Genomic DNA, 72,089 nt, shown 5'->3' with positions numbered 1-72,089 from the left:
TTTTAGAGGCTGAACAACTTGTGTCACGTCAATACGATGAAAATATCATAAAAGACGTTATGATACCTGAAGCGAATACAATGCAATCGTTTTCTCCTCGCATCATATATCAACTGGCGGTGCCTGTTATTATTGGAACGACAAGATGAAAAATTTGATCTAACATTCTATGGTCCTGTGCAATTTTACCTTTAACTGTTGATATTTAAACACATACTCAAATGCCTGGCTAGGCTAGTAAGTAAACAGTTTTTGATGTTGCTGAGCAACAGTCGTACTGGAACACACCGCCATTTGACTGTTTTTTTGTTTATTTCGGTTCAACCCAGGTTTCGGCATTTATGTCATTTTCAAGTATTTGCTAAAAGCAAGATTTTCATACAGTAGGACCACTTAAAATTTCAAAGGAGGTAAAATATACATTGAAGGTAAATTGATGTATAATTACCAAATATGTACTTACATTGTATGTCTTTAACATATATTGCAGGACATGTTGTCGTGTTCAAAGTTGGCCATAAATTAAGATAAATATTGGCTCTCCATGAAACGCCAGATGTAAAGTCACCATTTTGTAACAAATCAGTAAATAAACATGGGACACGTCATATTTAATAAAAACAGCTTTACGTTGGTAAATAAAAGATGAGCACATGTCCTTGAAACGTAATGATAATGAAATCAAAGACTATGAGTAATAGAACAAGTGAATATTAAAATGACAAAGTATCATATGACTGTTAATGTTAAATATCTTCAACTGTACATAATTATCTTTGTGGCTGCCCTGTGCACCTCATCTTTGTAATAAACACATATACATCAGATCGTCAACAATTGTAAGCGAACCTGCATAAAGTTGGATGAGGAAGTAAGGTCTAAAAGGATCAAAACGAAATACAAATCAAAGACATTGGATCACATGTAAGAATATAGTAAGCGCCATTGATAATACAAAATACGAAAGTTAACAACAGGAGTTAAGAACGAGGGGGAGGGGGGGCAGAGAGGGAGGGGTAAATAAATGCTAGCTAAAGAGTCATGGCAGAGATACAGGAATATGCATTGTTACCCCAAGACTTACAAAATTAAGAAAATTAAGGGGGTTAATATTGTAATTAAGAGTGAGAGATGGTTTTGAAATCAAATAGAGCAACGTCAAATGACAATAGTGAGATGGAGAAATGGGAAAAGTAGCGTTAGAGGTGGGTGTATGTATGGGATGTGGAGGAGGTGCTGAACAAAATGATGGGCATATGAATCCAAATTTCATTAAATGTTGAAGTGGGAAAAATCAAAACGAGGGTGAGAGGTGAGACAAATTTAAGGTGTTGGTTTGTTGGGGGAAGGGGTGCGGGGGGCCAAGGAACTTCAACCGACCTACCCCTAGGCGAGTAGATGAAGACTCAATGAGGGGAGGGGAGCGGTGACAAGACACTGTGATATATAACGACAAAATAGTATTGAGGAATTTTGGGGGGGGAGGGTTGTGTGGGAAAAGATAGTAATCCACTGGGGTAGGTTGATACAGTAATGCTGGAAGGGTGGAGAATGGGGATGAGAGCATGGGAAAGAGACCAGAAGATATGAGGGGAACGATTTCGGAGGTGGTGGGGGGAGTGTGGTCGATAGGGGTTCCAAGGTGGATAGAAAGCGTGAGACTGCAGTCACAGTGCTATATTTATGAAATATAATAGAACTAAGAACGAAAGTAGTAATCATAACATGCACATAGATATGTAAAAATGCATTACTCTTGTATAACGTAGAGTAGGAAAAAGCACCTAATGAAAACCACAACACCTATTGTCTTTTGCAGTTCCCTCTAGTACCATGGAAGACATTCCCTGATGTCTTAACACATGTCCCAGATTCCTGTCCTTGATCCTTTTCAGTGTTTTCCACATATTCGATTCCTTCTGATTCTGCACATAACCTCCTCATTCCGTACCTTATCATTCCACCTAAGTTTCAATATTCGCCTGTTGCATATCTCAAATGCATCGATTCTTTTCTGTTCCGGTTTTCCCCACAGTCCATATTTCACTACCATAAAATGCTGTGATCCAGACGAACTTTCTCAGAAATGTCTTTCTCAAATTAAGGCCTATGTCTGATACTAGCGCACTTCTCTTGGTCAGGTCTGCCATTTCTTCCACTGCTATTCTACTTTTGGTGTCCTCCTTGCTCCGTCCGTCATTGGTTATTTTGCTGCCTAGGTAGTAGAATTTATTAACTTCATCTACTTTGTGACCAACAATCATGATTTTAAGTTTCTCGCTGTTCTCATTTCTGCTACTTCTTATTACTTTCGTTTGTCTTCGATTTACTCTCGGTTCATATTCTGTAGTCATTAGATTGTTCATTCGATTCAGTATATCATATAATTCTTCTTCACTTGCACTCAGTGTAGCAATGCCATTAGCGAATCGTGTCATTGACCTTACTTCACCTTCAATTTGAATTCCATTGCTGAACCTTTCTATAATTTCGACCATTGCTTCTTCGATGTTCAGATTGAACAGTAAGGGAGGGGGGAAGAGGAAGACTACATCCCAGTCTGACACCATTTTTAATCCGAGCGCTTCGTTGTTGGTCGTCCACTCTTATTATTCCCTTTTGGTTCTTGTACTTTATGTATATTACACGTCTCTCCCCATAAATTACCCCTATTTATCTCAGAATTGCGAACATCTTGCACCATTTTACATTGTTAAATGTTTTTTCCAGATCAACAAATCCTATGAACGTGTCGATTTTTCTACAGTCGTGCTTCAACCGGAACGTCAGAATTGCCTCTCTCGTGACTTTATGTTTTTGAAACCCAAACTGATCGTCATCTAGCACATCCTCCATTTTCTTTTCCATTCTTCTGTATATTATTCTTATCAGAAACTTGGATGCATGATTGTTAAGCTGATAGTGCGATAATGTTCGTTCTTGGCAGCTCTTGCAGTCTTCGGAATTGTGTGGATGATATTTTTCCGAAAGTCAGATGGTAGTCACCAGACTCATACATTCTACACATCACCGTTAATAGTCGTTTTGTTGCCACTTATCCCACTAATTTTAGAAATTCTAGTGGAATGTCATCTATCCCTTTGGCCTTATTTGATCTTGAGTCTTCGAAAGCTCTTGTAAGTTCTGATTCTAATGCTGGATCACCTGTCTCTTCTAAATCGACTCCTCTTTCTTCTTCAATCTCATGAGACAGATCTCACACATCAATGTACTGTTTCCACCTATCCGTCCTCTCCTCTGCATTTAACAGTGGAATTCCAGTTGTACTCTTAATGTTACCACCCTTACTTTTTATGTCACAAAACCTTGTTTCGACATTCCTGTATGCTTTGTCAGTCCCTCCGACAGACATTTTTTTTTTATTTCTTCACATTTTCTATGGAACCACAGCTTCCACAGCGACTTGTGTTTCTGTATATCTTAATTTCCCTGATCTTTTTGCACTTCCTTCTTTCATCAACTAACTGAAGTATTACCCATGGTTTCTTCGCTGTTACCTTCTTTGTACCTGTGTTTTTCTTTCCAACATCTGTGATTGCCATTTTTAGGGATGTCCATTCCTCTTCAACTGTACTTCCTACTGAGCTATTCCTTATTGCTGTATCCTTGGCTTTAGAGAACTTCAAGCGTGTCTCGGCATCCGTTGGTACTTCTGCATCCCACTGTTTTGTGTACTGATGCTACCTGACTAATCTCTTGAACTTCAGACTACTCTTCATCACTATTACAATGTGATCTCAGTCTATATCTGCTCCTGGGCACGCCTTCGAATCCAATATCTGATATCGGAATCTCTGTCTGACCTTGATGTAATCTAACTGTAATCTTCTCGTATCACCCGGACTTTTCCAAGTCTACCTCCTCCTCTTTTGATGCTTGAACAGAGTATTTGCTATTACTAACCTCACTCGTTCCTTGTCCCAAGCCCACATTCTCCCGTAACTTTTTCTTCTACTCCTTCCCCTACAACTGCATTCCAGTCTCCCATGACAATTAGATTTTCATCTCCCTTTATGTACCGTATTATCCTTTCAGTATCCTCTTATACTTTCTCTAGATCTTCATCTTCAGCTTTCGGCGTCGGCATGTATACCGGAGCTGCCACTGTCGATATCGGTTTGCTGTCGACTCTGACAAGAGCAACCCTATCACTGAACTGTTCACTGTAATACACTCTTTGTAATACACTTCTTATTCGTAATGAATCCTATTCCTTTGTACCATTTTCTGCTGTTGTTGATATTACCCGATACTCATCTGACCAGAAATCCTTGTCTTCTTTCCATTTCATTTCATTGCCCCTTTCCATAACTAGATTGAGCCTCACATTTTCCTTTTCAGATTTTATAGCTTCCCTACCACATTCTAGCTTCTGACATTTCACCTCCTGGCTCGCAGAACGTTATCCTTTCGTTGATTGTTCAATCTTTTTCTCCTCTTTGGCAGTCCCCTCCCAGAGCTCCGAACATGTAACTATTCTGGTATCTCTTGCCAATGGAGAGATCATGATGACACTTTTTAAATTAAAGGCCACATTTCCTGTGGCCCTGAACCTCTGCCCGCTCCTCCACCCTCTTTGACTAGGCCGTTGACAGAATGAGTGTCTTCTTATGCCGGATGCCTTCAGCCGCCAATGGTGATTATTGATCAAAATTTAAGTGCTGGCAGGTTTCGAATCCAGAACTAAGGACGTTTTGATTAGTAACCAAAGACGCTACCCCTTGACCACAGATGCTCCAGCCTTGACTTTATTATTATTCAATCTTTTTCTCATGGTCACCTCCTTCTTGGCATGCCCCTAATGGAGATCTAAATGGGGGACAATTCCGAAATCTTCTGCCAATGGAGAGATCATGATGACACTTTTTTCAATTACAGGCCACATACCCTGTGAATACACGTTATGTGTCTTTAATGCAGTGGTTTCTATTACCTTCTGCAGCCTCTTGCGTTGATCATTGCTGATTCTTCCAGTTTCTCACCCCAAGGATAAGAGAGTGCCCTGAACCTTCGCCCTTTTTGACAATACCGTTGGCAGAATGAGGCTGACTTCCTGTACCGGAATTATCAGCAGCCTATGCTGATTATTAATCAATAATTTAAGCGGTGGCGAGTTTCGAGCCTGGGAGTTATGACGTTTTCATTACTAATAAAAAGACGCTACCCCTAGACCACAGCTGCTCTCTTATTACAATTTCATTCAGCCAGCGTGCGTCTAGCGCCTATCTTACGCTGTCCTCACGCTTAAACACAACAGGATTATTACATTCACTAATTGTTTGCTCAATGACTCCTCATGCCAACATATGTTGAATTTCTTTCTTAATAACTTCCTTTCTCACAACATATATCTGGTAAAGATTCTTGAAAAATTCCTTCCCAAGTTTTACGTCATTCATACACGTCAACTTCATTAGAGAATTCATTGTGATGAATGGTGAAGACTTCCTTAAACTCTGCCCTATGTTAATCAGAAATTTTATTTGTTAACTGTACCTTAGCTCCAGTTTCTTCGAGGATATAGTTCTCTTCCACATTATACCTTGCACATTTTTCCCGGATTCACTACCTCCCTGCAAGTGTTCCTTATTCCTCATTACTCTAAGAGTCAGCTCCCATGCTTCATTATTACTGCTCACGTAATTTCCAATCACTCGAGAATCTGGTGAAGTGAACGCTAAGTAGCTCTGATGAAAGTCAGTCTTTCCTATACATTTACTTAAAAGGCTTTTACCGATCAACATTTCGACACTTAACTTGAACACGATCAAACAACGATGATCTATTTTTATGTCACCTACACCAATCGGTATGAAATCTGTGGTGTCACCGCCAGACACCACACTTGCTAGGTGGTAGCCTTTAAATCGGCCGCGGTCCATTAGTATACGCCGGACCCGCGTGTCGCCACTGTCAGTGATAGCAGACTGAGCGCCACCACACGGCAGGTCTAGAAAGACGTCCTGGCACTCGCCCCAGTTGTACAGCCGACTTTGCTAGCGATGTTACACTGACGAAGACTCTCTCATTTGCCGAGAAGATAGTTAGCATAGCCTTCAGCTAAGTCAATTGCTACGACCTAGCAAGGCGCCGTATTCAAATGATATTTATTATATGAAGCATGTATCATCAAGAGCGATGTTCTGCAATTATGGATTAAAGTTAAGTATTCCAGAGGCTACGTACTTTTCTTTATAGCATTCATTACGTATCCTGTTTCAGACCTCACGCCAGCCTGCGTGAGTTTAAGCGCGTGCCTTTCGGCTTCCTCTCATTGTATCTGGGCTGTCTTGTCTAGTCACAACAATATCTTCGTACTATACTGGTCCAGAAACATTTCCATTTGCACCTATTGTTCTTAAACCACTTACTTTCATGTCAGTTAACTCATTCTTATTAGGAATAGAATCAAAGAATGCTTCGGACAAAGCACTTGTTTCACTGTCATTATCAAGAAGAAAACGCACTATTATTCCTGAGATGTTAGTTTTTATAATAGGGTGAGTTATTATAGCCTAAACAGGTTCCTTATGAAAGCCTTCTAATAAATCTTTTTCAATCTGTCTCCAGCTAAAGTAATTTTGTTCAGTTGCAAGTACATTTGTGTTTAGATCACGAGTTGATCAACCTCTACTTCCGCAGCCGCCCTCTCCAACTTGTCCATCATTTTTAAATCAAAGCAATTGATGATATCCTCTACTTCTGTTTGCTGCACATCAGCTAAACTACTCTCTACATCTGAGCAGCTGCCTCTCTGTGCAACGTTGCTATCTATATACCGTCGTCTGCTTTTACAGTTTGTGACAAGTCAGTATAGGTAATAGATTCCCTGACCTCACTATTATTACTACCCCTTCACAACTCATCCACCTCAAAACCTTGCAAAACTGACTGTACTTCCTCTACCGAAACTTTATCCTTCAGTTGCCACTAGTCTCGAAGATGTGAGCCTTTCCTTCATCTTCGTCCTCATCTGGTTTAAACCAGTTAATTTGTTCTTCCCTATTATCTGTAGTATTTCCTTTTTCCTTCTCGTCTCATTTTTCTAACGTGCTGAAAATGCTGTCAACTAGATATTGAGAGTGGTTTAGAACATTACTTGTGCTGTCTGTTCTTATTTCATCATCCTTGACATCGGTTTGCGTGTGCTAACTGATTGTGGTCTGTGTTTTTGTTACTGGCTGTGTTATTGTTTCCAACTGATGATCACCAGACGGGAGATAGATTCCCACTCACAACCTGTTGTGTTTATTCAATTCAGAATCAGATCGGGTGGCGTTGTGTGCTCCGCCTGTTTTTGCCGCCGTCATAATACAGTAGTCACTGCGAAAGCGCGGTGGCTGTCTATCTTGTCTTCCTCCACCAAAGCCTTGATCACGATAATTAGACCGTGTATTCTGAACTTCCATTCCAACATTCACTTTCCAACTGTCACTATTTCGGTTTTTTATATGTTTATTAGAAGTCCTATTATTAGTCTGCACCTGTTCAACAGCAGCTACTCTTTCCACTCTCTTCAGATATTCAATGAATCTGTCCACATTATCTCTATGTGCAGAAATGATTCTTTTCAACGTATACCAAGGCAGCTTACCTTCTAGCCTCACGATCATCTTTTCCGGTTTCATTATTTCTGTTAGATTTGACAAAATGGCTCTGAGCACTATGGGACCTAACATCTGAGATCATCAGTCCCCTAGAACTTAGAACTACTTAAACTTAACTAACCTAAGGACAACACAAACATCCATGCCCGTCGCAGGATTCGAACCTGAGACCGTAGCGGTCGCGCGGTTCCAGACTGAAGCGCCTAGAACCGCTCGGCCACATCGGCCGACTAAATGTGACAACCGTGAAATCCATTTCCTAGAGAACTTTGACTCATTCACGACTTGGAAACTTTTTAACACTCCAGAATTCTCTCAGATCATCATTTTTTTTATTGTGCGACCAGTACTCATTATGAAATGCCGTTTTAAATTCAGAAAGAGTTTTGCACCTAATCATTATGGCAGCTGACCTTCGCAAAGCGTCTCCTGACAAATGACGGCTTATAAAAGAAATTTTTTGTCGTTCTGACCATGCATTTGGTGAAGCATCCTGTAAATCATTCATGAACTATAACGGATGAATTTGTTCGTCTAGATCAAAACGTAAAAATTGACGACATACGATTAAAGCTGCGTCAACTGCAGCAACATGCTGTACGGTAGTATTACAAGCGCTACCAGAATTTCCTTTTTTTGTATTAGTAATACTAGTATTTAGTTTTTGTACTTGTAGTCCTGCTGTCTCCACTCTGCCAGAAAATTTCACACAGTCAGATTTTAGTTTCTTAGTATTCTTCTGACAAACATTTACTTTATTACTTACTTTCCCAAACCGATTAGAGCCAAGTTCTAGTTCATTGCCTACTCTTTCTGATAAATCTGTATTTCTGATGTCTTTAAGAACTTCAGCAATTCCGGTTTTAGAAACACTATGCAATTTAGTTACCCATTGCCCTATTGTGACTTGCACATAATGTTGTTTATTATGAGTTTTATAATTTTAAGCTGCTCAATTTTTAGTTCATTTCATCCTTTAGTTTCTTATTGATAGATTTCAGTTCTTTGTGATGTAATTCAAGTTCAGAAAACAGTAATTGATTCCCTTTTTCTTTTGCTTGCCACTTGACATTTCAATCGGTTTTAAAGTAGTTTCTAGCGTTCCCTTACTTGACTGAATTTCACAAATACTGAACTCAGTTTCATCGCCTGATAACGCTGTTAATTCCATTTTCTCTTTTTTGACTTCAACTTCATCATAATTAGAAATTGGTTATACTTTCGCAGTAACATAGAAATTTACCTCTGATTCTACTTTTGACAAATCACCGTCAGATTTTAGGTTTATTACTTTGACGGAACCATCCTCGTCAGTTTCAATTTTTAATTCTGAGGATTCATCGTCAGAGACTGGTTCCATCTTAGCTTTCACATCATCCTTATCATTAGATATCATTTCTAATAGCCGGTCGTCTTCTTACCTCCTTCCGTCACGTTCAAGGTTACTGTGGCTAACATTCAAAATTTTCTTTCTACATTCACGAGGAAATCTTAACACTGTTCTCGCGCTAGTTTTGGCATATTTCACTTCGCTTTCCTGTTAGTACCAACAGAGTTTCCCAGTTTGTATCGATCACTTTCATAGATCTGTTTCACGGCCAATTACAACCATATTTGGGGCTGTGGGTAAATAATCAACATGGTCGATGCTTCAACATGACGTTATAAAAAGACACTTAAATTGTCTATGCGTTCTTTACAATTGCCTGAAAATTATTTTTTGTGGTCAGCCAGAAAGCGATGGAGAACATACTGGACATAATTTCCACTCCGCAAGTCCACATTACTGTTTGTGCTCACTGAGAGAAAGGATTCCTTTTTGCTATTTACTCTATGGGATCAGGAACTACGACTATAAATGAAAGTTTTGAGTTTTAACTGATTGACACATACTGAAAAAATTGACACGCACAAAATATGATAGTATCCCTAATAACAATTATTCCATTATTAACAACCCGAAGCACCGGACCCCACGTAGCAAGTCACGGAGACGGAGGAGGGGTAGGAGTAACAACCTCGTTAAAAGACATCAGACCATCTGGCTCCGGATGGTAGTCCCCTGCGAGGGGCCCTGCCTAGGTTTACAGGTGAAACCTGGCCAACGGTCTCGAAGGCAGGAGATGAAGTCTGATTCAATTCCTGACGTTGGAGAGAACGGAAGAACCTAGTGGAGTGAAACACGAAGAAAAAAATCAAATTTCGGACTAACAATCCGATCATACCTTGGAATCCAGTTCCTTATTTAGTATGTAATGCAATCTCAATTGCAGTATGAAAAGCCCGCAGAATGAATACACTACCCCAGGTGGTAACTCGAGAGAGAAATATGCTACTGCGTCACGAAATGCATTGGGACCATGGGTTCACGTGAGTCCCAACAACTGCAGTCAAAAGGTTGGATTGGAGAAACGTTGGAATCCTTCTAAAATGAAATTCAGCAAAAAATTATTTCTAAGCACTTTAAACGCAAGTTAAATTGGAATAAAATCCAGACCGTTAGCTGCTTACAGGCGTTGATAAATATCAACGGGGACTCGAACCCCGGATCTCCTGCTTGCATGGCTGACGCTCTATCTGATTGAGCCATTTTTTTTTTTTTTTTTGTATTTGTCAAAAGAAATTGCATCTTAAATGTCGAAGGACAGACGTCCACACTGTCACAGGGCGTTGAAATGCAGCAACGGCAGGAGATGAAAATTTGTGCCCGGCTGGGGTTCGAACCTGGACCTCCTGCTTACTAGACTGACACGCTGACCATTGCACTATTTTCTTCTTTTTTTTTTTTTACTGCGCCATACTTCTTAATTTTTAGTTTTTGCTTTTTATTTTATAAGGGATCGAAGATCAGACGCTTGGCCACAATGCCTCCCCCATTCATGTCACTAAGTAACTCCACTATTCCAATGTGAACCCCTTTTTTTTTTTTTTTTTTGTCATCAGTCTACTGACTGGTTTGATGCGGCCCGCCACGAATTCCTTTTCTGTGCTAACCTCTTCATCTCAGAGTAGCATTTGCAACCTACGTCCTCAATTATTTGCTTGACGTATTCCAATCTCTGTCTTCCTCTACGGTTTTTGCACTCTACAGCTCCGTCTAGTACCATGGAAGTCATTCCCTCATGTCTTAGCAGATGTCCTATCATCCTGTCCCTTCTCCTTATCAGTGTTTTCCACATATTCCTTTCCTCTCCGATTCTGCGTAGAACCTCCCCATTCCTTACCTTATCAGTCCACCTAATTTTCAACACTCGTCTATAACACCACATCCCAAATGCTTCGATTCTCTTCTGTTCCGGTTTTCCCACAGTCCATGTTTCACTACCATGCAATGCTGTACTCCAGATGTACATCCTCAGAAATTTCTTCCTCAAATTAAGGCCGGTATTTGATATTAGTAGACTTCTCTTGGCCAGAAATGCCTTTTTTGCCATAGCGAGTCTGCTTTTGATGTCCTCCTTGCTCCGTCCGTCATTGGTTATTTTACTGCCTAGGTAGCAGAATTCCTTAACTTCATTGACTTCGTGACCATCAATCCTGATAAGTTTCTCGCTGTTCTCGTTTCTACTACTTCTCATTACCTTCGTCTTTCTCCGATTTACTCTCAAACTATACGGTGTACTCATTAGACTGTTCATTCCGTTCAGGAGATCATTTAATTCTTCTTCACTTTCACTCAGGATAGCAATGCCATCAGCGAACCGTATCTTTGATATTCTTTAACCTTGTATTTTAATTCCACTCCTTAACCTTTCTTTTATTTCCGTCATTGCCTCTTCGATGTACAGATTGAAGGGTAGGGGCGAAAGGCTACAGCCTTGTCTTACACCCTTCATAATGCAAGCACTTCGTTCTTGATCGTCCACTCTTATTATTCCCTCTTGGTTGTTGTACATATTGTATATGACCCGTCTTTCCCTATAGCTTACCCCTACTTTTTTCAGAATATCGAACAGCTTGCACCATTTTATATTGTCGAACGCTTTTTCCAGGTCGACAAATCCTATGAAAGTGTCTTGATTTTTCTTTAGCCTTGCTTCCATTATTATCCGTAACGTCAGAATTGCCTCTCTCGTACCTTTACTTTTCCTAAAGCCAAACTGATCATCACCTAGCGCATTCTCAATTTTCTTTTCCATTCTTCTGTACATTATTCTTGTAAGCAGCTTCGATGCCTGAGCTGTGAAGCTGATTGTGCGATAATTCTCGCACTTGTCAGCTCTTGCCGTCTTCGGAATTGTGTGGATGATGCTTTTCCGAAAGTCAGATGGTATATCGCCAGACTCAGATATTCTACACACCAACGTGAATAGTCGTTTTGTTGCCACTTCCCCCAATGATTTTAGAAATTCTGATGGAATGTTATCTATCCCTTCTGCCTTATTTGACCGTAAGTCCTCCAAAGCTCTTTCAAATTCTGATTCTAATACTGGATCCCCTATCTCTTCTAAATCGACTCCTGTTTCTTCTTCTATCACATCAGACAAATCTTCACCCTCATAGAGGCTTTCAATGTATTCTTTCCACCTATCTGCTCTCTCCTCTGCATTTAACAGTGGAATTCCCGTTGCACTCTTAATGTTACCACCGTTGCTTTTAACGTCACCAAAGGTTATTTTTGACTATCCTGTATGCTGAGTCTGTCCTTCCGACAATCATATCTTTTTCGATGTCTTCACATTTTTCCTGCAGCCATTTCGTCTTAGCTTCCCTGCACTTTCTATTTATTTCATTCCTCAGCGACTTGTATTTCTGTATTCCTGATCTTCCCGGAACATGTTTGTACTTCCTCCTTTCATCAATCAACTGAAGTATTTCTCCTGTTACCCGTGGTTTCTTCGCAGCTACCTTCTTTGTACCTATGTTTCCCTTCCCAACTTCTGAGATGGCCCTTTTTAGAAATGTCCATTCCTCTTCAACTGTACTGCCTACTTCGCTATTCCTTATTGCTGTATCTATAGCGTTAGAGAACTTCAAACGTATCTCGTCATTCCTTAGTACTTCCGTATCCCACTTCTTTGCGTATTGATTCTCCCTGACTAATGTCTTGAACTTCAGCCTACTCTTCATCACTACTATATTGTGATCTGAGTCTATATCTGCTCCTGGGTACGCCTTACAACAGTATCTGATTTCGGAAACTCTGTCTGACCATGATGTAATCTAATTGAAATCTTCCCGTATCTCCCGGCCTTTTCCAAGTATACCTCCTCCTCTTGTGATTCTTGAACAGGGTATTCGCTATTACTAGCTGAAACTTGTTACAGAACTCAATTAGTCTTTCTCCTCTTTCATTCCTTGTCCCAAGCCCATATTCTCCTGTAACCTTTTCTTCTACTCCTTCCCCTACAACTGCATTCCAGTCGCCCATGACTATTAGATTTTCGTCCCCCTTTACATACTGCATTACCCTTTCAATATCCTCATACACTTTCCCTATCTGTTCATCTTCAGCTTGCGACGTCGGCATGTATATCTGAACTATCGTTGTCGGTGTTGGTCTGCTGTCGATTCTGATTAGGAAAACCCGGTCGCTGAACTGTTCACAGTAACACACCCTCTGCCCTGCCTTCCTATTCATAACGAATCCTACACCTGTTATACCATTTTCTGCTGCTGTTGATATTACCCGATACTCATCTGACCAGAAATCCTTGTCTTCCTTCCACTTCACTTCACTGACCCCTACTATATCTAGATTGAGCCTTTGCATTTCCCTTTTCAGATTTCCTATTTTCCCTACCACGTTCAAGCTTCTGACATTCCACGCCCCGACTCGTAGAACGTTATCCTTTCGTTGATTATTCAATCTTTTTCTCATGGTAACCTCCCCCTTGGCAGTCTCCTCCCGGAGATCCGAATGGGGGACTATTCCGGAATCTTTTGCCAATGGAGAGATCATCATGACACTTCTTCAATTACAGGCCACATGTTCTGTGGATACACGTTACGTGTCTTTAATGCAGTGGTTTCCATTGCCTTCAGCATCCTCATGTCGTTGATCATTGCTGATTCTTCCGCCTTTAGGGGCAATTTCCCACCCCTAGGACAAGAGAGTGCCCTGAACCTCTATCCGCTCCTCCGCCCTCTTCGACAAGGCCGGTGGCAGAACGCGGCTGACTTCTTATGCCGGAAGTCACGGCCGCCAATGCTGATTATTTATCAAAATTTGGGCAGTGGCGGGGATCGAACCCGGGACCGAAGACGTTTTGATTATGAATCAAAGACGCTAGCCCTAGACGACTGGCACATATGTGGCTTAACCCGTAGAACAAAACTGAAGTAGTAATTAAGGTAAAATAAATAACAGATTGCCACTTCCAATGGCATGCAAGTGCGTGGCAGGCAGGTGGCGGCATAGAGGGCAGGGATCAAGAATTCTGCGGCCTAGCCACCATGCTGGCCCCATCCCTGCCACCAACTCGTATTTTATGTAATATATCTTTTTAATTTTTTTTGGCTTTGAGAACAGTGAGAATTTGCATCAAAAAATGCATTGTTCTCAACATCTTGCCTATAAGATTGGGAAGAGGATTCCAAAGATTGAAATCAACTGCCCCGCATTTGCAGATAATTTTGCTATACTTTCCGAAAATGTGGCATCTGCTGCTACACATATAAATCTCCTGGAAGAAATATAGAGGAGAACTGCCTTGTGGATTTCTGTAGAGAAAAACAAAATTTGTAGAAAACGTGGGGGTGCTCCAAGATTGCTGAGAACAAATATTGGTTAAATAGAGAAGGCAAAAATAATTCATATATCTTGAGGGGGATAATGCAAGAAAATGCTTTGGAAAAATCAGAAATAGACGAACGGTTGCATAATATGGGGAGAGCATTTGGTATCCCCAAAGACCTCTACAGTAGAAAGTGCCTATTCAAAAATGCAAAACTAAGATATTTCAACACAGCAGTGAAGTCAGAATGCCTATATGCAAGCGAATGCATGGCATTTAACGATAATTTAGATCAATTAGAAGTATTGGAAATGCGAATTACAAGGAAGATATTAGGATCATAAAACATAGAAACACAGCAGAGGGTTGGATATCACGAAGTAATGATGAAATATATCAAAATACAAAAATATATCAAACATAATGAGAAAAAGAAGTCATATTTTTTGGACATTTATTTCGAATGCAAGACAGTAGATTAACTAATAAGATTTTCAAATATTTGTGGTGTAAGAAGTCCACAACATGCTGGGTCAATGAAGTGAAAAAGGTTTTAGAAAGAAACAAAATAAAAACAGACGTTATAACTAACAATAAAAAAAAATGGTTCAAATGGCTCTGAGCACTATGGGACTAAACATCTTAGGTCATCAGTCCCCTAGAACTTAGAACTACTTAAACCTAACTAACCTAAGGACATCACACACATCCATGCCCGAGGCAGGATTCGAACCTGCGACCGTAGCAGCCCCGCGGTTCCGTACTGCAGCGCTAGAACCGCACGGCCACCGCGGCCGGTTATGACTAACAGAGAAGCCTTTCGGGAAAGAGGTATTGAAAATGGAAGGATTCTAAGACTGGGTAGGTAAAGAGTCGTTCAAAATGGTCTGATGACAGAAGGAAGAAACATAGTGGACAGATGAAAGCATACTGGAAGAAAAGGAGAGAATGAAGAACTGAAATTGGGAAGTGGTCCTCGGATGACCTAACTGGCTTAAAGTTCCGAAACAGAACTACCGTCCTGTAAAAGGAATAAGGGCAGACACTAGGCTATCAGCCTCAAGTGATTAGTGATAAGAGATTAACACCAAAACCAAGTTAATTGGACGACGACCCAAAGTCTACTTCTCCAGCAGTACAGAGATGTTGTCCGCAGCTTGTGGTCTACCGCCACGGTAGCTCACCGTGTTCAGTCAGAGGGTTAGCTGCCCTCTGTAAGAAAAAAAAAACTGAGTTAATCGATCAACAACGAACTTCAATGGATGTCTTACGACGTCCGCCCCGAGCAGATGCAAGAAACAAAAGGGAACAAAACGAGATCTTTTTTTTTTTTAAAAAAAAAAACGTGGTTAGCGTTGCTGCCTTTGGATCACGGGGCCAGGGTTCGATTCTCGACCGGGATGGGGATTTTCTCTGCCCGGTGACGTGGTGTTTTTGTTGACCTCATTATTTCATCATCATAATCATCATCATTCGTGACAGTGAATAGATTGGACTGTGTACCAATTGGAAGTGTGATAAAATTGGGACTTTGTACGGGCGCTGATGACCGTTCGGCTGGGCGCCCCACAAACCAAACGTCAGTACAGAGTTGCTAATCGAAGCCTTCCTCAGCCTTCCTGCTATCGATTGTTGTAGCCTCTCTCCTGCGCAGTGCGTACTGTTGCTAGTCACGTTTGCCGTGCTTTCTTTATTGATAACATTGACCAATAATCGAAAACAGGTATTGTAGAAGAGTCAATTATCTGATTTACCCAGTGATAATCAGTGATAGACGAGTTTGTTTGTTTGTCGCTGAGTACTGTAATGAGGTACTTCAGAGCCTATGTATATATAAAAACACACACACAAGCTCCAAAGGCTGCATGACATTATTGACCTTACAATATGCTGCAGCTAACTCTGTTGGCAGGACTGTTCGCTGTTGCTGCGGCACAGACGGCAGTAAACCAGTTCCCGGAAGGTTTCCTGCTAGGGACCGCCACTGCGTCTTACCAGATCGAAGGGGCTTGGAATGAGGATGGTGAGTGTGAATTAACATCTACGTTACCATATTCTGTATCATTAGGCGTTCTAAAGAAATTTCTCAAAATTCCTCTTCATTTGAGAACACTTCACCATACGTGTGCTCGCTTGCTATTCTCAGTTTATGTACAACTAACACCCACGTTGAAGTGATCTTACTTAACAGTGTCTCCGAACCCATGCTTCTCTTCCTTTTAATATTATCTGAACTCCCGTCCAAATGTTGGGTTCAGTACGAATTTATAGCTGCTGAAATTAATGTAGATTTGATGACTTCGTTCACTAGCAGTGCTCATACCTTCTGAAACTCATCAAATGGTTCAAATGGCTCTGAGCACTATGGGACTTAACATCTGCGGTCATCAGTCCCCTAAAACTTAGAACTACTTAAACCCAAGGACAGCACACACATCCAATCCCAAAGCAGGATTCGAACCTGCGACCGTAGCGGTCGCGCGGTTCTTGACTGAAACGCCTAGCACCGCTCGGCCACAATGGCCGGCTTTAAACTTATCCTGCGGTATAGTAGAAAAGACATTTCGACATGAAAATATGTGCTTTAGAATTGCGTTGCCTAATGCTTAACTACTAATTTATTGGTACTACGCCGGCCGGGTGGTCGAGCGGTTCTAGGCGCTACAGTCTGGAACCGCGTGACCGCTACGGTCGCAGGTTCGAATCCTGCTTCGGGCATGGGTTTGTGTGATGTCCTTAGGTTAGTTAGGTTTAAGTAGATCTAAGTTATAGGGGACTGATGACCTTAGAATTTAAGTCCCGTAGTGCCCAGAGCCATTTTCATTGGTACTACTTTCAAAAACATGTAATATTATCCAGCAACCAAAAATCTCACTGAAGCAGGTTCATTCAGTGAAGAACTTCTTATTCAGAATATTTAGACCACTGGCTGCACCATTTCGTGGTGTATCATGTAAAAGCTTTAGTGTGTGCAGTGTGGCACTTTATGTGGGAAGAAAGAGAAGGAAAATGGCTGCACTAAGTGAATGTGAAAATTAACAGCAATGTTGGTGCTTGCACTGCACAGATAATTAGCGATAAAAAGAGTTTACATTGAGTATGAACAGCTTTTCAGAAAGGTTTACACATTTACTTCCGACAAGTCCACTTCATTTTAATAGACCATCTTTTGTCTCTGAGACAAACATATGACAGATGAATCCCAGGGCACAACATCCAGCAAGGCAAGTATAGTGTAATGATAAAAAACTATTGTTTCTTTTTTTTGTGCCCCATTTTGGGAAGCTAAACATGGGGCACATAAGAGACTGGGGAGTGTACTAGTGTAGCCGAGACACTATAATAATAATAATAATTTTGTATGGGTGAATTGGCTGCTAAAAGTCTTTGAATTGGGCGCCATTGTTGCGGCCTGCGTGTCCCTAACCTACGCCCGTAATCAAACCGGAGAAAGGACGGCTACAGTTCAACATGGAATCCGAATGATGTGCTGTTTCTGGCTGTTCCTCGCATCGCTGAGCTACTTTCAATTCGTTTCCATGCGCGATCTTTACTGCTGGAGTACTCAGGCCGAGACTGCAACTTGGTAACGAGGTGCAGTCAGTGGGCTCTCTATCACAAGAGTTCCTGCGATGAGAAGAACTGGGAAGCCATGTACGTGTCGGTCGTGATGATACGAAATCCACTGCTAACAACGGACCTGATCTGAGAGCGGTTATTTCAGGAGCGAAGACGGAGAGTGGGGTGCTCTGACGTGCACTTGTTCCTCACTCACCCCAAGAACACTGTATGTGCTCCGACCTGAGTCTGGAGAACACTACAGTAACACCGATTCGGTTCACCTTCATAGCAGAGCGATTAAACTACGTAGCGACATTAAAAATAATGATAGCTCCGGTTGTTCACAAAAGCCATAATCGCAGTGAAAGGCTGTCTCCCACGCGTCAGATTTTTGTGACTCCTGGCACTTTCCATTTTAAGCACACAAGAGACCCTCTGCCTTAACTTCTGCTTTTGATTGGCATAATTTCGCATTGTTTTCGATCAATCGTAAGATCCGCTATTTATATCTCAGGCTTTTGCTTCCCACTTTCTGTATCTGCCATTTCTCGGTCCCTCTCACACAGCTGACTTGTTTAGAAGGCTTCATAAATTCCGTTGGCCTCAGGCAGCTATCTTACATGTTCTTTCTTGCTGTGTCGAGTAGTCCAGTGTCTTCTCTCTCACGCCATAAAAAAATCCGCTTCTCTTCTTGCAATGAGACATCGCTGTGTACGCAGGCAAGGGCGAGAACATCTGGGACCACATGCTACACGAACACCCAGAGTACGGCACCAATGGCGACAACGGCGACGTGGCCTGCGATTCGTACCACAAGTACCAGGAGGACGTGCAGATGCTGAAGGCTCTCAACGTGAGTAGTCGCTGGCGTTGCGCAGGTGTGGTGCTCGGTGAATGTACCGTATTGTGGTGTGACTAGCAGATATTCTTCAGTCTCACATTAATGAAGTACACCGCCGCTTAGAAAAAATGCAGCATCAGGGCGAGGCATGCAACAAACGTAAAATTCACATGAAGTGTGCTACGGGGTGTCCACAATAAAACGCCCGGAAAACTTTTCACGCGCCTTAAGATAAGCAAAGTAGTTTACATCATTTAACGCCAGATGCGTTTCTATTAAGATGGGTTATCCGTCTTAAGGTGCATGAAGCATTATCCCGGCCAGTTTCACTTTGTCCAACCTGTACATTTTTGGACATGCAAATGATTAGAATTTAAAAGGTAAAAGTAACACCATCTACATTCTGTATATAAAGAAGAAATACCCATTAAGTCACTCATTTGAAACTTATTTGCTTGTGAATAAATGCCAGCCGGAGTGGCCGACCGGTTCTAAGCGCTACAGTCTGGAACCGCGCGACCGCTACGGTCGCAGGTTCGAATCCTGCCTCGGGCGTGGTTGTGTGTGATGTCCTTAGGTTAGTTAGGTTTAAGTAGTTTTAAATTCTAGGGGACTGATGACCTCAGAAGTTAAGTCCCATTGTGCTCAGAGCCATTTGAACCATTTGTGAATAAATGATGTTGTGCCTCGTCCAAGGATAAGCGTCTACCAGTACGTGTCGGCATTCGGCTGTGGCACATGGTTTATAGTCTGCAGTATTTCTGCTCTTAGTGGATGGAATCCTACGAATATCATACGAATGTGGAATCTATGCGTTCAGGAGCAGTATCTCACCTCCCTCTCACGACTGAGGGCAGACATATACACTCATGCTCATAAATTAAGGATAATACTGATACATGGTGAAACAATACTCTGGTGGGCTATTTGCGGTTTTAAATCACCTCAGCGTATGACCATGCGGTGCATTTGACTTGCAGTCGTTGCACGGTGGCGCTGGCAGCAGTCCACATACACAAAGGTGTGTTGGTGGATGTCAGAGTACGGTGCAGCGAGTAAGTGTGCAGACGTTTTCAGACGTGCTAATGGTGACTCTGTATTGAAAATGGCTCAAAGAACACATATTGATGACGTTATGAGGGGTAGAATATTACAGCAACTGGAGGCTGGTCAAACAAAGCAGGTCGTAGCACGGGCTCTCCGTGTGCCACATAGCGTGATCTCAAGTTATGGCAACGATTCCAGCAGACAGGAAACGTGTCCAGGCGCTACAGTACGGGACGTCTACAGCGTACAACACCACAGGAAGACCGATATCGCACCATCAGTGGCCGCAGATGGCCACGGAGTACTGCAAGTAGTCTTGCTCGGGACCCTGCCGCAGCCACTGGAATAGTTGTCTCCAGGCACACAGTCTACAGACGACTGAAAAGTCACGGTTTATTCGCCTGGATACCAAGGTGCATTCCACTGACCCCTGGTACAGTAGAGCCCATAAATCCTGGTGCCAAGAACACAGTACATGATCATTGGAACAGTGGTCCCAGGTTTTGTTCACGGACGAGTCCAGGTATAGTCTGAGCCGTGATTATCGCCGGGTTTTCATCTGGTCTGAACCAAGAACCAGATACCAAACCCTTAACGTCCTTGAAAGGGACCTGTATCGACGTCGTGGTTTGATGGTGTGGGGTGGGATTATGATTGGTGCACGTACACCCATGCATGTCCTTGACAGAGGAGCTGTAACAGGTCAGGTGTATAGGGACGTCATTTTGCACCAGTATGCCCCACCTTTTCAGGGTTGCGGTGGGTCCCACCTTCCTCCTGATGCATGATAACGCGCGGCCCCACCGAGCTGCCATCGTGGAGGAGTACCTTGAAACAAGATATTAGGCGAATGGAGTGGTCTGCCTGTTATCCAGACCTAAACCCCATCGAGCATGCCTGTGATGCTCTCGGTCGACGTATCGCTGCACGTCTTCAAACCCCTAGCACATTTCAGGAGCTCTGACAGGTACTGGTGCAAGAATGGGGGGCTATAACCCAGCATATGCCAAACCGTTGTGCGGCCTGTGTACATGTGCATGGTGATCATACCCCATATTGATGTCGGGGTACATGGGGAGGAAACAATGGCGTTTAGCAGCACATGTGTTTCGGGACGGCTTTCTCAACTTATCACCAAACCGTGGACTTACAGACCTGTGTCATGTGTGTTCCCTATGTGCCTATGCTATTAGCGCCGGTTTTGTGTAGTACCACGTTGTGTGGCACCACATTCTGCAATTATTCTTAATTTATGACCATGAGTGTAGTTTGCTAGGGCGTGCTGGATCGTACAGCCACATTGATTCAGGGAACGGCATTGTTTCCGGCAAGATAAGCATCCACAAGGGCAGTGCGACGACGTCAAGAATACCTTGGAGTGTCAGTACGGCGGTCATCGTTGTACCTTCACTTGACTGCACCAGAGAGAAGTGGGCTAACACTGGTGCGAGCAACGACAAGAGTGGGCACATGAGGAACAATACGTCGTGTTTCCAGACGAATCTCAGCGCTGTGTGTAAACTTCACGATGGACGGATCCCTCTGTGCTGTCTGTGATGAGAGTGAACATTTCCAGACTGCATTCATAATCGTCTTATCAACCCAGCACCTGGTGTGACGGTATGAGGTATTGGTACACAACACGATCACTTCAGGTTCATATAGGTGGTAGTACGGACAGTAGTCTTTACATTCTGACGTGTTTTGGGCTATTTTCGAGGACTGTGTGACATATTTCACAAAGATAATAAAAGATTGCATGTTTCTCAAACTATCGTGACACTTCCTGCTGCACCAACACCCCTCCAGACATCTTCGCAAGCCTTGGTCCGATAGGACAGTTAGCGGCTGGTTTAACTTCGCTTCCAGTGCTCGAATATTGCTGAGGTAAGACCTCAGTTAGCCACAGTGGCGAGCATAATTACCTGATTCTGTGGTCTGATGTTGCATTGCCATGGTCCCTACATACTACAGGTGGGGACTGGCCATAACAAATTTCGGCAAACCTGCCACCAGCCCAGACCAAGCGGTATGTTGTCCTCAACTGCTGTCAACACCGAGGTGTACTCCGCACCAGCGACAGATCACCCAGCCTAGTCTACACCTACCCGCTATATCTGCTACCTACTGGCCTAGGGGCTGCTGATGGACGTGGTGCTGTGGTGCCTGAACTAGTACCAGCCAGCCGAGGCCATCTCCTGGGTCTTGGGTTTGGGCCCGTTGCACCACACATGTAATTGCCCACAGAAGTGGCTGGCTGTTCTATACCTAGGCCTGTGACTTGCCACGTGCCTGATGTCAGTCATGTCACTGTTCTTCGCTGAGGTACCGCTCAGACACGTCGTCCTCGCCTGCAGCATGCTGACCATACTGCATTGTGTTTTGCTGAGATTACCATGGCCACCTGGGTTTCAACGCATGAGTTCGAGTTGCCACCAGCAGCCGTTGTGCGAGAGTCACAGTCCATAAAGACTTTAATTGCTAATGGAGTTTTTCCAAGAAACTGGTAGTACGCACCTTATATGTTGCATGGAATCTACAGTCGATCATCCAGGTATATAACAGACTACACAACTGTGACACTATCACATTGCTGTCAGAAATAGCCAATTACAGCCATCGACGTGTGTGTAAGCATTCAACATCATCGTTTCAGTGGGATGAATGAGGGCAAACTGATTTTATTTGCTCCAGTGATTGACAATAGAGAAGCAATTACATTGGAGAGTTTTGTTAAAAGAATGAGTCGTGAAAATGAACTAAGCATTGATTTGAATCGGTAGAAAATACTAGAGGAAGATATACTGGTTTGTGGCTAGTCACGTGTGGAAGTGCAATTTCCTGCAGCATAATGGTTCAAATGGCTCTGAGCACTATGGGACTCAACTGCTGAGGTGATTAGTCCCCTAGACTTAGAACTAGTTAAACCTAACTAACCTAAGGACATCACAAACATCCATGCCCGAGGCAGGATTCGAACCTGCGACCGTAGCGCCTGGAGCATAATGCCCCATTTACTCAATCTTCAGCAGTGTCCTGTTTTAAATGCAAAACCCCTCTGCAGTTTGCTGAAGAATGCAGAGAGTGTGCAGGATTAGTATTCACATGTAGGGATTAAGCAACGTTAGTAGGCAAAATTGTGATGTGATATGAGTATTACGGTTTTCCTGTATTTGTCCTTCTAATTTGTCCTGTTGTTGTATACACATGGTTTGAAATGAGTAAATGTAGGGAACAAGGGGTCACCACTACAGAGCGGTTCAGTCTGAGCAAGTGCCTCGGATGAGGGCAGATAATGTAGACTAGCATAAGAAGTTAGAGTGATTACAAGAGACCAGAGCCTTGTACAACTTATCAGTATCTCTCCTAGAAACTAGTGCAGCTACCAGGACTTTATGGGTAAAGCAGGAGAGGGTGTGTTGACACTTGTGAATAACCTTTTGACAACTCTGGAGCTGAGTTTATGATCAGAGGCACACTTGTTACATATGGCTAAATTATGTTAAGTAGGAGATGCAAAAACGTATGTGATGTATCATGATAAATTAAGGAATGCTCATACATTTGACAGCCTTGGAGAGCCTTATTGCAGCGTCGTAGGAGGAAGAATAGTTGTAGATGTAGAAGGTAGATAGTGAGCAGGTGGTGTCCATCAGATTAAATAATCTGGAGACTGAAGACATGGACTTGTCACAGATTTCATGGTCGCCAATTTGGAGATTCTTGAGGAAGATTTTACTGATAAGATGAATTCGGAAAAATAAAACATTCAAAAGGAATGGAAAAATTATCAGTTGAGGAATTTTGTTGGAGTTTGAAGACCTGTTTAATCGTTTTTTGGCTTCGCCAGTGCCACCAGTAACACAACAAAGAATCCAAATTGGGAACTAGTCAATATGTATCGCAAGCCGTACCTCTACCTCATAACCCACAGCCTGTGATGGAGTTCAATAACCAATGTTTACGAAACAGTATTATCGAGGAAAGTTGTAATCTTTGGCGAGCACTGGGAAAAAAGGTATTGATGGAACCAAAGTTTAGCATTTCAGATGTGACTGCAGATATCTTATTAGCCATCTGATTAAGGACACATATCCAGTACCAAATATAAAAGAAACTTATGACAATTTGGGGCAGTGCACATACTTTTCCACCATGAATCTGGGGAGTTGGAAGCAGCTCTGGAGGACTGACCAATAACGAAATTTATGTATGGTTGACGACACTACTAGGATCACTGTCTGCTACTTGGGTTGAAAAATGCACCAATTACATTTCATCAATTGTTATATGAAGTTTTGTAAGGATTAAAACAAAGGCAGTGTGTGGTGTATTTGGAAGACATAATTGTCTTTGCAAAGGATAGCCTGTGCTATGACTAAAAGAAATGTTCCAGATGTTGCATGCAGCACACTTACCACTAAAGAAGTCTCACTTCAGATTACAAAAAATACAGTATATGGGCCATATGATTAGTTGTGATGGAGTTTGGACGGATTCTACATTACTGAATGCCAAATAAGGTTTCCATACACTTCACACAGGGAAACGTTTACGCTCATGTTTATATTTAGCGAGTTACTTAACAAAGCTTATCCCAAAACTTGCAGAAATTTCTCACGTACTTATTGAAAGAAATGCACAATAAAATTTCAATGAAATCAGAGTATGAAGACATGTTCAAAGGACTGAAAGAATTGTTGACCACTAGACAGGTATTAATCATTCCAAACTTAGAAAAAAAGTCCATATTGATTTGTGATGCAAATAGTTATGTGCTTGGCTTAACTCAAGAAGTAATTGGAGCGGGGCAACCGATATCCTATGCCTCACATTAGCTAAGTAAAGGGGAATTATTCTACGATGAAGAAAGCAACTGTTAAAACCCCATTTGTGGTGTAACATATTTCCACTGATGTCTGTATGGTGGAAAATTTATTCTAATAATGGATCATGTCACTATTAATGGCTGCTGTGGTTGATTGATCTATGGAGCAGAAATCGCAATGGGTACTGAAGCTTAGCGAATTCGAGATAGTCCATCGACCTGAGAAGAGTCACATGAATGCAGATGGTCTCTGCTGGACGGTTTATTTTTTACAGAGAGTGGGTCATACCATTGTGGAGTGTCAGGCAGAGGAAACAGCTGATGAAGACTGTAAACTCTCTACAATGCAGTGACCCACAATGTACTATGCGAGAAGATAGATGTTATGGCTCCGGGAATGATGCATGGGGAGGTGTCAAGCAGGTACATGATCATGTGTTATCAAGGCATGACGGTCAGAGAACCATGGAATGGCATGTGGCCAAACAGTACTGATATTGTATGTGTTAAAAGGATGTGGCTCAGTATCTGAAGAGCTGTGTACTGTGTACACATTGAGCTGACTATTCCATTTCAGAGATGAATGGAGGCTGAAATGATTGGTACGGATATCTTGAGTCTGTTTGCATACATACTGGCAGGGACTTGCAATAGTCTGCCTATAGTAGAACATCTTTTATGTAATGTGCAAATGGCAGCTATTCCAACTCAGTAATCTTACACAGTAGCTCACACCATGGTAAACAGTTCCTTGTTGGGGGTCGGTGTTCAGAAACGTTAATAATGGACCAGGGCACCAATTTTATATCAGAATTGATGAAACAGTTTCTCAGTTACTGTACATTCATAAGTTAAGGACAACGACCACTTTGATGAATAGTGATGTGAGCAAGGTACAAGTCTGGTTAGACACATTAGCCACTTGTTTGGACATGGCAAGTCTGTTGTATACCTTTGCCAATAGTGTTGGGGATGCTTGCATAAAACAGCTAACCTACAGCAAGTGATACACCATGGACAGTTAACTTCTACCCTGCTAACACTGACTCAATTTCTGGATGGTCTGCAACAGGCATGGGAGGAGCTGCAAACTGCACTGTAATTGGTTATACCTCTCGAAGAAAAAATTCTGACGAAACATAGCCATCTCACAACATGGGCGTCAATACTGACTGCAAAAACCTCAAAGTGTTAATATATATAACACTAGCAGATACCAATGCCAGATGTGAGTTTCATGGAAGCCTATAAAATGGAGTAATTTTAGAAAATTTGTAAAAGTCAGAGTGAAGAAATTTTGGAATTACACAAGATGAGAAGAAAGATACATTAATGTCAAGAGACGAATTGGAGTGATGTCAGAGAGATGAAATTACTGTGCGCCCATCAACAGTAGTCCAAACTGTCACTTCTAGGAGGGACTGGTGTGGAGTGATCCTCATGATACATGCCTACTACACAACCTTATTTTCAGAAGGTTGGACTTCACTTGGTGTACTCTTGTATGTGGTACAGCTATGTTATGAACAGCAACAGTTATGAACAAGAGCAGTCAAAAGACGCAGAATGTGTAGAGCTGTGAGGCAACGAGTTACTACCAAATGGTATGCAGTGTGGTATCGCAGTACCAACTTCTCGGCCTCTGGCAACAATAACAGTGATTATAGCTTCAAACTTAACATTTGCACTACTGCCTGACAGTCCTTTTGGAAGTACTACTCTTAGGATCTTGACCTTCTTGTCTGCTACGTTGAGTCAAACTTTACTCAGCTCTTGGCATGGGCTCATAGCATAGAAAGAATATTCCGACATAATCAGCAGTACCACAGTAGATACCAACATCAAGTCATAGTGATAGGATCCTTGTGTTTAGGCGCCGTCGTAATCCTTGTCCTTGCTTACACAATCTTTGTCTGTCTACAGTGCTTCCAATCTCCCAGTTCATTGTAAACCAACGGAGTGGCTCACCCCTAGTGTTTAAGTAGACGTGAGTGTACATGTCTCTGTACAATATTTATCTCTAATGGACTAAGAAGAAAGACATTTGGTATTAAAGTGTGAATAAGTGTACAGAAAAATGTAACAGTACACTGTAGTTTCTAACACACCACAGATTTAGCATCAACCTGGAATTTGATGGACCAGATCTTCTAAAGGGGGAAGGAGTGTTATGCCAACACCCCTGTGGCAGAGTTCACAACTCGTAATCAGATGGGCCAGCTAGTTGTGCAAGTAATTTTTCTGCCAGGGCTGTAAAACTGCTGAAGTGGCATGGTACAAGATTTCAGTCTGCCACAGAGGCAAATTCCATTATATCAGGCCACACCTGATATCACATTGCCTCAGTCCCTATGTAGCAGAAGTGGGATGAAGTCACATCAAAACTGGGCAAAGGTACCATAAACACTTGCAGCCCAGACAAAGCAGTATGTTGCCTTCGACTGCTACTAACCCTGAGACGTACTCTGTTGAAGCAGAAGAGTCACAAAGCCTCACCTACATTTAGGTAATAGCTCCACTACTTGTTGGTCTACACGCCACTGCGAAATCTGATGCTGCCGGTGCTTCAATTAGTGCCGTACATATGGGGCTGCCTCTTGGGTGACTCCAAGGGGTCTCTGAGCGTCTGTAGGCCGTCTTTGGTTCTGGCCCAGAGCGCCAAGTGCCTAACTGTCCAGGGAAAGAGCTGGCTGTTTCCTACCTGTGCATGTGGCTTACCTGTCACCGAATGTCATTCATGACACAACAGGGATTGTTGCCACTTCGCTGTGGCAGAGCATGCAACCTCCTTGGAATCCTTGCATACCACAAGCCGAACGCGCTAGCTTGCCACCTGAAGATCAATGTGTGATTTCGAGCGACCACCAGAAAAAGAGCCTGTGACAACTCTGACACTATTAACTCCATACAAAGATTATTCAGCTGTTTCATGTGCCAGCACATTACTGAGATCTGTCACCTACGCAAACCATCTGATCATGGGGTGTTGAGAGACTAGCAGACCAGCACACACGAATCTGTGAAATGTAGCTAGCGTAAGGCTGAGACAGAATGAAATGACATGATCCAAGATTATGTCAACTGGATGCCCTAACCAGGTTAGAATCAATGTTGCTGCCTGAAGTGTCAGCTTATTGGGCAAATTTTCGCATCTGTATTCATCCAAATCATCTACAAATTTAATCATGTATCATTCCTGCTCTGCTGTATATTCACAATACGTAAAATTTCGTGTTTTGCTGTCCTTCCTGGTGTTGCAACTTTAAGGATCAGTAGCGTACTTACTACTTCACTTAATTTTACTGCAGAATTTTGAAAAATTATTCTCTATAATTTTGTGTAATAAAATAGCTCCTTTCGGTGATATTTCGATAAATTCAGCACTCGAATTAGAACTACATCCATTCATTACAAACCTCTATATCATACTCTAACACACAATGATGTGTATTTATTACTCTCAACACAGTATTTACCGTTACTTTTCACATATTGTGGTTTATTGTACATTGTAGAACAACTCTTGAAGGACACATACGATGAAGTTAACAGACCGTTACCGTACTCTTTCAATTTAGTATTTAGGAATAGTGATGCTGGTTTTACGATGTAGCTCACATTATTCTACTTATTTTCTAACAGGCGGACGTGTACCGCTTCTCCGTCTCTTGGGCACGCATCCTGCCCACTGGAGACCTTGACGTCATCAACCAGCCAGGTATCGACTACTACAACAACCTCATCAACGAGCTGCTCGCGAACGGAATCCAGCCCCTGGTAAGAGGGATACACATAGGTATAGGACAGTGGAAACAAAACGTTGCTGGTGTGTAATCAAGAACTCATAAACGGGACAAAGTGGTTCTTTTTTCATGTATATGCGCACGTGAACTTGCACTGAAAATGAAAGAAGTCTACTCCAGTTTCATGCTCAACAAGACTTAGAATTTCTTACATGGTGGGTCTTGGGAAGTCTTGCAAAGCAAGTAATAAATACGTTAACATATATTACAAGTCTTATTTGCTAGTTGTTTGTCGGATGTCAGTATATCTTTAAGCGATGATTTCGTTCCACAAAATCTTGTCCTAAGACACGACCTTCATCCTGCAGTAAGCCTTGGCTATTTTAACAATAGTTTGGCAGTACAAATCTTCCAACGTCATCTGTTGTTAATAAACTAGCCCAGTTCAAAGGAAGTAAGAATATGAATAATTACAACAGTACACCTAAAAAGAAGTTCGTTAGTGTTCATTGCACATGACTTAAGTTCAAAATGGCATTAACAATGCTGTGAATCCTCCTGGACGAATTTTGCATGTAGCACAATGATCAGACACTGTGTTTTAGAATCTTGAAACAATGTTGTTCATGTGTAAGAGAGCTGTAGTCACTAGAGGGTTTTAGTTACGTTATATAAAGTAAGTGCTTTCGAAATCACGTTTTAAGCTACCAGGTTTTCAACTACCAGATCTTAAACTACAAAACAGTCCCAGGGGCTGATGACGATTCCGACCATAAATGTTGGAGATCATATTTGAAAAAGTAGTAAATCGAGACTTGGGTGAATTGGAAGGTACAGTTTGTTTCTAGTTTCAAAGGGAGTATTGTGCAACGATCAGCTGAAACAGAGGAAAGAAATATAGAACGAATTGGTCGCTATGAGCAGTGATTTCTGACGGCAGGTGAGGATAAAAAAAGTCAAAAATAACCCTGTGGAAATCTCCGCATAACGCACGAGGTATTGAATTTAATTGGGGAAAGTGGAGACTTAAAAATGCAGCCACTGAAGTTGACAGAGGAGAGCCTGTGAAGAATATGATCGACAATTAAGTGACAAAATCGGAAAGGGGTGGAGGGAAATTCAGGGTTGCAGAAGCATGCGTGATTATGGGAAAGATAAGTGCCACCTGAAGGAAAATCATAGAGGCCCGTGAAATAAAGAAAAAGCTGCCTGAGAGCCAAGAGCTCGGCTGGCAGTCCAGTACTAAGAAAAGAAGGGAAAAGACAAAGATGGAAGAAATATATACAAGAGCTACACAAGGGAAGAGAACTGGAAGACAGTATTATGGAAAGCGAAGAGGCAGTAAATGACTATGCTGCAGGTGATACGATATTGCGAGAAAAATTGACGGAACACATAAGTCGAAACAAGTCACCTTTAGCTAACAAGACTCCCTCAGAATTACTGAGGCGCTTGAGGAAACACATGTCAGGACCGTTTCACTTAGTGTGTAAAACACATGAGGCAGAAGAGGTTCCCTCAGGCTTATAGAGGAATGTAACAATAGCAGTTCCGAAGGAAAGCTGTGACGACAGGTTTGAGTATTACAGAATAATCAGTTTAATAAGACATAGGTGCAAAATTTGACAAGAATTATTTGCTGAAGCGTTGTTGAAGCTGACCTTGGGGAAGGTCGGTTTGGTGTCGGGCGAAATGTACGAACAAGCAGGGTAATGCGTCATCTTAGACGGTACAGTGAAGGAAGGCAAACCTTCTATTATAGTATTTGTAAATTTGGAGAAAACTGGACAATCCTGATTGGAATACACACTTTTAAATAATGAAGAACACAGGGATAAAATACGGAGGATGAAAGTTCTTGTATAACAGTTACATGAGCCGAATGACGTGAAAGACAGGCAGTAGTTAAGAATGGAGTGAGAAAAGGTTGTATCCTACCCACGATGTTATTCAGTGTGTACATTGAGCAAACGGTAAAGGAAGGGAATTAAACTACAGGGAGAGAAAATTAATGTTTTGAGATGTGCCGATAGCCACTTAATTGTTTCAGAGACGGAAAATGTCTTGCAAGGGCAGTCGAACAGAATGGAAAGTGTCTTGAAAAGATATTATAAAGTAGGAGATTAGTAGTACTGTATGCGCAGCAAACAGCTAACGTTAGTCGAAGTAGAAAGGATATGAAACGAAGACTGGCCCCAGTGAGAAAAGCGTTTCTGACATTTAAGTTGTAGTAAGTCTTTTCTCATTGTTTTGGTCTGAACTGTAACCTTGTACTGAGGTGAAACGTTGATAGTAAATTCTTGCAACAAGCAGAATGGAAGCATATGAAATTAAGTGCCAGAGAATGAGGCTGAAGCGTACGTGTGTAGACTAAATAACTAATGCAGACGTACTAAATTGTTTTTGGGAGAAAAATAACTTACGGCACAATTTGATTGAAAGCTCAGTTCATAGAGCACATCCTGAGACGTTATGGAATAGTCATTTTGGTAATGGGAACGGTGGGGGTGGGGAGGAAGAGGCGAGTGGTAAAAATTACGGAGGCACACCAATGCTTTAACTACAGTAAACAACTTCACATGGATGCAGGTTGCAGTAGTTAAGTGAAGAACTGAAGACCAGAACAACAAAGCGACAATGAAGCTATTCTTCTCCACGGGTGAATGTCTACGTCAAAGAAGTAATGAGTGACATAGAAATCTTCAGAGGAAAAGTAATGAGTGAAAAAAGAGAAATATTCAGAGATGTGATTCAAATAGTGGGTGAAGGAGGTCAAGATTCATTTATAACATTGCCACCTGTAGCCAATCTGCGGATAAGTCAGGACCTGTTGCAAGGAATGAACAGGCTACTGAGCACAGATATCGATTGTGAGTAAGTCAGAGAAAGCCAAAAGTTATAAGAAGCAGCAGAAATGAGATTAGCAGCTAAATTAACATCAAAACTAGAGACTATTTACTAGGCGACATGAAGGTATTCACCTAACTAGGAAACAAAGCCGTGCATGATGGATGAAGCAAGAAGTGGGTTACCACAGGCAAAGGCAGTATTCATTCCATAAAGAAGGCTACTATAATAAAGCATAGCCATTAATTGACAGAGAAATTTATGAGAATACACGTCTGGGGATGAAACAGGGGTTGTGGGGAAAACGCAAAAGATTAGAATCGAAGCGTGTGAAATGTGGTGCTGGAAAAGGACGCTAAAAATTAAGTGTAGTGATAAGCAATGAGGATGCTTTCCGCAGAATCGGCGAGAGAGAAGAACACGTAGAACATTAACTAAAAGGAGATGCAGGAGAAGTGTTCAAACATCAGTTAATAGCTTCCATACCAACAGAGGGATTTACGAGGGTCACTCCAAAAGAAATGCACACTATTTTTGTAAAAGTACAGTTTTCATTTTGCATGTGTGAAAGTTTTACAGTGAGTAGATGCATCCTTCCCGCTTGTTTTCAAACTTAGTTCAACCTGTTGCCGTGAGTGGCGCCGTCACAGCATGTCTTCAAGGTGGCGCTACACTTGACGTTCGTCAGAAGCAACGTGCTGTCATAGAATTAATGTACTGTGAAAAAGAGACAGTGGGAAACATCCACAAGAGGTTGAAAAAGGTGTATGGAGATGCTGCTGTCGATCTCAGTACAGTTAGTCGTTGGGCAAGCAGATTGCGTGACGAAAGCGGGCACGGCAATATTGAGGATTGTCCTCGCAGCGGTAGGCCTCGTACTGCACACTCTCCAATGTGCAGAGAGTTAACGAATTGGTGACTGCTGACAGACGCATCACAGTGAACGAATTGTCACGCTACGTTGGGGTAGGGGAAGGAAGTGTTTGCAGAATACTGAAAGTGTTGGCGTTAAAAAGGTTTGTGCCAGGTGGGTTCCCAGGATGTTGATAGTGGTTCACAAAGAAACAAGAAAAACGGTATGCAGCGAACAGTACGAGAATGGTGGAGATGATTTTCTTGGAAGAATTGTGACAGGTGATGAAACATGGCTCCATCATTTTTCCCCAGAGACGAAGAGGCAGTCATTGGAGTGGCATCATGCAAATTTATCCAAGAAAAAGAAATTGAAAACCACACCTTCTGCTGGAAAAGTTATGACTATGGTGTTTTTCGATTCCGAAGGACTCTTGCTTGTGGACATCATGCCAAATGGAACCACCATAAATTCTAATGCATACGTGACGACACTGAAGAAACGTCTAGGTCAACTGAGTCGTGTTCGACCACATCGGCAGAAGCAGGATGTTTTACTGTTGCACGACAATGTACGGCCGCATGTTAGACAAAAAACCATGGAAGCGATCACAAAAGTCGGATGGACAACACTGAAACACCCGGGCTTACAGTCCTGACCTGGCTCCATGTGACTATCATCTCTTTGGGAAACTGAAAGACTCTCTTCGTGGAACAAGGTTTGAAGATGATGACTCCTATGTGCACGCTGCCAGACAGTGGCTGCAACAGGTTGGTCCAGAATTTTACCTTGCGGGTATACAGCCGCTGGTTCCAAGATGGCGTAAGGCAGTTGAGAGGGATGGAAGTTATGTGGCAAAATGAAAATATTGTTCCTCAAGGATGTATCTACACACTGTAAAACTTTCAAACATGTAGAACAAAAGATCGATTTAAAAAAAAAAATAGTGTGCATTTCTTTTGGAGTGACCCACGTATAAAGGGAAGAAACTGCAGGAGAAAGGAAAAGACAACCACAGCAAATATTTGACGTCGTTGAGTGTATGTGCTTCTCTGATAAGAAGAGATAGACACGAGAGAGGAATCGATCATATGCCGCATAGGACCGGTCAGGAGTTTAGATAAGCGTTAGAATCAGACAGTCACTAAATCAGACAAATGAACAAGCTCACTTGGATGTAATATCCAGTAACTGAACAGCCACATATGCTAGTGGTTTATCGCAGCAATAGAGAGTCCGTAATAAATCTAGTCTATAACGCAAGTTATTCTCAGGAATCATAAAACACGTTGTAGAGAAGGTACACAACGTGAATTTGAGGAGCAGAGCGCTCCAGCATTAAGGCCCATACCCGTGTGTCTGACCTGGCTACGTGACCGCATCGTGTGGCAGTGCGCACATTTCAAACTGCTAACCCCAAACCTTCTTTTGCTGGGAAATCGAAATTTCTGTCAGGTCCTAACGCAATAATAACTACAGCACGATCAGCCAGCCATTACTGAGACATGGTCATTTCGTTACAGTCCATCGAAAGTAGGTACTACCACTGTAAACCTTTTGTATAGAGGCATGGCTTTAGTTTTAATAGAAAGTCGCCAAAATTATGACTGGAGAAACGTAATCAAAATATGATATGATATGAGACTGAAAATATAAATTTAATGATGAAGCATTTGCTGTACAGGTGACGATGTATCACTGGGACCTACCGCAAGCACTGCAATACATCGGCGGATGGCCAAACCCGCTCCTTGCCGACTATTTCGTCGAGTTCGCGAGGGTGCTGTTTGACAACTTTGGCGACAGAGTGAGTACCCATGCCTCCACTAATTGTCACACGGGTTTCTTCCTGTTGTGACACATCCCTGACAGCCGTGGTTCTTCAGGTGAAGTGGTGGATCACGTTCAACGAGCCGGCAGTCTTCACCAGTGGCTACGCCTCCTCTGGTGGTCAGGCGCCCTCGCAGAACGCGTCAGGCATCGGCGACTACCTGGCCTCCCACACCGTGATCAGGGCCCATGGACTCGTGTATCGCCTCTACGACGAACAGTACAGGGCCACGCAAAATGGTATGCTTTTAAACATCGCTACGCTTTGCCTGATACACTGAATTAGGTTATATGTACATTTCGTTTCAATATATTCACAATAAAGGGATCCTTCAGGAAGCGGAACACGTCTGAAAACAATATTACGCATTAATATTTTCCAAGAAAAACAATGTTGATGTATCTAATAAGATCTAAAGTTAAATACTTCTCATAGATGTGCAATAGGGCAAAAATCGTAAACTTGTTTTACTTACAAAGTAATATCAAATTTGTTATAACCCTTGTAAATGATCAATACACTGAGCTGCACTTGGTAATTCTTAGGCCACTGTAGCCATGTATCATTAAGTTATAGAACCCAGTACGTTGTCCACGATGGTGAGTGTTCATCGGAGGTGAGGGTATCATCTGGAGTGCCCCAGGGAAATGTGGTAGGTCCGCTGTTGTTTTCTATCTACATAAACGATCTTTTGGATATGGTGGAGCCGGCCGGTGTGGCCGTGCGGTTCTAAGCGCGTCAGTTTGGAACCGCGTGACCGCTGCGGTCACAGGTTCGAATCCTGCCTCGGGCATGGATGTGTGTGATGTCCTTAGTTAGGTTTAAGTAGTTCTAAGTTCTAGGGGACTGATGACCTCAGTAGTTAAGTCCCATAGTGCTCAGAGCCATTTGAACCATTTGATAGGGTGGATAGCAATGTGCGGCTGTTTGCTGGTGATGCTGTGGTGTACAGGAAGGTGTGGTCATTGAGTGACTGTAGGAGGATACGAGATAACTTGGACAGGATTTATGATTGGTGTAAATTAATGCAGATGAATAGGAAAAAGAATCCCGTAATGTTTGAATACTCCATTAGTAGTCTAGCACTTGACACAGTCACGTCGATTAAATATTTGGGCGTAACATTGCAGAGCGATATGAAGTGGGACAAGCATGTAATGGCAGTTCTGGGGAACGCGGATAGTCGTCTTCGGTTAATTGGTAGAATTTTGGGAAGATGTGGTTCACCTGTAAAGGAGACAGCTTATAAAACACTAGTACGACCTATTCTTGAGTACTGCTCGAGCGTTTGGGATCCCTATCAGGTTGGATTGAGGGAGGACATAGAAGCAATTCAAAGGCGGGATGCTAGATTTGTTACTGGTAGGTTTGATCATCACCCGAGTGTTACGAAAATGCTTCAGGAACTCGGGTGGGAGCCTCTGGAGGAAAGGAGTCGCTCTTTTCGTGAATCGCTACTGATGAAATTTAGAGAACCAGCATTTGAGGCTGACTGCAGTACAATTTTACTGCCGCCAACTTATATTTCGTGGAAAGACCACAAAGATAAGAGAGATTAGGGCTCGTACAGAGGCATATAGCCAGTCATTTTTCCCTCGTTCTGTTTGGGAGTGGAACAGGGAGAGAAGATGCTAGTTGTGGTACGAGGTACCCTCCACCACGCACCGTATGGTGGATTGCGGAGTATGTATGTAAATACAGATGTAAATGTGAAATATAAAAATCATTTTACAACTCCTATTTACAATGATGGCATTACTGCTCTGAATTTGAATAGAATTCAGGTTGTACATGACACTCACTGTTTGATATAATTAGTTCCATATACACATCAGGAGGTTCTGCTAAGAATTTCATCAGTGGAGTAGAAGGAGATGAGCACCAAGAAATCTTTAGGATCCTCCTAAACTAAATGTTATTGTTTGTCTAAGTTTTAATGACTGGTGGGGAGTTATAGAAAATGCATGTTCTTATTCAAGAATGATAATAATCTTAATGAAGAATAGTAATAATAATAATAATGATAATAATAATAATAATAATAATAATAATAATAATAATAATAATAATAATAGTAACAGTTTTATTCATCCATTGATCGTTTTGTACAATGATATAAACATGTGACTTCCTAAAGACGTATACACTCCGACATGCAAAATGGAGATATTGGCCTATACATACAAAGACGTCTCAAATGCGTATCAAACCATTGTATGTATGTGGAGAAAATACATTAATGTATATTTACAGATTTAAAGGCTCAAGATGTCACAATTTTTTCCATAGCAAATTTTTAACAAATAGAATTATAAATAAATTAAGCATTTTTGTGTTATTAATTCACACAATATCTTAATCATTAATGAAAATATGACTACCATTACAACCTGAACATTTTTCCTACACTTTTAAGCCAAAGCTGTGATGACTGGTCGCCAGTTATGCTTGAGTAGTTCAGTTGGAAGAACACTTGCCTGCAAAAGGCAAGGGCCCCAAGTTGGAGTCCCAGTCCGCAACACAGCTCTAATCTGCCAGGAAGTTTCATACCAGGGTGCGCTCTGCTGCAGAGTAAATGTTGCACTTTATAAAGGTGAACGTCTTTACTAAGCAAAATAGAAGACGCTCACTGAGACGGTATCTGACATTCATCTGGGTCTTCAAAAATACCAGTCTTCCACAGTCATATTTGAGACACGAGAGGAAGAAGTGATTTACATCAGTTTTTAACTCAGAATCACACTCACAGACATGAGAACCGGTAAAGTAGTTTCTATGTAGAGAAAATATGCGTGGATAAAGTGCTGTCGAATAATGGTAGAAATCATTGACCGCTCCAATTGTGTCCTCGTAAACAATGGTCTTGAAGGAATTTGGGGTTGTTATGCTGCATTATCTCCACATTTCGTTTGTTGGGGCATATTCCACATCTCTTGCCACTGATACTGTCTGTGGCTCCAGACATCACAAGCAATCAAGTGGTCTATATATGGCAATTTGTGGACAGTCCCTGTAGATGCAGCTGAACATATTCCATTAGCATACGCTGTTTGTAAGTGTTGGTTGCTTTATTGCATTTCTGGTAGTGAATATTTTTTAAGGACGCTGGGAGTAGGACACGATTAATATATTTTAAGCAGGTAGTTGAAGATACACACCTGTCTGCTTGCCACTATCTGCGCCGTAAAAGTCGAAGCGTGCTTGGATAGTTTGAAGGCTTTATTGACTTGGATCTGAGGGCGTACAAAAGCACATAGAGGCAAGCAACATCTTATAGATAGCAAGACGGAAGACCAAATTCCAAAGCTGTTGGACGCAGTCCATGATCCACATTTGCAGACAAGACAATCCATGAATTCCATGCCTTTGTCTGTTCCCCCAGCTTGTGCCTTTCGTACACTTGGTCTGCACCAGTCTGAGCTTTACTCCGAGCATGGAGTAGTGGATTCGTCTACGGGGCTCGTAAAGATATTTTTCGCTTTAACAAATACTGCGAGAGGAGAAAAAAGTGAAAATGGCAAGAGAAAAAATCCTGGTGATAAACTGAGATCGAAGCCGAGTATTTCTGCATAGTATATTTCAGTGATTATATAAATGACAATCTGTTTCAGGCAGCGTAGGAATCACGCTGAGTATCGGGGGAAGTGAACCGGCATCAAATTCGACAGAAGACTTGGAAGCCGCAGACCGACAGCTACAGTTTGATGTAAGTACGGTATCTGCTACAGCTGTGTTTCTAATTCGAAAACAAGTTGACCGTTGTGTGATTTCAGGCTTTCAGAGAGAAAAATTATTTTGAAATATTCTGGGATAGTCATTAGCCTAAATGCCCGAGGACAGTTCAGAACTTTCAGTCTGTCGCTGTCAAGTTCTAATTATGGACTACCATACCATACATCTATATCTACATATGTACCCAACAAGCCACTCTGCGGTGCTTGGCAGAGTGTACTTTCTTTATCACGACCCCCCCCCCCCCCCCCCAATGTTTTTACGTTCCAGTCACGAATGTTTCACTGAAAGAACGATTGTTGGTAAGACTGCACCTGAACTTGAATCTCTCTTATTTTACGTTCGTGATCTTTTCGCGACACATACGTGGGAGGATCAATATTTTGGTTAACTCTTCTAACTTGAATACACTCTGAAGCACCAAGGGGAGAAATCCAAGAGTATGGAATCAGATGAACGTGATGGCCACAGCCTTGCTGAGCCTCTGCCTCTCCATCTTCAGGTGAATCTTCGATTTTGGTACTCGCTTACAATGAGAGCAAAATCACGGGCTGCATCCGTGTCAGCATTGCTTTCTTGCTGGAACTGAGGTTATAGGAGTTGTTCCGGCGTATCAAGATGAATGTGTCCTGTAACTGTCTCCTCTGCAAACATTATGGGTTCATAAACTACAGTCTTTGTGAATTCAAACCACATATTCACTTTACTTGTGTCTCTTTCCCGTTCAGTGGTAACTTGAGGTGGATCCTTACCCATTAACGTCAGCTATATTTGTTACCTTTTGCGAAGATGTGGAATGTGGCGCCATTAGTAAACAAACTGTGATCCATGAGAAGTTCATTGTGTGCACCTTCTATCAAATTAAAACACAAAACTTTGAGAGCTGGATAATCTTCATTATCTAATTTGTGAAGCATTAGGACACATTTCCGTTGCTTTTCTGCTTAACTGAATAGCCTGTTGGGGAACTAGAGTTCTCCCGAAGTGTGATTCATTGGGAAGGTTTCCATTTCTTTGGAATTTGTTAACAAATAACCGGATGTTCGCTCTCGTTGGTGTTTGTTTATGAAATTTTCTAGTGAACTCCTATTGAGCCTCTAGATAAGATAAACTGCACAATCACGCATGTCGCAATCATGCGTTAACAACAGCCACACATTCTCCTATCATAAGTAGTCTTCTTGATTATCCTGGAAAAATACAACAGGCCATGCTATCACATTAAATGATTATAATCATGTATTACATAAATACATCCGTTACTCCTTACATTCAGAAATGGATTGAGACCTTATAACCACCCTGTATATTGTGATTTTGTAAGCTTTCCCAGCGTTATACCTTAGTCTTGTGGCTTCTGCAGCCGGATCTTCACGGCAAGTTGACTCAGTATCTCAACGGCCCACCTGGGCGTCGTATTCAGGGGGGACACTGGTATTGCGGAGTGTCGTCCAACTGGAGCCAGAGCCCCTACTCATGGGTCAGCAGGGAGTCCTCAGTGTTGCATCATGGGAATGGCTACGGTAGTACCTTATGGCCCACACATTCTAATTAATTTATGGAGGGCAGCAACCTTAAAACCAAGATATTTCTAGAGAAATGTTGAGGACCTTTTCTAGTTTGGCCACATGGATCCGATGTCCTTAATTGTTTCTTGGAACACTTTAATTCCCTTAACCCTGGATGTAGAAACCGATAGAAATCTCCCATCACTGGACGTTCTCGTCTGCAAACAGAATGATGACACTCTGAGACATAGTATATATTCCAAACCTGTACATATTGATCGCTATCTGAATCAGTATAGCTATCACACACCGTACCAAAGCAATGGGATTCTTAGGTCGCTGCTACAAACAGCATATACCATATCTCACACGGGAAATGGAACTCCTAAATTCTGTATTTAAGTGGAAGAGATTCTCTGAGAGGCAGATCCGTCATGCCTCCATGTTCATATACTTACTGTAGCGAGGTGAGTCGACATCAGTTGCTTTCCTACCATATACTGGGAGCATACCAGCTAAAATACGGAGAATTTTAAGAAATTTAACAAGACTGTCTTTCGCCCACCAGCCATCGTAAATGTCTTTTTGGGTTCTGATACAGGTGATCTGGTGTCAAAAAAGTCCAGTTGTTGTAAGATTTCATGCCACTGTAGTAAGACGTACGTTTGTCAAACTATTCCTACTGTTGAGTACAGATTCGTGTACCAGTACTACCACACAGTGTTACAAGAACCCAAAAAAATCCGCACGGTAGAGCATTGGTTACCCATGGGAAAAACAATGAAACTTAATATGACACAGATGATTTCTGCCACTTCTCTTATCTCGGACTCTGTTCTGCGACAGTGCATTGAAATTAGTCTGGTTAGTGATAATATTAATTGGATCAAGGGCTGTATACTCCCAGCAAGTCGTGGGATCTTGTGCTGACTTACATTAAAACGCGACGTTCTTCATTGGCAGAAGGATCTAAACATGACTTGCGGTAGTGATACCTCGTTTTTGTTTCCCTTCACGACTGGCAACACTGCTGCAGACGAATCGGCGTAAGAAAATCGCTGGCAGCTGCCGCAGTGGGGTGCGCATAAGTCAACCAATCCCATAAGCCGAATTTCCCATAAGCCGAATTCGTAAACGCCACTAGGGAGGGCCTCAGTGTCTTCGTAGTTCTACAGACGACTATTGTTTTCGCCTGCAGGCATGAGCACCACGCAGCTGAAAGCCAGTAACAGCGCTGCCAACTGTCAGGGATCCTCATAATCTGACAGGACTACTGTGTATTTTGCAGTGGAGGCAGCACTAACGGGATTTGGCAGATGTGCAGATTACTCTCTGCTGGTCTGTTTAGGGACACTGGTTGCACAGCAGCATCAGCAGGATTCCACTTGAAGATGACAGCTTGCTGAAGCACTGGAATATCGTCTCAGCTTGACTTGAAGATCTGGTTGCAAACCTGAGAAGAATATCACAGCATAATGTATTAATTTAAAATGTTTCCAGCTGAAAGTCTTGGATTCTTACTTCAGTAGAGGAAGCCATACTAACTGCCAATAGCTGATTATCTACTGGTTACACATAAACTGTCATGTCACATAAAATTCTTTGCTGATACCATAGCATTTGGTTTTTCATGAACAAATCTTTTTCTGTGATTGAAATAATAATTGACAATATTTGGCAAGTTCACACAATTTGAAGATCTATATTCCTGGGTGTTGATCAGGCTGGACTCTACGCACATCCCATCTACAGTGAGGACGGCGACTACCCAGCTGTAGTGCGTCAGAGGGTAGATGCAAACAGTGCAGCAGAGGGGCGACCCCGATCACGGTTGCCAACTTTCACTCAAGACGAGATCGCATACATCAGGGGTAAGCACGAGCTGTTTTACCATCTCCATTTTTCCTCGATGTTCAGTACAGAACTTCTAACGCTGTGAGTTCCTCTACAGAGCATCAGATATAATAATGTAAGTACTATTTTTACTTTTCCCATTCTTCTTATATCGTTTAGAAATGTAGAAGCAAATTTTTCATATAGTTCATGCATACTTCGTGCTTAACATTTGGCACATGTGGATCTTTATTGGACGTAACGTCATATCCCACACATCCGAGGTCACTAATATTCAACCCCCTTTTGATCATTCGCAATCAGGTGGTAGCTTTTGGAAGAAATTGTTTCTGCCAGTATTTGGTTGACAACCGCAAAAAATGACAGATCGACATCCAATGCACCAGTACCCCTTGTTATCTTCCGATAATTTTAGTATTACTCATGTTGTCTTAAAACTGACATGATTCTATGTCTTTATGTGAACTGGGAGTGCATTACTGTAACCGCCTGATACTATACGAGTTGTAAGGCGTCCGGAATTGACGGACATTACATGATCTTGATCCATAACGACAGTACGATACAGCTTGAGATCTTCAGAAAATAATAATCATATTATATCAACAAAAGGCAATTGTATTAATCTAATGTACCGAAAACTAACAAAACAATATCTACCAATATGGACAGGCGCATCAATAAACAACTTAAAGTGAAATGCATTTTTGAAACGAACCGAGCAGCTGGTTAAAGGCATCGGAATCACCACTTAACAAGAGAACGCCTAGCTTCAGCGCAAAAACGGATAAGGCCGGAACAATATATTATTCCTTTTAACGTAAATACGGCAGGGATGGAGCATAAGTGGCTGGACGGCTTTAACAGGGCTAGGCTGCGACCCAGCAAGAAAAATAAAATTCACCTCTAACGAGACGGCGATTGGCTGAAGCCATACTGGGCGACACAGGAGCGACACGATGAGAAGATCCCCATTATATAAAAACATTTTGAGAACGAAAATTTCTAGATATATCTCTCGTTTCACAGCGGATCGCACAAGTGTGTGGAAAATAGCGAGGGCGTTGAGAGATTTGCTACCGCGGCGACAGATAGCAAAGAGGTAGTTAATTATTGCTGCAGGAATTTTTGCGGGCAAAGAAATTGTGCACGTCGCTCCAACCCTTAGCGAGTGTGCAATAGCCATTATTTCGACTAGGGAAAAATTAACGTTCTACACAACGCAGTAAAGTTGAGACTGAGTGAATCCAGTCAAGGCCAGAGTAGGGAATTAGCATTTCAGATCCAGCATAGAGACAACGCCGTTGCAGATTCCGCTTGGTGAAGTACCATTATACATTAGGCCACAGTAAATGTTGAGTCGAGATTTTTCTCACTTCAACTTGCATACGCTTTGACCATTGAATATCAAACCCTTGGATACTAACCTACCCTCACATTGAGTGCATGAGAGTTTTTTCGTTGGTTCAAAAAGTAAATTAATTCTCCTCCAACTCACTCAGTGCATTGACCAGCTACGACATTGTAGATTAAATGAGCTAATGAAGATTTTAATCATTCTTTCAGGTGATAAATTTTTTTTCATATATAGAGATAAAGATTTTAATAATCGTCAGTTCAAATGTCCAAGAGTTAAATATTTGGTTATTGTCAGAAGTAATTGAACATGATTGTTGGGTACCACTTGACCCCTGAAAGCACAGTTGATAAATTGTGTGTAGAAAAAAAGGGTATAGCTGTTTTGTATTTCTATAATAGACCCCTAACTTTCACTTTTATTATTTCATGCCTCCTAGTTACGTGACAGCAGCATTTCTAATGAATTTTGTTACGATCCGCACCTGATATTAGCTGCCTTAAAGGGCCATATTTGTATATAATGTCTGTTTAACACCCTGTGCTTGAGAAGGCAGCTCAGATGTTTTGTCCATTTGCGCGCAAAGTGGTAAGCTATGTTCGCACACATTAGTTCACTCGCTGTGCAGGTACAAAGTGCAGACTATCTCACAGAGTGTTAAGCATAATGAAAATAGATTCTAACTTTAACTGAGTGCTAATATGTGTACCCCTCAAGGAAACGCTCTCTTCCGAAATGTTTATTCATAGCAGAAATAAAACTCTGTTGTAGGTTCATCCGACTTCTTTGGAGTGAATCATTATTTCACGAGTATCGTAACGTCAGGTGAAGCTGGAATATCTCCGTCCAAGAGCAGAGACTCGGGCGTCATCAGTGTCGGCGGTGGGGTAAGTAAGCTGTACAAGACCTTCCGCCAGATGTGCGACTTTCAGTAATTCTAACTGAGGTTAGATCAAGCACAGTATGCGATCAAAAGTATCGGGACACCTGGCTGAAAATGACTTACAAGTTCATGGCGCCCTCCATCGGTAATGCTCGAAATGAATACGGTGTTAGTCCACTCTTAGCCTTAGTCCAGCTTCCACTCTTGCAGGCATACGTTCAATCAGGTGCTGGAAGATTTCTTGAGGACTGGCAGCCCATTCTTCACGGAGTGCTGCACGGAGGAGAGGTATCGATGTCGGTCGGTGAGACCTGGCACGATGTCGGCGTTCCAGAACATCCCAAGGAAGTTGTATAGGCCTCAGGTCAGGACTCTGTGCAGGCCAGTCCATTACAGGGATATAATTGCCATGTATGAAGAGATGCTCGATCGTGTTGAAAGATGCAATCGCCATCCCCGAATTGCTCTTCGACAGTGGGAAGCAAGAATGTGCTTAAAACATGAATGTAGGCCTGTGGTGTGATAGTGCCACGCAAAACACCATAACACCACCGCCTCCGAATTTTACTGTTGACACTACACATGCTGGAAGATGACATTCACCGGGCACTCGCCGTACCCACACCCTGCCATCGGATCGCTACATTGTTTACTGTGATTCGTCACTCCACACAACGTTTCTCCACTGTTCAATCGTCCAATGTTTACGCTCCTTACACCAAGCGAGGCGTCGTTTGGCATTTACTGGAATGATGTGTGGCTTATGAGCAAACGCTCACCTCCAGCCTAACTGTCTTTGTAGTGGATCCTAATGCTGTTTGGAATTCCTGTGTGATGGTCTGAATAGATGTCTACCTATTACACATGACGACATTCTGCAACTGTCGGCAGTCTCTGTCAGTCAACAGACGAGGTCGGCCTGTACGCTTTTGTGCTGCTTAGTGTCCTTTCATGTTTCCACTTCACTATCACATCGGAAACAGTGGACCTAGGGATGTTTAGGAGTGTGGAAATCTCTCGTAGAGACGTATGACACAAGTGACCACGTTCGAGTACTGAGGTCGCTGATGTGGAGTACCTGGCAGCAGGTGGCACCACACTGCACCTATTATGAAAAGCGTATGTTTTGGGGGAGTGTCCGGATACTTTTGATCACATAGTTTAAAGTAAATTCCTTATTGGATTTTGTATATATAGCAATAAGCATATTTTTATAAAATGGAAGCATTGTTTAGATCGTTATTTGTTCACATTAGCTGTAAGTTATGCGTTTTGGTAGAGTACTATCGTCAGACTCACTTTGAAATAAAAATAATAGTAATAATCAGTACCGTGTTAAAGTATCGTGGCATGGAGCTATACACATTCGTTCATCCTTGTCTGCAAGGAACTTCTGAGATAAACACTGGCAAATATGAAGAAAGCTCAAGTAGAAGCCAGAAATTTCGTATATTGTCTCTACACAGGGTCGACAAAAATGTCTGAAACGGTTGCTGGCATGTTGCAGGGCACGTTGTACTGAGACATAAAAATGGACAAAAAAGTTCGATATTTTGCGCCGTTTCCGAGTTATTTATCATTGAAATCAGTCGGCCGGGGCGTCGCGCGCTCGCCTTAGAGCAGCCTGCCTGGGGCTGTGCTGCCCACAAAGTGCTTTGCTTGATCAGCTGGAAATTTAATTTGCGTCCTCGACGACCTGACTGGCTAAATTAAATTCTAAATCACTGGGAAAGGACAAAATGTATCGAATTTTTTTCTTAATATTTATGTCTCAGTACAGCCTGCCCTGCAGCATCCCTACATGCGTTTCCGACATTTTCTGACCACCCTGCATTGCCCGCTACGACTACTCGGATGATGTCGTAAGCATTCTGTTGGCAGATGAGTTCTTTTCAGTTAATAATAGTCAATAATTAACCACAGTTACCGGTTGCAAGTATTCAATCGTTGGAATTCTTCTCGTTGCGCAATGTAGGTTTCCAAAATTATTTGCTATTAACTCAGTTCCGTTTCTGTTAAACTTATTACAGTGTGCATAATTTTCAGTTGCTTGTATACAAGCACGTACGACAAATAGTGCCTTTGGCTAAAATCCTAGTCTCATGAAATTTACAAAACGTGTTCCGGTATGGTCGTCCGTTCAAAGCGACGGTTCCTCTGGAGTCCGGCTGAAGGACTGTTTCGGTGCATACCGCTCTAAACAACTGTGAAACCCTTGGTTTCATTTATAACAAAATTATCGAACGCGGAAGTGTTACAAAAAAATGATGTCGTTGTGAGGACCTGCTGTGTTTTAAGATAAGAGGGAACGGGGTAGTCTACTGTTCGGAGACATCAAAAATGGTTCAAATGGCTCTGAGCACTTTGGGACTTAACATCTATGGTCATCAGTCCCCTAGAACTTAGAACTAATTAAACCTAACTAACCTAAGGACATCACACAACACCCAGCCATCACGAGGCAGAGAAAATCCGTGACCCCGCCGGGAATCGAACCCGGGAACCCGGGCGTGCGAAGCGAGAACGCTACTGCACAACCACGAGCTGCGGACTCGGAGACTTCTTTTGGTTAGAATAAACATGAATAAATGCATGCCAGTCTGTGTGAAAAAACTGTGCGGAGATACCCGTGGTGGCACTGAAACGTCCCCTTAGAAAAATTAATGAATTACTGTGCTGATAAACCTCTTACATTATTTGATTTTCAAACAGCTGAGCAGAACTGAACGTCGCTCTTTACCTATTCTGATCAACACTAAACTGACACACAATATTTTTAGCGCAACGCAATCTGACTTTCAAAAATCCCTACAAAAGAATGGCCCTGACTAACATTAACCTATACCTTTCACAAATCACTTACCTCACAAAAATCTTCGTTACTCGAACTACTGCAATACACCGAGCGCCAATACTGCCAGCTAAATAAAAGATTCTAACTACTGAAGGCACTAACTACTGATAGGCATAGTTAGCAAATGAAAGATTTTGATAGATAGCAAACAATGTATTTACCTTACTATTGTTCAAAGGTCATAATATATAGCACTTCATGTCATTCAGTCTTACATATTTACTGTCTCTGATGGACACACGTCCAGATCATCCGCTCTCAAAACTCCGCCATCTCTCTCCCCACATCCACCACTGCTGGCGGCTCATCTCCAACTGCGCAACGCTACGCGCTGTTAACATCCAACTGCCCAACACAACAATAGCGGATATTACAATGCCACCCAGCCATAGACTGCACACAACACAGCCAGTGATTTTCATACAGAGCACTACGTGGCGGTGGCGTTACCAATATAAGAACCTCAATACCCTACTTACATAACCCCCATAATCCCCACAAAAATTTTACAAATTGTTTTGGGCACTGGCCAATACATATTTGTTAAAATTTTTTCACAATTACAATGACAAAGAAATCAAATGCACACACTTACTGATACAATGTTGGTCATAAGATAGAATTTTCTCACAGTCCATAAAGACAGTCCTGATCGTTCATCACAGTAAAATTGCAGTGTTTTTCTCAAAGACTGAGCAGTAAAAGAAAATGCGTACGGAAGTAGTGGATTTCCATGCAGTCTTGAAGAAGTAGTGTTGTCCTTCCAACGGAAAGACAGTGCTGACTCTTGACATGCAGACAGGTAATGGGACACAACAGAGCAAACCCACAGCAGAGTCAGTCGAAGTTTTGAAGAATATTGGTAGGTAGATCATCACTGAGCAGACCCATTGTAGTCCTGGTAGAGATTATGGTATTGGTGGCCACCAAAATATGCAGACCCACTGTAGTTCTAGTAGAGACGGCCAGCAGCCATCTGTTGCGACTGTGCAGGTGACAATCACCATCGAAGAGTCTTGCGGACAATATAGCAAGTCCATAAACCACCACTTCTGCACTCACAAAGTATTTGGAGTTGACCTTAGAACCAGCAGTGCTGTTAACCAGTCCCTTGCTTAATTATTAACACAAGTGCAAACACTAACAGTCCCTTTTTTTTACACATTGTGCATATACTATGACGAACAGAAACGTGTGCACTGAAATGAAACTTAATTTGAAGAACTGGTGTCTATACAATTATAAATTTACATCATAAGAATACAACTACAAAGGTACAAAATACATCATTAAAGAACAGAATAGTACAGATAACATTTGTAGTAATACAGGCTTTACAAAAGAATAGAAATAAACATGTAAATCAGTGTTACAAGAATAATTACATAAGAAAATAAATAAAATAATGAGAATAGTTTTCGAAACATTAATTTTACACAAGAGCATTGAAACAGAACAGAATAAATAATGTCTAAACATCTTAACAAAGTAAATAACATGTTATTAATGCAAATTATATTTGAGGATAACAGTATTCCTCATCATAGTGAATGTAGCTGCGTATTAGAAAAATTCTACAACATAAGTCTTATCAGATAAACATATAAAACAGGAGTAACACAAATACACAAGGGTACACAAACACATAGCGAAATAATACAAAAGGAAAGGACAGGGTTTTTTTTACTGCAGTATTTTGCAAACAAAACTTTCTTTACCTCTTGGAGATCTCCCTTCATTCATCATTATTCCCAAAAAGTCCTATCTATACCTGTTTTCTGTATTCTATTCATATTTCTTTCAAAATAATTACTTCTCCGTGTAAAATACTCATTTTGGCCCAAATCTTTTTCATATAACTTCTCAATGCATTCTTTCACTATTCTCCATAGTTAGTTTCTTATATAGCCTATCCCCTCTTCAGCTAACTTAAATCTACTGAGCTCAGATATATATATACTAAGGGACAAGGCAATTCAGCAGTACAAAACCATTAACACAAACAGCAATGACAAAAAATGCAAATTGGCAAAGCAAGCAGTGGTATATCTAAATTAGCAGAGCAAATGCCACATTACAACAAATATGAGCCAATGTGCAGCAACAAGAAAAATAAATCAGTGGTAAAACTAGCTAAACAGAGTAATACAAAGTCAAATTCAGTAACACTATGCCTGGCAAACAGCAGCAGCAAATGCTATAACTTATACCTAAACATGACAAAGCTCAGGCAGAAAACATATTACAGTAAACATGGCCATGTCTAATACCTATTTCACATCTTAACACTAGAGTGATGCATCACCTTGACTTACTGTACCAAAAAAGTTACCAAGTCATTGACAAAAATTATCTATGTAATTCCTGTGAAGGGAAATGTCTCTTTGTGCTTCCTCGTTCTTTTGGAAGTAGATCATAAAATTATTATTTACTGGATCTGTAGGTATAAAATATATATATTAGTACATCCATTAAATTTTATTTTAACCAATGCTGCTGCAGCTAGAAACTAGATATTAATCAAAATGAGCAATCTCTCAACTAGAAAGACAATAGATGTAAAATGTTTCTCATCATTTCATTAGGCATTTTGGTAAATATCATAAATTAAGAGCTCCACAGTGTAATCATATGTTTTCAAGTTTGAGCGTGTCATATTTGCGATGCTTTCTACAAAGAAATGTTAATAGCGAGGATAATGGCCCCTTTTTTTTCACCTAATGGCTTTCTTTTTCCAGACGACTATCTCTAAGCTGGGTGCCCAAAACGCATTACGTCAAGTTCACTTACCTTTCTTAACGAAATATGTACGACAGCAGTTACCGCTACAGTGACAGTCTCATATAAAAATTTCACAGGTCGAGAATGTGTAGAAACAAAATCCTGTAAATATAACAGTGTCCAAAAAATTTTTGCCGTCATTGTGATACATTCACGCATATACGCACATTACATAACTCTTAAAGTACGATTCTCGGTTTCCAACATCTTTTTTCACAAAGCAGAGTCCCTAACCACTACTCATTATTCCTTACTTTATTACACATATACATATTCGTAGACACTTCTTCAATATTTCATCATAATAAATATGTAGCATAATCAAATTCCTCATATAGCATCAGCTTATTGATCATAAACATACCTCAACAGCATAATACACATCGTCATCGTAATAATAACATCGTAACACCTCAGTCAAATCTCAAAATCGTCGTAGCTTCCTCCAATAATTTCAAAACCTAAAGAAAATTCTCTGCTCATTTCAATAGTGTCATCTACCTCAAACGTATTTTAAAATCATGATCCCATACGAAATACATCATTCAAAGCTCTCATAGTATCGCAATGGTTCCACAAAATATGAACAGTTCACACAGTACAGACAAAATACAATATCATAAGTGTGAAGTTATCCAACTGTGTAACTGCGTAAACATCTGTCACTGATGTAGTAAAATAAATGTTTGTCTCTCTCAGTTAAATGATCAGATAGCTGTGTAATTCTGTCTTACAGAAATATGGTACCGATGTGTAAAGTTGTATAAGCAAATACCATATTAGTTAGGGCTCCTTGTGCTTGCCAGACACATGGTACACAAAGTAAGCGTGTACCCCCCTGAGGATGAATGTAATTACACCTTCAGGTGTTACAGATTACAGCAATCGTATGAAATGTGTCACGGAAAACCTTTGTATCATTGTACTTCAAATATCTTTAAAAATAAATGTTTTAAGTACAAAATTAATCACTCAAATACATGTACTGCAGCGCTAAACTGTGCGTCTTGTTGTAACATAATCTCTGTCATTATTTAAGGGTAAAAAATGTGCCAAGTGTCGTAATTATCGTCGTCCGTAAGCAAAGTTCTATGGAAGTCACTGTACTTACCTTGTAATAAACAAAAGCGAAATGCTATGCGTATAGATATGGCAGTTATATCGTACAGTACCGTGATCAAGAAAGTACTACACTGTAACGTATTGTTGTGGTACGAAAAAGGCTGTCACATTGTAGCTATACCACAAAAGTTACTACTAAAACATGTTTTACTTTCCACAATGATAGAGAAAAACTGCGCAGATATAAAACAGATACAGCGAAAAAGCGGCAATGTAAATTGTGTCACATATTAGTAGCATCGTGATATAATCGTCTAGCTGTCAAAGAAAACAAATGCTAAGTCATCTTTCATCCCACAGAAAGTACTTCAAATAAAGAATGTCTTTTCAAGTAAACCAAAATGTTGCATGAAAATCTCATTAGCAGTGCCGGTATATGTTCTAAGTATGTGATCCTTATAGTTGTTACGTGATCATGCAACTAACAAACAAAAATGTAGAAATAACAACACTGTGTCGTCTGTTCACTATAACAATGCATTCGTCATTTCTGTTTAAATAAGTTCTCTTGGTTCTTGACTGGATAGTTTATTTTAAAACATAGTTGCATGTTAACAGTTTCTAAGTGCGACAAATAGAAATGTGAAGTGAAAGGTCTTATGGCAAAGACAAAGTTGAAAAGCAGATTATCTTTCAATAAACGGTTTTACATGTGAAATGTGGTGCAAGCCTTTACTCTACCTACTAAGCAGAGCTCCAGCTTCAACAGAATTATCATGTGGTATATGGTACATCGTTAAAGAATGCTCAAATTTTTCTCAAGGTTAGCTTCTATGTTAATTTTCTCTGAGCCAGCCGGCGCACGTGGCTGCCTGTGGTGCGAGTCATTGTCTGCTATCTCTTTGTTGGAGTGCGTCGTTATTGGGATTAGGAGACCTAACTTTTACAAATTCACCTTGGCAAGAGGGCCCAGCCCTGTTTGAATCCCGCCAGCTCTGATGAAATTCAGGTCTGTCGTTATGATTATATCGTCTGTCATCACGTCGGTAGTTTCTGTAGTTTCTTTCTTGTCGGTTAAGTGGTGGAGAATTTCTCCTTGAATCGTAACTGTGCGCTGGACCGTTGCGTCTGAAGTTATTCTGTCGCCCTTGATAATAATTATTTTGGTTCCCGTATTGTCTGTTTCTCTGATTGTCTCTGTGATAGTCATTACCGCAGAGAGGTGATCTTTCCCTGTAATTATTACTAGTCTGCCAACGGTTGTCGTATGGGTGGTGTCTGTTTTGGTCACGATTTGCGTTGTAAGAATAGCCTTGTCATGTCCATTTATTATTTCTGTCATCGTGGAATTGTGACGGATGCCACCTGTAGTTGTTGTGCTCCTGTTTTCGCGTTCCGCGATTGTCAGTGTCAATTTCCAATTCTTGTAACAGTCCATGAAAAGCTTCAATGTCGTCTTTGCAAGTCCTGCCAAAATAATGTGTCGTAAATGTTCAGGCAATTTGATTAAGGAAATGCGGATGAATCTGAGGGGCTGTATGGGTTTGACGGGTACTGTTTCTTGTGCAACATGTCCTCAAAATATTTCACAAGACTGGAAAATTCAGATTGTTCGAAATGTTTCATCATTATGATGCTATGTTTTACTCGGTCTTGTGTAGCTTGAGACCAATATGCTGAGAGGAAGGCATGATAAAATTCTCCTTCACTGTGGCAATCGTGAATGACCGATCGCATACTTACAGCTGGTTTATTCTCTAAATAGCCACACATAAATTCTAACCTGTGCTCCAATGGCCAGTTGGGAGGAAAACAATGAGAGAATTGATGAAGCCACGCTTGTGGATGAATGTCGTTGCCGGAATTCTTAAATGTTTTGAATTTACGTGTAGTAATAAACAGCTTATAGTCAAAATCATCATGTCGGCGAGTCGCATGTCGGTCATTGTTACGTCGTTTCGGCGGTTCCATTTCAAAATTCGGGGTACCTTGCCAATTTCTTTCATAATTTCCGAAATGCCCTGTGTTATTATTTTGTGGCTTTTCCGTATTTTCAAGTCCCTCTTCCCGTGTTGGAGCGCGAGTGTCCTCTGAAATATGTAATTCTTGTATTACCTGTGTCAACTGATCTTGTACTTCCCGAATTTCTCTTTGGTGTTGCGTATTAATTTGATTCTGATTTTGTTTGAATTTCCTAATTTGTTCGTACTCTTCTGTGTCAGTGAAGGCTACAAGTCTTGTGTCATTCAGATCATCATCCACCTTTGTAGATAAGTTAGTGAACTGATCCGAAAGTTCGGCTACTTTCTCCGATTGTGAACTTATTTCCTCAGTGTGTTTCTCTGAACCAAGTTTCAGACTGTCCATTTGTGTTGAAATCGTATCTACTGTGTCCTTTAAGTTTTCTTGAGTTTTTGCAAGTTGCGTAACCGAATTGGTAGATGCAACTGAGTCAATCTTAGCTTGCAAGGTGTCATGATTTTCATGAACAATAGTTTGCAGTTCTTTTATGGCTACTTCATGATTCTGTAATGTATTTTCATGTCGCGAAAAAATAGGTTGAAAATGCTCACAAATTTGTGTTTTTACGTCACTAGAGACTTTTTGACATTTCGATTCAATGTTATGTAACTCAGTAGTTAAATCTTCACGTGTTTGTTCAAGTGTGGTGTCTAACTTTTGAAGATTTTGTTACATTGTGTCTAACTTCTGAAGCTTTTGCTGTGTTTGTCTCTGATTTTGTTCCATTGTGTCTAACTTTTGAAGCTTTTGCTGTGTTTGTCTCTGATTTTGTTTCATTTGTTGCATTAATTGCAATAATAACGTATTAGTGTCTGGAATGTGTTCCTCTATGCTTTTGGGCAGTGCATTTGCACCGGCAACATTCACATTTTGACAAGCAGAAAATGTGTCTTGACTTATTTGAGAAAACGGTGAGGACGCAAAACCTGAATCTACAGTATCTGCAAGATTGTGTCCTGTCATTTCGGATTCCTGAGGCGAGCTGTTGCCGACCGATCGATCGATAATGCTTCCCTGCTCACTAATAGTTTCACTGCCTACACCATTATTTGCAGCCCGCTCCATTTCCCTATGCACAATTACCAAATTCCTAATTTGAGCATTAGTTAACTCATTCCTCCGCGGCGCTAACACACTGCTTTCGTCTTCACTGTTATTTCTCAATTTACTTTGGAGCCTAGTATTACGTTTATCACACGCCATTATTGTCACAATATTTCACATGATAAGACAGAAAAGCACAATGTGAAGAGCAAAATAAGAAAACACATTAACATAGCATTGAAAATATCTCGTCAATTGCAAGCGCAGCTGTGAAATACTTGGTGCAAATCTACATGCATGCCACAACTGTTTTACTGTACAACAATGAAAGACTGCAACTACAAAGGAGATTTTCTCTACAATTGCGCGCTAGCAATAAACAAAGGCTACACTAATTACACAAACTACAAGAAAAAATCAGAAGATTCCAGTGAGGTATCCTCGGCTAAGGGTCGACATATGAAACATCCCCTTAGAAAAATTATACACGACTGTGCTTAAACTGACACACAATATTTTTTAGCGCAACGCAATCTGACTTTCAAAAATCCCTACAAAAGAATGGCCCTGACTAACATTAACCTATACCTTTCACAAATCATTTACCTCACAAACATCTTCATTACTCGAACTACTGCAATACAGCGAGCGCCAATACTGCCAGCTAAATAAAAGATTCTAACTACTGAAGGCACTAACTACTGATAGGCATAGTTAGCAGATGAAAGATTTTGATAGAGAACAAACAATGTATTTACCTTACTAGTGTTCAAAGGTCATAATATATAGCAGTTCATGCCATTCAGTCTTACAAATTTACTGTCTCTGATGGACACACGTCCAGATCATCCGCTCTCAAAACTCCGCCATCTCTCTCCATACATCCACCACTGCTGGCGGCTCACCTCCAACTGCGCAACGCTACGCGCTGTTCACATCCAACTGCCCAACACTACAATAGCAAATTCCAACAATGCCACCCAGCCACAGACTGCACACAGCACAGCCAGTGATTTTCATACAGAGCGCTACGTGGCGGTGGCGTTACCAATATTAGAACCTAAACAGCCTACTTACAGCACTGCTGTTCTCGGAAAACAGTATTCAAGAAGTATTCCCACAAAAAAAAAAGAAAAAATGTAACGGTTTCGTGTTTCGTATCGAACTGTCTTTCGGGTTATACGGTTAGGGCAGTCGGGCTTAACTTCCACATCCGACGGAGGGATCGCCATCCACTGTACCACTTCCCGCACTTCATCAGATACTGTGAGAGGTTGCAAAATAAATCCTTGACTGTCGTACAAAGTCTGCTGATCAGCATCTGCACTGTGCTTCCTCTCGCTGCGGATATACCGCTGCTGAAAATTTCCTCCACCATGACGATCGAAGTGGCTGCCTCCAAGTCCATTTCTCCTACTGCTTTCTGAAATTCTAATATAGGACTATAGAATCTTATTTTGAGATGGTGGTTGTGGACGCTGGCTACTTAAGGTAACGTTTATTAGTTTGAAATCCGGATAACGTTACGAGGTGAAGGAGCTAGAAAAATAAGCAAGTAATCACTTCACCATACCTAAAAATTATTCAGAGTTCCAGATGCTGTTTCAAATTCGGGAGTCCAGATAGTTCTATCCCCCAATATAATAATAAAGTTCTAGCATTATGTAATTAGTAAAAGTAAAATTCATTATTCCAGATACTCGCGGGATATACCCAAGTCGCCACTGCACTGTACAAGGATTAAAGTCCTGCGCTGACGTCCACTAAAAAATTCGCATGTCATGCATGTTGAATCCTGCCTAGTTGTCAAGTATGGGAATGTAGAAAACCTGCTTTCTCGGATCGCTAGATAACAATTTAAGCAAATCATATTCATGAGTTTTATTACAGAAAATAATGACAATACTTAACTTTTTATTTACACAGATGAGTTGTAAGCAAAGGGCTACAGACAAAATTATTCTTTGGTGTATGCAGTTCCTATGTCGCTAACCTTGAAATACCTAACCTTGATGCTCCTGATGAAGTGGGCCGCGACCAGTCGCACTCGGTGCTTGTGTCCTCTTCTCATAGAGGCCGCTGCCGTCGCGTTGTCGTCCTGGAGAGGGGTCAAAAATGGTTCAAATGGCTCTGAGCGCTATGGGACTTAACATCTGTGGTCATCAGTCCCCTAGAACTTAGAACTACTTAAACCTAACTAAACCTAACTAACCTAAGGACATCACACAACACACAGTCATCACGAGACAGAGAAAATCCCTGACCCCGCCGGGAATCGAACCCGGGAACCCGGGCGCGGGAAGTGGGAACGCTACCGCACGACCACGAGCTGCGGACGGAGAGGGGTCGGTCAGCGCGCAATTGGCTGACGTCTTCTTCACAGCCCCCTCTGCTCTCTCGTTTCCGACTCGCGTCCCGGTGCTTGACTTTACGCAACAATGCAGACTCGATGCCATCTACAACTGCGTTCGGAAACGATCACACGGAGACCCTTTTCCCTCGTCGACTCAGCTTGGAAGTACGCAACCCAGAGGCACAAGGAGCAATATTTCCAAGCCATGACCAACAGAGTATAAAATCTACCATTAAACCATGTTTCCATACAAGAAGAACGCGACACATTGCGATGTATAGCATAACAAAACGGTTTCTATCCAGATTACTGATGCAAATATACAAAAGAAAAACAACACATGCCCAATAAGTAATGCACAAGGTCATAAAGTTATTCACAGAAGCACCAAAAAAGGACTAACCAATATATATATTTATAACATATTTAGCCACAACAGCACACATATTAAACGCACTAACGAACAACACAAGTATTCAATACACATATGGAACGAACAACAATATCCGCCACAGACTTCACTCAGTAAGAACAAAATTACCGATAGAGACAAACCCACGCATATATAGTATCGAATGTCACGATTGCAATAAATTTTACATAGGAAGGCTGAGCGCGACTTCAGTGTAAGATAACGAGAGTATAAGAGGATTTGCTAAAATAGTTCATATCTATTCTTCCACCACTTATAGCATAACCTCAACATAATCTAAAATATCTACAAACTAAAGTTAATGATTTAGAGAGCTCTCTAGTATATGAAAATGCGTGTTGTTTTGCGCACTTTAATTTCATGACTTGGGCCTACTTCTACGTCTAGTATTACGGGAGATACACCTTAATGATAGAATCTCAATTTGTGACTAATGCAAACCAAGAGAAAGTTCCCAGATTCTACGTGAGTGTCTGCATCTGAATGTATTAGTTATTCTCGTGCTTGTGATGTTCCTGTGCGTGTTGGTCTGTGTGATAGTTTACTGTGATTAGCTACGTCTTTCGTTCTACCACGTAATAAGTACGTGCACAATAACGAGCCTTGTACATTCTGGTATGCAATGCAATGTGCTATCCTATGACATTTTTCAAGGTCTTGTATCTATGTTTATATGGCAGTTTTGCCAATTTTCGACTAATTTTTATATTTACTTCAGTCGCTTTCTTCATAACTGGGTTCCAATAGAGCAAATATTGCTTACATGATGGAATGTATCCCCTGAGCGCAAATCTTTATGTAATTCTTTTATCTGCTGTTATCCAATTTCAGCCTCATCTTCATTATCAAGCATTTGCATCTAAGTGGTCATACAGCCTCTTCTGGAAATCGTACGTGTAGGCAAAAAATAAAACGTCGGAAAGAATGTCGGGGCATGTTCGAGTCAGCATTGTCGAACCTGTTTATAACGGGGTCATGATCAATATCAATGAGTATAAATTAACACTGCTTATCACTGCGTTACAAAGAGGATCTACAACGATGGCTGGGGCTCGTAAATGGACTGATATACTGGCTTCTCATACCATTCTTGCTGTCACAGTCCACAGACTCTTCTCGACTAAACCTTTTTTTTTTTTTTTTTTTTCAACAGTTGCTGTTTCACCTCTATTATACCAAGCGCATAATGGGTTACAGATTGCAAGCGAAGTACAGTGAAGCGTCATAATTGAGATATTTTACTGCAAAGGAACTGAGTCTAGGTAGAAAACCGGACAGTGACGCTGAAAAAAGTTGAAGATTTGTGCACTAAAACTTAACATCTGAGGAAACTCAAGAATCACTTTATAGCAGTCCATAATAATAAGCTACAACAGAAAATTAAAAACTATAAATAAATTTAGAAACGTAGCCAGATAAAAAAATTGTTGGTTTTGTAACAGTGGTTTTCTAATGACATGGTGACGCTGGTTTTAGTCTTGTTTGTTGTTATATTTCGCTTCTCCCTGCTGTTACCTATTTCATACAGAACGGGCAGTGCCATTGGATAAAAAGGGAAGGAGACCACACTTCTATGGCATTTATTATATTAGTTCAGTTAGTAACCGTAGTCTACTTGGTGTGAAACGGCGAATATTTGATAATCTTAACGGTCAGCCGGCCGGTGTGGCCGAGCGGTTCTAGGCGCTTCAGTCTGGAACCGCGCGACCGCTACGGTCGCAGGTTCGAATCCTGCCTCGGGCATGGATGCGTGTGATGTCCTTAAGTTAGTTAGGTTTAAGTAGTTCTAAGTTCTAGGGGACTGATGACCTCAGATGTTAAGTCCCATAGCGCTCATAGCCATTTGAACCATCTTTTTACCGGTCTAAACATTAGTCACCTCTAAGGAGATCATTACAAGCATCATTAAATACCGTGTAATTTCGCCACAGGTCTAGATAAGTGCCTGGATTTGGTTAGGTTTTGTAGGTACGCCGTATCCAAGCTAATCCATTCGCTGAGGATTTGATCGTATAATTCCTCCAAACTGCGAGAATGCTGATTTCGGCGTTTTAGCCGGTGTTCCAATATGTCCCACGAAGTTTTTGGGGGATCCAAGGCAGATTATTTTTCCGGCCAACCGAGATGTAATAGTGTGGAGGAGTGTTCACAATATGAATCACATATTCTTACAGACCGATGAACTTTATCTTTATGCACCGACGTGAGCACGGTGACGGACTCTAAAAGTTCACTGCATGCAGTTCCCGTCGCTATGTCCTCTCGCTAACAGCAAGGAATGGACTTTCGTTCACCGACTGCAGCAATTCCTCTCGGTTTTGGAAGCGATTTTAATTCACAAGCTGTGAAACGGGTATCCTTTCCCTCCCACTCAGGATCTTCTTCCGACCACAATTTTGACGTCGCGTTTCGTGGGCCCGTGTGTAACACCGCTGGTTATAAACGGTCCACCGCGAAGCACCAACAGATCCAGCAACTTGACACAACGTACGGATTTGGGCACGGCCAAACAGATTGCCCCTCTTTGCCACTCTCTCAGGTTCTTACGTTTATGCATGTTTACATACATTGGGCGCTTGAAACATAAATGTCCCGCTGGTCGCTACTACTGTGTACTCGGATAAAAAAAGTAGAGGCAGTGCGCGTGCGGTTTGAGCGCGTGACTCGACCGCTGCGTCACGTGTGAAGGTTTAAAAAATCATCTGTGTATGCGCTGTGGGACGACAAATTTTTTGTCTAGGGGTCTTACCATTTCAGAACCGCTTCGCTCATGTTCATATTTATGTTAAATGAGGCTTCATTTTCTACGTTTCCAGCAATATCCATGGGGATTCCGCAACCTGCTGAACTGGATCGCTAACGAATACCCAGGTTATCCAATCTTTGTGACAGAAAACGGCCTGGGAAATTCTGGAGGTCTCAATGACACCGACAGAATCGATTACTATACGGTGAGTTCATTACCTTCTGTCGCAGTTAACATTAGCAGTTTACCTCCGTAAAATGTGCATTTTAAATATGTTGGATGTACATTACAGTCTTACTTAACGGCTCTTCTACAAGCTACCAACACAGACGGCATACCAGTAATCGGCTACACTGCATGGAGTCTTATGGACAACCTGGAATGGAACAATGGATTCACGTGAGTGCTTACGCATTTTTTTCCTTTGCATTTGCTCATAATGGAAATTTGGAAACAGCAGTAGTGTTTTAGCCATCTGAAGAATTTTCTTCGGCAATAAGCAATGATAAACATAGGCATTGCTAAAACTATTGTTCTAGGTCTTGCAAAGAACTCTCTCTCGTCCACGGTACATACTATTGAGTGTGAACGAGAATCAAAACTCATCATTTGACTGGGATATTATCAGCAGTACAGAATTCTTCGGATTTCAAGGTTCTTGAGCTGACTAACTCTCGCTTATTATCTTTTTCTCTTACATGTTCGATTAGGGCGGAACCGAATCGGTGTTTTCCACACCCGCTGATTGCTTCAAAAGCATCTTAATCAATAGTTGGCAATATGTATACCCTATTATGACATACCGAGACATAATTAGAGCCCAAGATCTGGCATACACAGCAGTTCAGCTACGCCTGTGCATACACTATATAATCAACAGTACCTGGACGCCTACTACTGGGCATTATCGTTGAGTATGTCCACCCTGCGTCTTCATGTCGGTTTGAACCCAACTGGGGACACATTCAATGAGATGTATGATGTCTGTGGAGGAATGGCAGACCATTCTATTCAAGAGCAGAAACCAGAAAATGTATTCGTGTTGGACGCAGATTCTGTAACAAAGGCGATATTCTAACTTATGCCAAAGGTGCTGCATTTGCTGCGAGTCGGTATTCTGAGCGGGACAGTCTGTTTTAGGAATGTTACTGACAGCAACTCATTGCTGCTTTATGACAGGGTTGGTTGTCATGCTGGTACAGTCATCGTTCCGGAATTTTTTCTTCCGCATTTGTCGTTTTCTTAAGTGCAGCAAGGGGACCACACCTTGACCACGAAAGGCACCCCCATACTGTACCACCACCTCCTCCCCACTTTACTGTTGGCACTATGCATGATGGTAGGTATCGCTTTCCACGAATTCACCAAAAAAATCCTCCAACGGAGGGACACACTTTATAGCGTCATAGGTCACTCCGGATCACTCGATTCGAGCCACGCATTGACCAGTAGCGTTACTCTTTACACCACTTCAGGCGTCTCATAACATTGACTACAGAGACAAGTGACATGTGAGCAGTTTGCTCGACCATAATACCCAACTTTCTTTAACTCTCTACGCACATTGTCGTTGTTGGTCAGCTGGTAGCACTTCTGTACTCACGAATGATTCTTCTAGCTGATTTCATCCATTTTTTACAGCCAACCTGTGCAATGATCTACGGTCCATCAGTATAAGAGGTCTGTCTGGTATTGGTTTAGCTTTGGTGGTTCCTTCCACATTCCACTTCACTGTCATATCACCAATAGTTCACTTGATGAGCTTTAGAAGGGTTTAAATGTCGCCGATGGATATGTTGCTCTGGTGACGCCCAGTGACTAGTTTATGTTCTGGGTCACTGAGGCCTTCTGACCGACCAATCCGGCTGTGGCTGTTTCTCGACTAACAACGCAACCCTTCCTGCCTCCATGTATGAGTGCGGCTCCCCCTCACGTGACATGTAGTGACCAACCACTCATTTCATACGGTTGTCTGGACACTTTTGATCAGATACTGTAACTATGTAATCTCCATCCTCCTTCCTACGACCATATATTGTCCACATTAAAGTCTTATATGAAGATTTGAGAGGAGCGAAGATTACAATAAACTTTCAAGTTTACTTAGCTTCTCATGTTGAGATGGCTCCAGATCTTCTTGTCTAACGGTCTGATTCTTGAGGCTGAAAATATCACGTCAGGTTCTCACGGCTGGTTTGCACGAAACAGAAGGTTGTGGTTGCAGCATTTTTTACGTAAATATATTTTCTCACATTTTAGTATTGTTCTGGTCTTCAGTCCTGAGACTGATTTGATGCAGCTCTCCATGCTACTCTATCCTGTGCAAGCTTCTTTATCTCCCAGTACTTACTGCAACCGACATCCTTTTGAATCTGCTTAGTGTATTCATCTCTTGGTCTCCCTCTGCGATTTTTATCCCTCAACGCTGCCCTCCAATGCTAAATTTGTGATCCCTTGATGCCTCAGAATATGCCCTACCAACCGATCCCTTCTTCTTGTCAAGTTGTGCCACAAACTCCTCTTCTCCCCAATTCTATTCAATACCTCCTCATTACTTATGTGATCTACCCATCTAATTTTTCCTGTTGGCTCTATGCATGTTGGTATGTATCGCTTTCCACGAATTCACCAAAAAAAGTCCTCCAACGGAGGGACACAGTTTATAGCGTGATTCGTCACACTGAATGGTATATCATACAGTATTTTGATTTTTCACATTAACAAAGCCAAAATTACATTGTTCGCACAAAAATACGTCCGATCACTTCAGAGGCACGCTTACAACTCTCACACTCTGCAGAAACAATCAGATTCCAAAGGGTTTACAATTTTTCGTAACAAATGGATTTCTACTAGCTTTAATTTCGATTATTATTTCATAAATGAATCCAGAAATAAGCACAGTAAACAGTACAGGATTGCGTAATTAATAATATAACTTTCAGGTGTGCAAATATTTCTAAAAAAAATAATTTTAACTGTGCATTATGAACTAGTACTTATCCATTACAAAATCCGAACTAAAATTTTTTATAAAGTAATTGCTTTTCATAAATTTAAGCTTGAAATATAACATACTGTGTACAAAATAATGTGAAGCTTTTCGGGAAAGCAACTGATATACTGATCTTTCCAAAAGTCGAAAAATAATGGTGGTATCAACAACAGCTGTTGCATAGCTATTTCACGAACAGGTGTCACTAAGGATGTATACAGTGAGTTGTGTCTGATAAAAACACGCTTCGTTTTAGACGAAATCAGAGCTCTCTGCCTTATCAGTTTAATTTCGTTATCATCATACCGCAGATAAATTGTTGTTATCTGGCAGTGAACAAGGACAAAGAACGTGGTAGCAGCCGATTACAAGGTCAGCAGTGAACATCTTGAATACGTCACATTACATAAATATTTCTGAGTGTTATAATCAAACGGGGTGATTTTGGACGAGCGCGTAAAAGCAGTATTACCAAATTCGAACAGTGCACTTTTGGAAGGATCCTATGGAAATGCAGTTCGTCTATAAATGAATTCGTTAGTTGGAGCAGTTCTATAGTTTGGAACCAGCGTTTGGACTCGTTATCAAGCAGGTAAGACTACAGACAGCAGACAAACTCAGCGACACGCCGTTAGGATTGTAACACGTCTGTACACCTCATATGAAAACATAACAGAGATGCCCAGGGAACTTACATGGGAACTTTGGAAGAAAGTCGACTTACTTCTGAAGAAAACTTGTTGCGTAACTGTAGAGACCAGGTACTGTAGGAAGACCGGGTGAGCATTGTGCTGACAGTATGGTATATCTCGCTTAGGGATGATGAGAACAAGCTAAAGAGAGTTTAAGTGACGTAGGCAGACACGAGTAGAATAGGAAAGAAGATCACTAATTTTGATTCAAAGTACCCTCCACTATGCAATGTGCATCGGCTTGCGGACAGTAGGTCTACGTATAACCGTAGCTGTAGAGAAACCAGTACAGCGGTTTCACTATCAAGACTCTCCTCACCTCTTTCATTTTCTGTTTCTTTTTGTCTCGTGTGGAGACTGGATTTCCTCTCGTTGTCTCTTCAACTGCCTTTCCTCTGTTGTTACACACTCTTCCTCATACTGATTAACAAATCTGTGGTAAATGATATTTTGTATCATCACGTTTCATTTGTATATTTTACATTTTTCCTTTCATTTTTTCGTTTATTTCAGCTGATTTTGTTCGTATGTTTGATTATGACACCCTGGCTTTATCGTATTTAGATATGTTTTAAAAATATCTGAAAATGGTCTCCACTGACCATAATCCGTATCAAAGGAGAGAAAGAAGATTCTGATCAGCAATCAGAATGACATAAAGGAATTCTACACCTCCCGGATCTCTGTTTTTATTCGCGAATATGTCTTAGCTTGTTCTTACTAATTTTATTTCTTTCCAGAGTAAAAATGGGGCTGTACGAGGTGGATTTCGACAGCCCGAACAGAACCAGGACGCCAAAGGCTTCTGCAGGTGTCATATCGCAGATCTACGAGAGCAGAGAGGTGCCTCAAGAGTACTTCCGCTACAGTCTTGTCTGAACTTGTTTCTACCACTTTACGTGACTGTCTGTAATGGTGAAATAAATGACTGGCTAACACTGTCAATTGTTTAAGTTCTTACTTTCAGTACTAATGAGTCTATTAGCCTAAGTCACAGCTAATTTTTACTTTCCTTTGTTCCCTTTGCATCATCCATATTACAAATTATGACAAAAACAATGACATGATAACTCGTGAAGGTATCTTGATACCTTAACAAGTGACCCTTCATATATAATTTAGAGGCTATCTAGGTTTTTATTCATGTATATCTACATGTACATCATTACTCAACAGTTCACAAATAAGCGCTTGACGGAGGGTTCATCGAACCACCTGCAAGCTACCCCTCTACCGTTCCACTCTCGAGAAGTGCGCGGAAAAGATCAAACACTCAAAAATTTCCATGCGGGCTCTGATTTCTCTTATTTTATGATGATGTCTTTTCTCAATATGAAGGTGGACGCCAAAAAAATATTTTCACACTTTGAGGAGAAAATTGGAGATTGAAATTTCATAAGAAGATACCGCCATAGCGAGAAAAGCCTTTGTTTTAATGACTGCCACAGCAATTCGTGTACCATATCCGTAACACTCTCCCTATTTCGCAAAAATAAAAGACAAACTGCCCTGCTCTGAACTTTTGCAATATGTTCTGTCAGTCCTATCTGATGCGGATCCCAGATACATTTTCTAAGTGTTCTGCAAATAAATATCAGTCTATGGTTCGCTTTCGCCACAACATTATCTACGTTATCGTACTAATTTAAGTTATTCTCAATTGTAATCACTAAATATTTAGTTGAGTTTCTAGCTTTTAGACTTGTAATATCTATCGTCTAATTGAAATTTGGAGGTTTCTTTTTAGTGTTCATGTGGATGACTACACACGTCTTGATTTACAGCCAACTGCCACTTCAGACTTCTTGTCTAAATCAGTTTGCAATTCGTTTTGATTATCTGGTGACATTAAATGACTGTAAATGACAGCATCACCTGCAAAAAATATAAGAGGACTGCTCAGGCTGTCCCATAAATCATTTATGTTGATCAGGTACAACAGAGGACCTATAACACTTCCTTGGGGACAGCCAGATATTAATTCTGTTTTACTCAATGGCTTTCTGACGGGAAATCACGAATCCTGTCAGACAACTGATTGAGAGACGGCACTCCATAGACACACAATTTAATTAAAAGTCGCTTGTGAGGAACGGTGCCGTAAGCCTTCTGGAAATCTAAAAAAATTGAATCAATTTGACGTCCCTGCCGATAGCACAAAATTTCTTCGTGAGAATAAAGAGTTAGTTGTGTTTCACAAGAGCGATTTTTTCTGAATCTGTGTTGGCTATTTGTCAATAAATCGTTTTCTTCGACGTGATTCATAATGTTCGAGCACAATATGTGTTCCAAAATCCTACGGCAAATAGACGTTAGTGATATGGCTCAGTAGTTCAGCGAATAACTCCTACCTCCTTTCTTGGGTGTTGGTGTGACGTGTGCAACATTCCTCTCTCTACCGATCTTTCTACGAGCGAGTGGTTGTATATGATGGCTAAGTATGGAGCTGTTGTATCAGTATACTCTGAAAGGAACCTGACTGGTATATAATCTGGACCGGAATCCTAGCCATCCTTAAGAGTTTTAAGCTGCTTCGCTACACCGAGGATATCTACTTATAGGTTACTCATGGTGACAGTTGTTCTTCATTCGAATTCGGGAACATTTACTTCGTCTTCTTTTGTAAAGGAGTTTCGGAATACAGTGTCTGTACCTCCGCTTCAGTTGCACTGTCATCAATAACATCACCATTGTTATTGCACAGTGAAGGTAGTGATTGCGTCTTGCCACTGGAGTACTCTACATATGACCAGAATTTCTTTGTGTTTTCTGCCAGATTTCAAGACAGAGTTTCCTTTTGGAAACTATTAAAAGTATCTCGCACTGAAGTTCGCGCTAAATTTCGAGCTTTCGTACAACTTAGCCAATCACGGGGATCTTGTGCCTTTTTTTAAAATTTGGCACGCTTTTTACGTTTTGCATCTGCAATATTATCCTGGCCTGTTTTGTCTACTATATGAGATCAGTACCACCCCTTAATAATTTATTTGGAATGTATCTCTCAACTGTCGTCGATACTCTTTCTTCGAATCCAAACCACGTCTGGTCTAGGCTTACGTAATCAGATTGGAAGGAGGGGAGACAGACCCTGCGATGGCGTCAAGAGAATTTTTATCTGATTTTTTAAATACGTGGATTTTGTATTTATTTTTGGTTGGCTTAGATGTTAAGATACTCGGTCTACCTGCAACAATCTTGTGGTCACCAATCCCCGTATATGTCATGATGTTGCCAATTTTGTCAGGATTATTTGTTGCTAAGAGGTCAAGTATGTTTTTGCAACCATTTATACTTCGAGTGGCCTCCTGAACAAGTTTAAAATACTACTTTACACGTGTTTAAGGTTATTCTAGACCACTTCTAGGGACTTCTGGTTAGGCTTATTTAATTAGACATCGAACAAATGTTTACTCTGCTGTCGTCGAAACTCTCCTCACATGGGGAATTAGCTGCCGAACGGGCATTAAATTTCGAGGATATCTAGGCTGTTTTACTTTTTCACCTAGAAATGAAACGGGCGAGTACAGAACAACGAAAGAAGCAAATAATCATAGTAGACACAGACCCACAAATCAAATCATTATCCAACACGACATGTTACAACAGAGTGTAATGGAGGTATGTGAGTTCTGGGACAAAATATTCACTCTAACGTAAACAAACCGATTACTTGACCTAACTTAATTTAATGACCCCAACTTAAATGAACCGCTCGTTTGGGCTCTTAGTTTTGGATCTAATTATTCTTTACATCCACATCTACATAGATACTCCACAAGCCTCCGAACGGTGCGTGGCGGAGGGTACCCTGTAACCACTACTTGTTATTTCCTTCCTGCTCCACTCGCAAACAGAGCGATGGGATAACGACTGTCTGTACGCCTTCGTATGAGCCCTGATTTCTCTTTAATTATCTTCGTGGTACTTACACGCGACGTATGTTGGCAGCAGCAGAATCGTTCGGCAGTCATCTTCAAACGGCGGTTCTCTAAATTTTCTCAATAGGGTTTCCCGAAAAGAACGCCGCCTTCCCTCCAGGGATTTCCATTTGAGTTCCCGAACCATCTCCGTAACACTTTGATTTCGTTCGAACTTGCTGGTAACAAATCTAGCAGCCTTCCTCTGAATTGCTTCGACGACTTTCTGCAATCTGACCTGGTACGGATACCAAACACTCCAGCAGTTCTCAAGAACAGGTTGCACCAGCGTACTGTATACGGCCTCCTTTGCAGGTGAACTACTCTTTCCTAAAACTCTCGTAATAAACCGAAACCGACCATTTTCCTTCCCTACCACAGTTTTCACACGCTCCTTCCACCTCATATAGCTTTGCAACGTTGCCCCCAGATGTTTAAACGACTTGACAGTTTCAAGCTGGACACTAGTGATACTGCATCCGAACATTACAGGTTTGTTCTTACTGTTCATACGCATTCACTTACATTTTTCCAGATTTAGGGCTAGCTGCTATAGCTACAGCCCGTAAATGTCTTTAATTGCCATTATTTATTTTCCAAAAATGCCGGTCGGTCTCTACTCCTCCCCCCCCCCCCAACCGTTGTGTAGTGCGTTCCCATTGGTTCTTCACCAGCAGTCTGCCTACCACCACCACCACTCTTCCGGTGCCCAGCATCAAGAGATGGCACTCAGTTGACCATTAGCAGCAGCAGTTTGCAGCGGAGTACCACACCCAATACTATTTTTGGCACACGTATCAACATATGACACTACTTACGTCTTTGGGGCTCTTTGCTACAGCTCTCCAGATTTTCTCCCACTCTTCAAGAAGGCAACGTTTGCACAGTACATATTTTAACAAATACTGAGACGAATGTCTGCAATTTATTATTTAACAACAAATATGCTCATGCTACGTACGTGTTCCAAGCATACCACCTACCTTCATTGCTATATACAATGTCAGGGTACTTCATTAAAATTTCTTCAGTTTTATCCCAGTATTACAAAGACATATGATACTTTTGACGTCAGTCAATTACCTCAGTGCACTATTTAAACAAAACGCATGAATATCCAGCATTAAACAATTTCTGCAATACGCTGTTTAACAACAAAAACGCTCTTGCCGTGCACCAATTCGATGCTTCACTGTAACGAGTTTAACCCTGCGTTATTAGTGTGTTATAAAATAATGACGTCACTAACAGATCGCCCAGGGGAAGCCTAACATTATTATATTACACTGGACTTCTAAATAACTGGGGAAGATTACAACAGAAAGGTATATACATCGCTAAATTACACTAATTTCCCACACTTGTGTCGCTATCACTGGGATAGGATGTGAGAGGCAATTACACCTTTACGTAAAAACCACATAGAAATGTTACTCATCCCAGTACTGCCCTTGACTGGGGCTGCTCTTTCTCCGTAGGATTTAGTGCAGCAGGTCTTGTGGTCACGATGCCTGGCGCTTCACATCTACAGAAATGACGCATTCATTCACCAGCAACCAGACAAGGCTAAAGTAAAAGATGTAGAAACCTCCCATACGCTGGACAGACGTGTGTGCTGCAGCTGGAAAATGATCTGCGTTCTGTAAACGCCTCCCCAACTCACTCTCCCTCCTTCCACCTACCAACCCAGCCACAGGCTTCTCTACGAGCGCTGGCGAGCTGCAGCAGGGAGGAGATAAATAGTCATTCATCATCGTGCCGACTACTAGTGTCATTGCGAAAAAACACACCAGAAAATTAGCTTGCATTTCAGTGATCTGCAATCTGCTCAAAGTATCGAGACACTAGCAGTGGGCCGGCCGAAGTGGCCGTGCGGTTAAAGGCGCTGCAGTCTGGAACCGCAAGACCGCTACGGTCGCAGGTTCGAATCCTGCCTCGGGCATGGATGTTTGTGATGTCCTTAGGTTAGTTAGGTTTAACTAGTTCTAAGTTCTAGGGGACTAATGACCTCAGCAGTTGAGTCCCATAGTGCTCAGAGCCATTTGAACCACTATCAGTGGACATTAATATGAGATGCGCATACTCCTCGAATCTCATGCTATATTTATAAAGACAAACCGCGACATAGAAGTTTGAGAAGAGTACATTGGATTTGCGATGCGATCTAAGTGCATTGTTTTTTACAAGGTGCTGTAGCGAATACCCTCTTGGAATAACCAGTAACATTTCGACATTGGTTAACATTTCTTTAAAGTCAGTACCGCCATTAGACTGTTTATTTGCAGTGTTACATTGTTACATTTACACTAACATGTTTTCGGCTTCAAATTTCGTATTTAAAATACGACAGTATGCCATCTTAGGCACTGTATAACACTTAAAACACTTGATAATGGCACTTTGAAGCCGAAATCATGATAGTGTAAATGTAACACTGCAAATAAAAAACAGTCTACTGGCGGTGCTGACTTTAAAGACCTGGACTCCGTTAACTGAATCATTTGCGTAGTTACATTGGTTTGCTTTACCGAATAAAAAATACGATCTCCAAGTCAGATTGCGAATGGATTCATCAACTTCCTTGTAGATGGAATTCCTACACGAGAGCAAATTTGACATACTTCAATAGCACTATCTGATCAAAAGAATTCTGACTCACATTAGATTAGGTCATGTGGGTTATAACATGTGATTTGAAATGTGTATCTCAAAGACTGTAGTTTTAACCAAGCATTTGTTAATAATGAGAAAATCTAGATTAATAGTTCCCACTGGGCAATGACCAAGTAAACTTTGCTCCTACATCAGGTTTGTAATCGAACAGTAATGGATCTGTCCGTCTATTTACATGCAGGAAGTTACATTTATTTAGATTCAGAGTTAACTGTGAGTCCCTGCAATGTTTTATGGCAGTTAATGTTTCTGGTAGTGGCGTAGTAGAACTCTAGATCGATTTATGTGAAGTACACTATGTGATCAAAAGCATCCGGACACCTGGCTGAAAATGTACAAGTTCGTGGCGGCCTCCATCGGTGATGCTGGAATTCAAGATGGTGTTGGCCCACCCTTAGCCTTGATGACAGCTTCCACTCTCGCAGATATACGTTCAATCAGGTGCTGGAAGGTTTCTTGGGGAATGGCAGCCCATTCTTCACGGAGTGCGTCACTGAGGAGAGGTATCGATGTCTGTCGGTGAGGCCTGGCACAACGTTCGCGGTCCGAAACAACCCAGAGGTGTTCTATAGGATTCAGGTCAGGACTCTGTGCAGGCCAGTCCATTACAGGGATGTTATTATCGTGTAACCAGTCCGACACAGGCCGTACATTATGAACTGGTGCTCGATCGTATTGGAAGGTGCAGTCCCCATCCCTGAATTGCTCTTCAACAGTGGGAAGCGAGAAGGCGCAAGCCCCCTCCTTGAAAAACACGAATACACCGTAACACCACCGCCTCCGAATTTTACTGTTGGCACTACACACGCTGGCAGATGACGTTCACCAGGCATTCGCCGTACCCACACCCTGCCATCGGATCGCCACAATGAGTACTGTGATTCGTCACTCCACATAATGTTTTTCCACCGTTCAATCGTCAAATGTTTACGCTCCTTACATCAAGCGAGGTGTCGTTTGGAATTTACCGACGTGATGTGTGGCTTATGAGCAGCCACTCGACCATGAAATCCAAGTTTTCTCACTTCACGCTTAACTGACATAGTACATGCAGTAGATCCTGATGCAGTTTGGAATTCCTCTGTGATGGTCTGGATAGATGTCTGCCTATTAGACATTACGACTCTCTTCAACTGTCGGCGGTCTCTGTCAGTCAACAGACGAGGTCGGCCTGTACGCTTTTGTGCTTTACGTGTCCCTTCACGTTTCCACTTCACTATCACATCGGAAACAGTAGACTTAGGAATATTTACGAGTGTGGAAATCTCGCGTACAGACGTATGACACAAGTGACACCCACTCACCTGACCACGTCCGAAGTCCATGAGGTCCGCGGAGCGCCCCATTCTGCTCTCTCCCCATGTCTAGTGACTACTGAGGTCGCTGATATGGTGTACCTGGCAGTAGGTTGTTTTTGTGGGTGTCCGGAGTGTAGTTACATTCATTTACTTCAGGTTACATGAGCAATCACCGACACGTAACATGCCTTCCTGTACTTCGCAACTATTTTCTTATTGACAAACACATCATCCTCACATTACATGAAACCAAATATCCTACAAACCACTGTAAAGTGCATGGCGGAGAGTACAACACAGCAGTATTATCGCTTACCTTTCCTATCCCACTCTGACATATTGATCGAGAAAAAACTACACTATTTTTATTATTTATTATCCTCAGTTCAGGTATACGATAATGGTGTTTTCAAATTTCCTCCTACAGATAAATGCTGATAAAGCATATTGAACAGAAGAACATTTATAGGATAAAAGAAACCCATACACACGCTGCTAATATAGTGCAGTTTTGTTTTGAATATACAGTGCAAATGAGTGCAGTGGTAATTATTTTCTGAAACGTAACAATTCTTTGCAAAAACGGAAGAAAATTGTAGTTGAGAACTTATAGGTGGCCTGTTGATGGTATTTATCTGGTACACATACAGGTCTAATATCGACGCATGGATTTTGCATTCAAGGCCATAGCTTCATTAAACTTACCCAGGCGTATTGGCAAATCTACTTGTTTAAACAAAAAAATTGATTCTTCTTTAATGCTGGCCAGTGCAATCACAGCCGTCAGATTAACAGCAGACCTAACTGTGGTTAATTCAAGAAAAAATTACTGTGTTTTAACGATATTGCCTTGTTTTCCACAACGTGCAAAAAATATTTCCTACAAAATAACTGCTTTAGTCAAAAACGCTCTTATTGTAGCTGAAACTCAGCACACAACCAAAGGTGAGGGCCGCATTTAACGCATGCAGCAATGTATCGGTATAAAAGGATTAGCACTACCATTTCTTCCCAAAAGCAGAGTTTATACAGGCGAGCATTCTAAGCATTCTAGAATACTCTCGCAGTGACATGTCATTCTAATGCTGCTTTCAGGATAACAATTTTGTCAACTTTCAAAAGGTTTTATGGAGATTTAATATGAGTCGCATACTGTGCGGGATATATTGCATCTCTGTTCTGACAAATATTATCCACAGAATCTTTGCACCCGGCAAGAATTACTGAGAAAAACTTGAGAAACTGCTCAGCACGTTCAATCTATGGATTGTTCATTTCTTCCCAACCCTTCAACCGTCCACAACTGTGGGGCCACGTGGTTTGATCTCGGCTACTGGTGTAAAACAATCCAACTTCTCTCAGTTTGTCAAGACGGTGTATAATACGTAACTAATGACCAGCCAAAAGAGGATGTCAGCCTCACATCCTACGTTCGATATTTAGGCTTACCTAACGCGTGGTCTCACACACCATGCGATGTTCTGCTTCAGGGGTTGAATAAAGTTGTATTTCTATTCTATTGCATGTATCGTACAAAAAACAGTCTGAGGCATGACATATGATTAATCACATATCACTTTATTCCGCTGTTCACTACCATAGTGTATCTTGCATAACGATCATAATAAAAAACAAACAATGAGATTAGGGTGCATACAGACACATATAATCCTTTTTTTCTCGATAAGTATGGTAGGGAGTACTAGGAAGTAAAAGCAGTAAAAAGTAATAATACTGCCTGATTGTACCCTACGCCATGCACTGTACAGCGGCTTCCATGGTATTTTTTTAAACGTAGATGTAGGATAATGCAGTGGTCTATATGAAAATAACAGTCAATTGCAAGAAGGCATGTGGTGGGTCGGTTACTGCTGGAGTAGTTGACTTGAATTTAAATAAATGTAACTACTGCAACTAAATAGGTCCGGAACTCCTCTACCGAACAGTCATACCATCACCAGAAACATTAACTGCCGTGAAATAAAGCAGGGACTGGCAGTTGGTTCTGAATGTAAATAAATGTGTCATT

General features: G+C 41.5%; 1 protein-coding gene across 1 annotated transcript; it reads left to right on the top strand.

The window, feature by feature from the left end:
* Positions 1–16,177: 16,177 nt before the first annotated feature.
* Positions 16,178–63,117, top strand: LOC124622626 (myrosinase 1-like). Its single transcript, XM_047148394.1, has 11 exons — positions 16,178–16,328; positions 18,586–18,719; positions 28,225–28,359; positions 33,710–33,832; positions 33,912–34,095; positions 37,468–37,562; positions 40,820–40,967; positions 43,079–43,194; positions 58,556–58,690; positions 58,778–58,884; positions 62,913–63,117. The coding sequence occupies exons 1-11, from the start codon at positions 16,193–16,195 to the stop codon at positions 63,049–63,051; spliced, it is 1,452 nt and encodes a 483-aa protein (XP_047004350.1). The 5' UTR covers positions 16,178–16,192; the 3' UTR covers positions 63,052–63,117.
* The last annotated feature ends 8,972 nt before the right edge of the window (positions 63,118–72,089 follow it).

This window comes from Schistocerca americana, chromosome 7 (genome assembly GCF_021461395.2).
Source record: "Schistocerca americana isolate TAMUIC-IGC-003095 chromosome 7, iqSchAmer2.1, whole genome shotgun sequence".
In the NCBI taxonomy this organism is placed as follows: Eukaryota; Metazoa; Arthropoda; class Insecta; order Orthoptera; family Acrididae; genus Schistocerca; species Schistocerca americana.
This window is presented reverse-complemented; position numbering and strand designations above follow the sequence as displayed.

Coding starts and splice junctions, on each gene's coding strand:
- LOC124622626 (XM_047148394.1), top strand. CDS start 16,193: ATGCTGCAGCTAACTCTGTTGGCAGGACTGTTCGCTGTTGCTGCGGCA. Junction 37,563..40,819: donor ACCGACAGCTACAGTTTGAT/GTAAGTACGGTA, acceptor GGTGTTGATCAG/GCTGGACTCTACGCACATCC. Junction 43,195..58,555: donor TCATCAGTGTCGGCGGTGGG/GTAAGTAAGCTG, acceptor CTACGTTTCCAG/CAATATCCATGGGGATTCCG.